The 61,749-nt window shown below is 44.7% G+C and overlaps 3 protein-coding genes and 1 gene segment (V, D, J or C); 3 read left to right on the top strand and 1 right to left on the bottom strand.

The window, feature by feature from the left end:
• Positions 1 to 7,929: 7,929 nt before the first annotated feature.
• Positions 7,930 to 8,461, bottom strand: LOC121697044. The segment is given in 2 exon segments: positions 7,930 to 8,273; positions 8,360 to 8,461. Coding segments are annotated over 2 exon segments (378 nt in total).
• Positions 8,462 to 11,512: 3,051 nt separating this feature from the next.
• On the top strand, positions 11,513 to 32,919 carry LOC121697025 (zinc finger protein 135-like). Of its 2 annotated transcripts, XR_006026376.1 has the most exons (11): positions 11,513 to 11,647; positions 12,300 to 12,505; positions 20,040 to 20,141; positions 20,903 to 20,992; positions 21,463 to 21,573; positions 22,271 to 22,394; positions 24,281 to 24,720; positions 25,015 to 25,328; positions 29,775 to 29,821; positions 30,274 to 32,478; positions 32,534 to 32,919. XR_006026376.1 is itself a non-coding variant. In XM_042078286.1 (10 exons), exons 1-10 carry the CDS (start codon positions 11,644 to 11,646, stop codon positions 31,500 to 31,502), a joined length of 2,667 nt encoding a protein of 888 aa, XP_041934220.1. In that variant the 5' UTR covers positions 11,513 to 11,643; the 3' UTR covers positions 31,503 to 32,919. The 2 variants fall into 2 exon arrangements, 1 of the variants encoding a protein (XP_041934220.1); XM_042078286.1 differs by having other exon boundaries at positions 30,274 to 32,919.
• Positions 32,920 to 33,487: 568 nt separating this feature from the next.
• LOC121697024 (zinc finger protein 530-like) lies at positions 33,488 to 45,785 on the top strand. 2 transcript variants are annotated; one of them, XM_042078284.1, is made up of 10 exons: positions 33,489 to 34,022; positions 34,208 to 34,873; positions 36,132 to 36,337; positions 36,974 to 37,072; positions 37,174 to 37,263; positions 38,030 to 38,140; positions 39,713 to 39,836; positions 40,440 to 41,169; positions 43,391 to 43,437; positions 44,400 to 45,785. In XM_042078284.1, the coding sequence occupies exons 1-10, from the start codon at positions 34,001 to 34,003 to the stop codon at positions 45,662 to 45,664; spliced, it is 3,360 nt and encodes a 1,119-aa protein (XP_041934218.1). In that variant the 5' UTR covers positions 33,489 to 34,000; the 3' UTR covers positions 45,665 to 45,785. The 2 variants fall into 2 exon arrangements, with proteins under 2 accessions (XP_041934219.1, XP_041934218.1); XM_042078285.1 differs by lacking the exon at positions 34,208 to 34,873 and having other exon boundaries at positions 33,488 to 33,667.
• A 1,002-nt stretch (positions 45,786 to 46,787) lies between these two features.
• The window catches only part of LOC121697026 (gastrula zinc finger protein XlCGF26.1-like), a 34,493-nt gene continuing 19,531 nt past the window's right edge, over positions 46,788 to 61,749 (top strand). The window contains exons 1-7 of one of the 2 annotated variants that reach the window (XM_042078287.1): positions 46,788 to 46,934; positions 48,031 to 48,236; positions 49,675 to 49,776; positions 50,655 to 50,744; positions 51,564 to 51,674; positions 53,162 to 53,285; positions 60,555 to 61,236. In XM_042078287.1, coding sequence (XP_041934221.1) covers positions 46,931 to 46,934; positions 48,031 to 48,236; positions 49,675 to 49,776; positions 50,655 to 50,744; positions 51,564 to 51,674; positions 53,162 to 53,285; positions 60,555 to 61,236 — 1,319 coding nt within the window. In that variant the 5' untranslated portion in view covers positions 46,788 to 46,930. The remainder of the gene's footprint in view (positions 46,935 to 48,030; positions 48,237 to 49,674; positions 49,777 to 50,654; positions 50,745 to 51,563; positions 51,675 to 53,161; positions 53,286 to 60,554; positions 61,237 to 61,749) is intronic. The other variant, XM_042078288.1, reaches the window with a different exon arrangement.

The raw sequence follows: 61,749 nt of genomic DNA, 5'->3' as shown, positions 1-61,749 counted from the left end.
TGAACTAGTAAAAAGGTTTCATACAATTAATGAACTTTATCACTCACATTCTGATTTTTTCTGGGTGGTTATATATCCATGCAGATCGTCTTCGAATGAGTCATCGCTGTTATATGTTATAATATGTTCCAGGATTCATGACTTTAACGACATAATGTTACATGATGCTGACTGACGCTGCATGGCTATCTTATGTAGGCTACCGTTTTAACCATAGACTGTATATATAGTTCTATATATACAGTCTATGGTTTTAACGTCTGCTGAGTCTACTGCCTACCAAAACCTGTCGCTGTTCAGTTCAAGTTAAACTAGATGTACCGCATAGCGGTACAAAATATGACCGCCGCTCAGTCCTGTACATCCATTCCGCGAAAATAAATCACACTTCAATTTGTCTCCATATTTTACTCCATCCCCCACTCTTGAAACTTTTGTGTATGCTTGTTTGGCATGCCTGAGTGTGTGTGTGCGGCTGCACAGAAAGTAGCCTACTGGTGCTGAAAAGGTGAATAGATTGTAGAATAGCCAAAGAATATGTAGCATTGTTATAAAACCTTTAAAATCTCTAAACAATCACAAGTAGGGCAGTTCATCACAGTTCATCCATTGCAACTGGATTGATGAAAGGTCACGTACACCTGTAGGCTACATTGTATTTGGGGAAAGCAAAAGGTATCAGCATAATGTTATTTATTTATTTATTTTTTATGTATTTATAAACAAAAACATCTCTGTCAGTTCCATGCCGTTTTCAACAGCTATCAAAAACAAAGGTCATTTTTGGATGGATGGATTTTTTGTGAATGTTTCTTCTTCTACATAAGATTTTAGTCATCTTTAGTTCATGTAATACTTTATTGTCAATGCACAAATTAAGTAACAGTAGTCTGAAACGTTATTGTTAATGCACAAATTAAGTAACAGTAGTCTGAAACGTTATTGTTAATGCACAAATTAAGTAACAGTAGTCTGAAACGAAATGCTGTTTTACATCTAACCAGTGGTGCAAATAACTGACATGTCCAAATGGGCCTTGATGAAATGCGTCGCTAGACTGTTCATACACATTTTAACGAGCCAAAGTTGAAGAGCTTTTGTCCGTTATTGTTCGTGCAAATATAGGCTGATTCATGTTCCCTTGCATTGTGTAACTGAGGTCCATGGCTAGTCTGGCTTTCATCAGACCAAGCTCAATCTTTTAAGAAATCAAAAAATAAATAGCGGGCAGATCAGGCTGGGTTCACCCAGCCTAGTCCATAGGCACCCGATATTGTTTAATTTTCAGATTGAGATATACACGCTCTGGCTATTCTAAATGCAAAAATGCATTAGGGAGTTATGACAAAACTGTAACTAACAAACTAGATCCTAATAAAAAGCTGTTAGCTTCCCTAAGCTACAGGTAGGATTATAAGGTAGGCCTATTTACAACATAAATTGTCAATAGGCTATGCTGGCGACACAAATAAAATCTCCTTTGGAAACCAATGGCTTACGACTTACAGTATCAAGCGGACTTAAACTGCCATATCGTGGCGAAAAGTTGTAATAACATTCACGCAGCTCCATGAGTCAAGGAAAGCGCGAATGAAGTAGCCACTTCTAAATGGGACCCACTACACAGTAGCTTAAGGTGTTTTGCTAAAGCAGCCATAATGAAATGAAGGTGTCACTGTTTGGATACTTCACACACACGTGCTTTTTAATTTCACAGACTACAACTACCAAGCTGTAATCAAAGCACATCGATTCCCCTCTCACACCCTGCACGCACTTAAAACAAAATAAACAGGCGTCTCAGTCTCACGCATGTATAGGCAAAACTGTATCAGACCGGTGTAACGTTGGTAAATCTTCCATTGCACAGAATGATTTTGTAGCACGTGCAATAAATGACAGTCGAAAGATACAAACAGTGCTGCTATCAATTTGCTTGGTATAACCGCATTTATAGTTTTCTACAAATGCAATCAATCAAATGGGCCTCCATCACTCAACCAACGCTAACGGTAACATTACCTAGGTCCTTATTGATATTACAAGATTAACGTACCTGCAGTAAAAACCAAGCATGTCCGATAAACATCCTCAGATTTATTTCGGCTTCAAGAAGAAATGGGAATTACACTTCATGTGAACATCGTCCTGTCCTTATTAGATGTTCGCTGCGGTAAATTGCAGTCCTTGTAGGAAGTGTCCATTGTTTTTCCCCAACCCACTTTTAACTTCCAACAAAATTACGTCTCACTGCAACGATGCGCCATCTAGTGGACAAACGACTACTTATCGCCAATACTGAAAATGCAGCCATGATGATGATGATGAATATTTATTTTGGCTTTCTTTTGATCCTACTGAATTTGTAATTATGTATCGGCCGTTCTAATACCGATAGTATGTGGGTGCCTGTGTGTGTGCATGTTTATATGTGTGCACCGCCATTTACAGGCCAATGAGTGTACAGTCACTAAATGTACACATAACCTAATTTTTTTAGACCCCCCCATGGATGAAATTCTACGAAACTTGGCATACCCCCAGACCCCCAGAGAATGCCAGGTCAATCATACACATAAAATTTGGTGCAGTTCTGAACATCTTAACTGAAGATAGGGGCGATTAAAGCAGAATAATATTGCATTTTCATTTTTTACCGGGGGGGTGTGCAAATCACAAATGAGTGATTATGAGCCAGGTTGATGTGGGCCCTTGAGACGAACATACCATAAAAGAGAACTGTGTCTGCCCACAGAGAACTGTGTCTGTGTATGGCGTTTTTCCGCTAGAAGTTTTTTGAACTTTTTTGAAAACACGGTCTACTCCATAGGGTTATAATGTAAAACGGACACCGGCAGCTGAGAAAAAGACGCTTAGTCTGAACGTACCCTGAGACTCTGTAAAAGTTACAGCACAAGAGGCTCTTTGAGAGAGGCAAGGACCTAAATTCATTTACATCATTTACAATCTGTTGAAAGACTGCAGTATGACATGGAGACACGTGTAAAAACTCATATCTAGCTTTGTTGGGTGACAAACTTAAACGGGAGGCGAGTGTGATTCACTGATATTAATATTAGCTGTGCTAGATAGACTTGCATGCATGTTACAAGGACACTGGGCCATGTCATGTAAGGAACATGGTGCTGCCAAAAAACGGAAACATAGCCTACATTGCAGAGCCACTTCAACTTTATTATTATATGGTGAATAAATGAATGTTACACTACTGTGCACAGCCCACTAATCTATAAAGATCTTGAATTTCCCCTGGGGATCAATAAAGTATCTATCTATCTATCTATCTATCCATCTATCTCAGTGGCACAGCCCCATGCTTCTCTGACGTGACGTTCAGTGACAATCATTTTATATGCAATGCTGGCAATGCTGAAAACAATTAACATCCTTATTTATCTTACTTACATTGAGTTGACTGCGTGGTTTAATCCACAGATGTGGTGGAGCACTGTTTCGTTATGGTTTGCTAAGGAGTAACCCTTTGCAGATTTAGTATAAATTTGAGATTTAGTATATAAGTGTATGTGACATACCATGGCATTTGGGCGCTACATAGTAGCACCAGCAGGCTGCTCTATCAGCTGTCCTTGCCAGGCTGCTCTATCAAGGATACAAGGATACAAGGAAGTTTATTGTCACATGCATATAGTTACTGGAAGTAAGAAATGCAGTGAAATTATGTCTGGTGTCAGCCTATTTGTGCATTAATGGGGGGGGGGGGGGTTAAAAAGTGCAGTAGAAGAGGGGTTTAGTAGATTAAGTGGCAAGGGCTGCATAAGAAAGGTGGGGGAGGATTAGGATTGGGTGGGGGGCACCAACAAGGAGCACCCAAGAGCAACAGGGGCAAGGAAAAACTCCCTTACCAAGGAAGAAACCTTGGGCAGATCCACGGCTCAAGGGGCTAACCCAAATGCCAGGGGTCTTGGTGTGTGTGTTGGGGGGATGACAGGGGAGATGGGATAGTGTGCTGTGTATGTGGGGAGAGGGCAGTGTGCAATATGTGTGTTGGGGAAGCTTCCTCATGAGACAATGTGCTGTGTATTGGGGGGGGGGGGGGGGGGGGCAGTGTGCTGTAAGTATGTTGGGGATGTGTGTTGGAGAAGCTTCCTGATGAAATAATGTGCTGTGTATGTAGGGGGGGGGGGGGGGGGGGGCAGGGACTTACTATTGCAAGCAGAGTACTGTATGTATGATGTATGTGAGTGATGACAGTGAAGATGTGTGTGTGTGTGTGTGTGTTGGGGATGGGGGTGGGGTGGGGGGGGGGGCAGAAAGGCTAGGCAATCAAGGACATGGGTAGATGGAGGAGAAATCAAAAATAACAAATAAAAAGTTCTATGGAGATGTGCAAAAGTTGGAGAAAGTCAGATATGTGTGTGTGTGTGTGTGTGTGTTTTGACGTGTGATGAAATAAGAAAATAAATAAAAGGTCTGTAGCATAGGGAGAGGGATGTAAAGTGCTAAAAGTCTTGTAGGTGTGTGTGTGTGTGTGTAGGTGTGCGTGTGTCATGAGTGCTGAGTAGTGAATGAGTGCAAAGTCAGTATAGTGTGAGTTCAGAGTTGGGAAATGTTTGAAAGTGCTGAGGAGTGAATGTGTGCAAAGTCAGTATAGTGTGAGTTCAGAGTTCGGATGGCCTGAGTCTCTCAGTTCTGGCTTTGTGACTACATAGGCGTCTTCTTGATTTCAGCGGTAGGAATAATCCATTGTTAGGATGAGAAGAGTCCTTCAGAATCTTTTGGGCTCTTAGGAGTACTCTTCTGGAATAGATATCTTGTAGAGCAGGGAGTTGAGTTCTTATAGTACGTTCAGCTGAGCGCACTACTCTCTGCAGAGTACTACAATCTCTAACTGTGGAGTTCCCATACCAGGTGATGATGCTACCAGTTAGAACACTGTCAACCGCTGAAGTGTAGAAGGCCTTCATGATGGATGTAGAAACTTTGAATTTCCTTAGCTGACGAAGGAAGTAGAGTCGTTGTCTGGACTTTTTCAGAACATATTGAGTGTTAACAGTCCATGTTAAGTCTTCAGTAATGTGGACACCAAGGTATTTAAAACTTGTGACTCTCTCTACAGGTTGCCCGCTGATCATTAGTGGGGTGTAACTGTAGTTCTGCTGCTGCCTTCTGTAATCCACTACCATTTCCTTGGTTTTATTGATATTCAGTGTCAAGCTGTTAGATTGACACCACTGTGCCACCTCATCAACCTGATCCAAGTAGAGCTGTTCATTGTTGTTACTAATCAGGCCCAAGATCACTGTGTCATCTGCAAACTTGATGATGGAGGTATGACTACTGTTGGCTTTGCAGTCATGTGTGTAGATGTTGTACAGCAGTGGACTCAAAATTGGGGAGCACCAGTGCTGATGGTTAATGAGTCAGATGTCAGACCCCCTACTCTAACCACTTGTGAACGGTTGGTGAGGAAGTCAAATATCCAGTGACACAGGGTGGTGTTCAGTCCTAAGGCCTTCATCTTTGTGACCAAGGTGAGAGGTACTATCGTGTTGAATGCTGAACTAAAGTCAATTAAGAGCATCCTCACATAATTCCCATTCCCCTCCTCCAGGTGAGTTAAGGAGGTGTGCATGAGGTTTGAGATGGCATCCTCTGTAGACCCACATACACATGCTGCAGCTAGTCCAATATAGTCTGTGTTTTTCATGTCAAAGCGAGCATAAAAAAATCATTAAGTTCATCAGGGAGGGCTTTACTCACATTCATCATAGGAGGGGACTTTCTTTCAAAGCCAGTGATGGTTCGGAGTCCTTTCCACACTCGTGCTGGATCACCCTCCAAGAAATCAGCTTCAACTCTGTCTCTATAGCGCCGCTTAGCATCTTTAATAGCTCTACGTAAACTATAAGATGCTGCTAAGATGCTTGTAATCCGTCATATCCCCTGAAATAAGCCCAGCATTATAAGTCACGGTGCGTGTCTTTAATGCCGTTCTCACTTCTCTATCCACCCATGGCTTCTGGTTAGGGAAGCTTCGGATCTTTACAGTTGGGATGATGGAATCAGTTAGCATATTGATGTAACTCAATGATACTTCCGTATCAGCTGTCTGACCCAGGACAGTAACACCAGCAGGCTGCTCTATCAGCTGCTGTCTGACCCAGGACAGTAACACCAGCAGGCTTTATCAGCTGTCTGACCCAGGACAGTAGCACCAGCAGGCTGCTCTATCAGCTGTCTGACCCAGGACAGTAGCACCAGCAGGCTTTATCAGCTGTCTGACCCAGGACAGTAGCACCAGCAGGCTGCTCTATCAGCTGTCTGACCCAGGACAGTAACACCAGCAGGATGCTCTATCAGCTGTCTGACCCAGGACAGTAACACCAGCAGGCTGCTCTATCAGCTGTCTGACCCAGGACAGTAACACCAGCAGGCTTTATCAGGGAGTTCAGTCATTGGTTCATTCCACCTAACCCTATCTTCTCTGGATGAAACTGCAGCCTGAATGAATTTTATCTCTCATCTGCATGAGGAATGTTGATGTTTTATAAGATCTAATATCATATCATTGTTGTAAATACTTCAAATAGGGCAAATAACTCATGATTCATGAATATTGGAACAAAAAGATTTAAAAAAAAATGTATTTATACAAAATAAATGTTTATCGTTTGTGCAAATGTACTTTGTAGAGAAGATATGAAGGAATAAATTAATTAATGAATGTGTAAAGGAGCAGTGAGCCCCCTCCATTCTAGCCTCTGGTCAGTGTCCCATAGCCTGTGTAAATGAAAGGAGTGAGCCCCCTCCATTCTAGCCTCTGGTCAGTGTCCCATAGCCTGTGCTGCTCAAAGTGCTGCTGTTAAAAGGTTCTGTTGCTCTCCTGTGTGAGTGTAGCACACACACTCCCTTCACCTGCAGCTGCATATGGCCCCATAGGGAGAGTGTGTAGTGGACATCTGAGTGTGTAGTGGACATCTGAGTGTGTAATGGACATCTGAGTGTGTAATGGACATCTGAGTGTGTAGTGGGCATCTGAGTGTGTAATGGGCATCTGAGTGTGTAATGGGCAGCTGAATATGTGTTGGACATCTGAGTGTGTAATGGGCATCTGAGTGTGTATTGGGCATCTGAGTGTGTAATGGGCATCTGAGTGTGTATTGGGCATCTGAGTGTGTAATGGGCATCTGAGTGTGTAATGGGCAGCTGAATATGTGTTGGACATCTGAGTGTGTAATGGGCATCTGAGTGTGTATTGGGCATCTGAGTGTGTAATGGGCATCTGAGTGTGTATTGGGCATCTGAGTGTGAATTGGGCATCTGAGTGTGTAATGGGCATCTGAGTGTGTATTGGGCATCTGAGTGTGTTATGGGCATCTGAGTGTGTAATGGGCAGCTGAATATGTGTTGGACATCTGAGTGTGTAATGGGCATCTGAGTGTGTAATGGGCAGCTGAATATGTGTTGGACATCTGAGTGTGTAATGGGCATCTGAGTGTGTATTGGGCATCTGAGTGTGTATTGGGCATCTGAGTGTGTAATGGGCATCTGAGTGTGTAATGGGCAGCTGAATATGTGTTGGACATCTGAGTGTGTAATGGGCATCTGAGTGTGTGCTTCTACAGTTACATGGTTCAGTTCATCTCCTGTTATAACAGTGAAGAGACTGCACTACACTGCAGAGATCCCCTTCATCTGCATCTGGTGATGGCCACATAGTGGGACCATGCAGTGGACATATGAGTCCTCATGTGAACCACAGAGGTGGACAGCACACACAGGCTAAACTCTCCTCTGCTTTCTCTCCTGATTGTGATGATGTTCAGTGTGTTCAGTTGAGCAATCAGACCCCCCCCCCCCCCCCCCCATCACTTGTGTTCTCTGCTCTCCACCTGCAGTGAGCTCCAGCAGCAGCAGTGCAGTCATGTGGAGCCTGACTGAGGGAGCTTTTTGTACGGAGCTTTAGCACTGTGTGAACACACCACCACTATGGTAACTCTGACAGTAGTAAACTCCTGCATCCTCAGCCTGGACATTACTGATGGTCAGAGTGAAGTCACTGTGAGTTCCACTGCCACTGAATCTGGATGGAGTCCCAGACTGAAGTGTTTTGGCAAAATAGATCAGGAGTTTAGGAGCTGCTCCAGGTTTCTGTTGGTACCAGGCTAACTCTGGTTGTGTCCCTGCATTAAACACATTACTGCTGGTTCTACAGTTCAGAATGACTGATCCTCCCTGTTGAACAGCTTTCACTGCAGGAGTCTGAGTCACAGTGACCTGTCCATAGGACTCTGTGGAGAAGACAGAATTCAGAGAAATTAACTTCCCACGTATAATGAAAATTCAGAGACACATCCACACATATCAAGGATCTTACTCTGTAAGCAGAGGACAAGTGTCCAGAGGAAGATGAAGATGAAAGTCATTGTTGAGTTGTCCACTATGAGAATCAGCTCTTAGCCATAAAGACGTGAACTCAGAGGGCTATAAATAAAACTACAACTGTGACACTCATGCAAACTGAACTGACACGTCTATGTAAATGACTTTTCCTGAGTGAAACTGAGTGCTGAGTGCTCACTGCTGAGGAGACTGAACACAGTGAAGGAAGAAAACACAAATGTGATGCCCTTGTTCAGCTCTCAGATGATTTGCATGTTCTATTCTGGATTTGAGACGCACGACTACAGTGATGAATGTGACTGTCTGGACAGTCCTGCTGATGGACACTTACACAAGTGTATGTGCAGGAATGACCCCTGCTGATGGACACTGACACAAGTGTATGTGCAGGAATGACCCCTGCTGATGGACACTGACACAAGTGTATGTGCAGGAATGACCCCTGCTGATGGACACTGACACAAGTGTATGTGCAGGAATGACCCCTGCTGTATGACACTGACACAAGTGAATCAACCCCCACAAAGCTCCCAGGTCACATGGCTCAAGAGTCTTGAAAGGACGTGGAAACCAATTTAGCAGACTTCATGGTTCTCTACCTCCATCTAGTGGATACTAGTAGGAACTGCTTGAGAAACGCAGCCTACCTTATGAGTAATTTCAATTCAAAGATTCAAAAGATTCAAAAAGCTTTATTGTCTAATGTGTTGCCATGTTAGATAATGTTCTTTTGATTGAAGGCAGAGTGGGTGTGATGTGTCAGTAGTGTTTCGATAGAGTACACACGAGACCTGTTCTAGGTTTCAGCCATGTTGGTTTATTACTGATAAGCCCCGCCCCATAGCTCCAACATTACATTTATGCTTCAGGATGGTGAATCACTGATCATATCATGACAAGTAGCATGAGTTTTGCATATGTATTGCAATGAGAATGAAGGATTTGTTGTATAATGACTTCTTACCCAGAGGCAGTCTGAACCTTCTTCCTGATGGTAAAAGCTCAAAGCTTTGGTGGAGGGGGTGTGAGGCATCCTGGATGATGAAGTTGGATTTTCTTTCCACTGCTTTATATAAAGATCAGATGGCTGTTTTTATGGAATGCCTAGGATCTTAACGGCTTGTATATAAAGATTAGATGGCTGTTTTTGTGGAATGCCTAGGATCTTAACGGCTTGTATATAAAAATCAGATGGCTGTTTTTGGATCTTAACGGCTTGCCTGGCTATCTCAGCCAGCTCTTGCATTTGTTTGGTAGGAAGCTGCACTAAGATGTGATGTTTGTTTGGTAGGAAGCTGCACTAAGATGTGATGTTGAAAGCGATAACAGACTCTATCAGTGACTGTCTATATGCCTACTGGTTAGCACTTCGGACTTGTAACTGGAGGGTTGCCAGTTCGAACCCCGACTAGTAGGCACAGCAGAAGTGCCCTTGAGCAAGGCACCTAACCCCTCACTGCTCCCCGAGCACCGATGTTGTTGCAGGCAGCTCACTGCGCCGGGATTAGTGTGTGCTTCACCTCACTGTGTGTTCACTGTGTGCTGAGTGTGTTTCACTAATTCACGGATTGGGATAAATGAAGAGACCAGATTTCCCTCACGGGATGCCAGTGACGTCATCGAAATTGGCAGCGTTCTAAAACTACGCAACGTTTGTGTTGGTTAAAAAAGGCAAGGTATTGATTTTTGTTTTAATTCAAATGTTTCGTGTAATTTATTTTTAATTGTCATAACCAACACATTATCAGCGTTGATTCTTTCCGCTCAGTTCATCTGTAATCCAGAGTGTCAAGAGTTGAGCTAATCCAGAGTGTCAGAGTTGGGCTAACTAGCAGCTGTTTAATCCAGAGTGTCAGAGTTGGGCTAACTAGCAGCTGTTTAATCCAGAGTGTCAGAGTTGGGCTAACTAGCAGCTGTTTAATCCAGAGTGTCAGAGTTGGGCTATTTTGCAGCTGTTGGATGCGCTGCAGAAGAGTGTTGATGTTCACTGTAATGAATGCAGATGAGAAATCCATAAATGAGATCCTGACAAAGGAGTTGGGAGAGTCCAGGTGTCTTGTTACAGTGTCCGGAAGAGTAAGATGACAGATGTGGACACACACACACACACACACACACACACACACTCTCACACTCACACACTCTCTCACACTCACATACACACATACACATTCCAGGTAAGGTAGTACCATGTGATTTGCTGAATCTGGATGGAGTCCCATTATGGACTATCATAACGGCCATTATGGACTATCATAACGGCCATTATGGACTATAAATAACGGCCATTATCATAATTGGGTGTGAGCTCCCTACAGGCCACCCTCTGGACTCTGAGCGCACCTTAAAGGGAACCTTGCAAATATTTCAACTTAATAAACCCAGTGTAGATGAGCCCAGACAAGCCCAATGTAGATGAGCCCAATGCGGACGAGCCCAGATGAGCCATGTGCATTCTAGCATAAGCACATAAAGCCTATCAGAACTCGGTGAGTTGCACAGTTTTGAAAACGTTTTAGGACATGTTTGTGCATGCCTGTTGCTGCCACTCTGAAGCAGTAAAGGCGATTCAAAACGAGTCAGAAAAGTCAAGACAGGACCAATCGTCAAAATTTTGGTATCCACCACTCTATCCAAACCAACCAGAAAAGGGACTCAAAGTGCTAAATACCGGAATTTTCCTTTAAGTCTAGCATGCATCATGCTCTGCTGACCTGTGCAGTGCTGCCTGCATCTGAACAAGCCTACTGAAGGCATAGCATTGATTTTAACCATGATGACTAACAAAAACTAGCACTGGCCTGATATGTAAGATAGGTCAGGCCAGCTGCCGCTCTGGGTCAGGCCACAATGAACCCCCTGGTCTAACTAAGACCATTTAGATGCTACTACTAAAGAAAAGGGGACAAAAAGCTTGATTCAGATGAATAATACGTTTTTTAACGTCAGTTTTAGTGTTCATCCTCATTGCTTCATTTCAATTCAACAACTAGAGCCTGTTTTCTATGAAAAGTTTTCTGAACCAACCAAGAACTTAGGGACACTTATTTTGAAACTGTGAACGCTTCCTCCCTGCCCCTGTTTTATAACCTTTCACCCGGATATAGTTTCTCCGTGTTTAGACGTTGTCAGATCAATTTGTAAACAGAGCAGTCTCGAAGTCTAGTTAAAGACTGAAGTGTAGCCTAAATATATGTGGTTTGATTTTGAATTGGACGTTACGGTGCAACGGAACTTCGGTTCCCAGCAGCGGACAACATGGGTAAGATTGCACCGTTTTATGAAGGCAAGTTAGCTAATTCTAAACCTATTGACGTTTAGGGCTGGTAAATGTAACTTTATCTTAGCCGCTGGTTTGAATCTCTCCAAAAATCACGAACAGCTGCAGCTGTTCACGTTAAAGAGCAGCATTTAACTCGGAACGTGTCAGGGCAGAACAATATCAGAGGCTGGTTTAATACCGATTATAGCAATAGCATTTTAAGGTGAACGCCAATGCAGCAGGAAACACTTTTAATATGATATTGTTATTGTTCGGCAGGCGAGGCGAGTCTATAGTTACCTTTAAGCAGGTGTATGATGTGACTGGTGTAGAAACTATTATTTGCTGCTGATATTTGCATTGAAACCTAGAGGTCTCATTCCAATAAATCCGGCCCACTGCCTAATATGAGTCTCACCAACCTGATTGAGTGATCAAATGTAAGGAAATGTGACACTGAAATATTGATGAGATGAGAGCTATGGTGAAGTTAATGTATCACTCGTACAGGTCAGCCAGTCCCCTATTTCTCTGTTGAATTAACTGCCCCTCTCCGGCCTCGCAGAGTGCCCCCTACCCACCCTGGGCTAGATTCCACGCTACTAATCCCCTATTTCTCTGTTGAATTAACTGCCCCTCTCCGGCCTCGCAGAGTGCCCCCTACCCACCCTGGGCTCCCTGCGGCTCCTGGTTCCTCCGCTGCGTCTGGTAGCCGCCTACATGTGGCAGGTGACGCGGAGAGGGGACGTGATGCAGTATGGGATTCTGGCAGACTTCGTCTCCCTGGTGATGGAGGCGGTCCCGGAGCTGCTCAGTCCGAAGCATGCAGTGGAACTTATTCTGGGTCTGCGAGCCAGGGTAGGAGTTCTGATTTAGAACAGGAGCTAGTGCGGATGAGAACCACCTGGCTACCTGCACTCTGCTTGAGGCTGTGCATGTTGTCTGTGATTACCAGGCCTGCTGTGTGTCCTGTTCCGTGCTCTCTCCTATAAACTTTTCATTTCAGGCCATGTTCTATGTGATGATTTAAGGCTTTGCCATGCTGTGTTCCGTAGGATGTCCCATTCCATGTGTTATGTTCTATGTGATGTTCCTATTCCACGATGTATTCTATGTGATTTTCTGCTTCATAGTGTTCTGTAGGACGTCTTGTTCCATGCTGTGTTCTATATGATGTTCCTGTTCTATACTATGTTCTGTAGGATGTTCTGCCCTATGCTGTGTTCTATATGATGTTCCTGTCCCATGTTGGGTTCTGTAGGACGTTCTGTTCTATGCGGTGTTCCATAGTGTGTTCCTATGTGTGTTCAGTTGCTAGGTTACGGGTACGCTGGCGAGTCACGCCGCTCCGTCTAGCTTCTTGTTTATAATAATATAAATAATAACAACAACATTTATTTATATAGCACTTTTCAAGCACAAAGTGCTCTACAGACAAACAAACAAACAAACAAAACAAAGCAAAAAACAAAACAATAGACAATAGTAATGATAACAACAACAATAATAATAATAATAATAATAATAATAATAATAATAATAATAATAATAAAAATGATCAACTATAGTAAACTAAAGAAATAGTAAACTACCAAACTACAAACACAAACTTAACTAAATATATATAAAAAAGAAAATAGAAAAGGTATACAGTATAGTACCCAAGACAAAATAAACAAACAGAAATGATAATAAATTAGCAGAGACATGAGTGGAATCATTCACTATTTAAGGAAAGCAATTTTATATAAGTGGGTCTTTTAGACTAGATTTGAAAACAGCCACAGATGGTGCAGATTTGATGTTATAAGGGAGGCTGTTCCAAAGCTTGGGTGCTCTAACTGCAAATTATCAGTCACCCCTAGTTGACAGTTTACTTTCTGGAACAACTAAAAGTCCCAGGCTGGAGGATCTGAGGGGCCGAGCTGGACAGTAGGGGGTTAATAAATCTGTTAAATAGTCAGGTGCCAAACCATGTAATGCTTTATAGGTAATAAGGAGGATTTTAAAATCAATCCTAAAACTCACTGGCAACCAGTTAAGATTGGCCAGAACTGGGGTGATGTGTTCCCTAAATTTAGACTTTGTCAAAAGTCTGGCTGCTGAATTCTGAACAGTTTGTAAACGAGAGATGGAATGACGATTTTAACAGGTGAATAAGGCGTTGCAGTAAGTCTAAGTCTAGATGAGACAAATGCATGTATAATTCTCTCTGTGTCCTTTAAAGAAAGCATTGATCTGATTTTGGAAATGTTTCTCAGTTGATAATAACAGGACTGCACAAGGAGTTTTACATGTTGGTCAAATTTTAAATCTGTATCAAATAAAACCCCTAAGTTTCTAGAAGTAGTCTTGTTATTTGAGGCTAAATTTCCAAGTAAAGTCTTAGCTTGATTATAGACTTTGTCAGGGCTAATGAAAAGGACTTCTGTTTTGTCAGAGTTAAGCTGTAGGAAATTCTGAGACATCCAGTCTTTCACATCAGCTATGCAATCCTGCAGTACAGTTAGCTTGTTAAGCATGTTTGGTTTGACTGAGAGGTACAGCTGTGTGTCATCAGCATAGCAGTGAAATGATATGTTATGGCGGCGAATTATGTGGCCTAGAGGTAACATATACAGGGAAAACAATATTGGTCCTAAAATTGAACCTTGGGGAACACCGCAAGTAATAGCTGAGGTAGAGGAAGTAAAATTACCTATTGAAACAAAAAATGTCCTGTTGGATAAATAGGATATGAACCAGTCCAAAGCAGGACCCGTTATGCCAACCCATTCTCTTAGTCTTCTAATTAAAATAGCATGATCAATGGTATCAAAAGCAGCGGTGAGATCCAGCAACACAAACAGAGTGCTCACCAGAATCAGCTGCCATTAGTAGATCATTGGTTACCCTGATAAGAGCAGTTTCAGTGCTATGCATAGGACGAAAACCTGACTGAAATTTCTGCAGGATGCTATTGCCCTTTAACACTTAAGAAAGTTGCATAAAGACCACCTTTTCCAGAATTTTGGAGATAAAGGGCAATTTAGAGATTGGACGAAAGTTTTTTAGAATGGAAGGATCAAGGCCAGGTTTTTTTAGGAGGGGCTGGACACTGGCTGTCTTGAAAAGGTCAGGGACACACCCTGAGGAAAGAGAATATTTTAAGATTGATAGCAGACTAGGGCCTATAGCACTAAACACTTTTTTGAGAAGAGTGGCTGGTAAAATGTCTAAAGGACTAGATGAAGGATTCATTGCTGCAACAATGTCAGTGAGAGTCTGTATAGAGATAGGTCTAAAATAGCTCAGGTTATTAGGGCAAGAAGGGGGGCATGGAACATTAGCAAGAGACATCGGAGATGGGATATTTGACCTAATATTAGCAATCCTATCAATAAAAAATTATAACTTTTCACACTCATCAGCAGAGGATGCCAATACAGTGGCGGGAGTAGGATTCAGGAGGCGATCAATAGTATTGAACAGGAATCTAGAATTGTTTCGATTGTTAGCAATAAGGTTTGAAAAATACTGTGATCTGGCATCTTTGACTGCTTTGTTAAAGGAGGAAGTTAGTTATTTCAAATGTTGGTAATGAACCAGAAGCTTAGTGGCTTTCCATTTGCGTTCAGTTCTCCTACACAGTCTTTTGAGGCTACGTATTTCATGTAGTGGTGGTAGTTTCTAGTATGGTGGTACATAACTCATTAAATGTGTTAAGCATGTCATCTGTATCTTGTAAACCACCAGCATCAGGCATGGTATCACTAAGTTCATGGTATCACTAAGTCTCAGTTAAAAAGAAAAAATCAAGGTTAGAAGACAGAATAAAATCATTCATAGTGAATGTCTTACTAGATAAAGATCTCACGTTGAACAGTGCCATTTTAAGATCCTGTGAATTGTTCTGAGTTGATGTACCAAGGTGTGAGGCGTCACGTGATCTGGTGGATGTAGCAATGTTCAAATCACGTGCTCTCACTGAAGCAGAACTTTTAACAGGATAAGCGGCCACAGTCTGGATGTTGATCAGCTGTTGATCAGGTGTCACTTTACTGCCGGGCGTAGAGGCGATAGCGGGAGCGGACTGCTCTAGAAATCCGCGTTGTTTTGGCAAGAGATCCTGTGGAGATGATGTTCTCAGAGGGATGCTTTCCTCTGTCGCTCAGGTGATGAGAGAGTGACGTGCGCCTCTGTGCAGGTAGCTTTTCCGCCGGAGGATCCCCGCTGCCCGGCAAAGGTGGAGCACCAATTGCTGATGGGGTCGGTGGAGGTGAACTGTCGAAGTTCAAGGGGTGTGTACTGAAAGCCCCCCATAGCCGAAACACAAACTCTGACACGGGTTGACGCATCAGCCAGACTGAGCCAGTGAGTCTGAGTTAGGCTACGTTATCGGTGCACTTGCAGTCACCTAACGTCCGTCCAGCTAGCACGAAGCCTCAATCTCCCCACTGGTCAGTCAATCGACTATATCCAGCAGCTGGACAGTCAACCGACTAGGAACCCAGCAAAGGATGTAAAGGGAGAGAGACACTAGCAAGCGAGCGCAGCTTCCACCACACAAGCAGGCAGAAAATCCAAAAGCAGTATTGTTTGAATTGTGTTTGAATGTTTGTCTTTTTATGTATAAATGTGTCCTGTCGAAGTGTGCACTCTTGAAGATGAACATAATGAGCATCTGCAGGCGCTTTTTTCAACGCGGTTTGTCGCTAGCCTAACACCTGTTTCGAGTCCGAGACCCCGACCACAACATCCACGTCCACTAGTGAGGATTCTGCTTGTCGCTAATATGCCTGATGACTGCACTACGAGAGATACCTTCTCGGTGTCTGGTGAGAGATTACATCTGTGGGAGCTGACTGTGAGCTTTTGAGTGTTAGTTGAGCTGAACTGTCATCCGACGTCTGGATGTCGATGTAGTGATGCTAGCTAGCTAACTAACTAGCTATCCAATATCGTCAACCATCAAGACGTCAACGCACAAGCTGTGTCAGGATTACACCTTGAGAAGCTGCTGGTATGAACTTTTACATCGTCTGCCAATGGAACTCAAACTCACCGTCTGCCACTACGCCTGTTTGAGTCGTGATTCACTCGGATCTTTCACCCGTATCTTTAAATTAACCCATGAGTCGCGAGTCTCTAGTATCATTAACTCGGATCAGTTGAGTCCTACTACAATTCAATCTAAAACGATAAACAGCGCCACACACAAACCTCTTGCAACATTTAGCTAGCCTACTAGCCATCATAGCTGCCAAAAATTTAACAATTTCGTAAGTAGGATAACCACAACTCCACAAATCCACAAATCAACTCAAGCGACTGAGTGAGCAGGCAGTCTGAGATAACTGGTTAACTTCCCGCAGAGCCGGGTTAGTCGGATCAGCCGGCCGGTTAGGCTACATTGAGTATGAGTCGGCTACAGCTACGTTGTCATGAGTGGCTGTAGACGAGCGAGTAGCTCCTCCTCAAAGTGAAAAGCAATTCCACAACAAAAGCCATTCTTCACCTCTTAAATAACATTCAATGTTCTGCATGTAGCCTAGGCATACTTTAGATTTGGTGTATAGATGTAGCATATTAAAATGCAATTAGGTCGCGCAGACAGTCCGAAACATTGCACGCTCTTAATGGAGCTGCTTTGTATACCCGGGTTAGTCGGATCGCTGGGCCGGGCGGTTACGTTATGAGTGCGAGTCAGCCGAATCAGCCGGCTACGTTGTCATGAGTGGATCTTTAGAGGAGCGAGTAACTCCTCGTCAAGGTTAAAAGAAAATCCACAACAAAAGCCATTCTTTCACTTCTGAAATAACATACAATGTTCTACACGTAGGCATAGCCTACTTTAAAATGCAATTAGGTCGCGAAGACAGTCCGAAACATTGCAAGCTCTGTATGGAGCTGCTCAGGCTAGCCGGGTCAGTTGGATCAGCAGGGCGGGCCGGTTACGTTGTTATGAGTGCGAGTCAGCCGAATCAGCCGGCTACGTTGTCATGAGTGGATCTTTAGAGGAGCGAGTAAGTCCTCGTCAAGGTTAAAAGAAAATCCACAACAAAAGCCATTCTTTCACTTCTGAAATAACATACAATGTTCTACACGTAGGCATAGCCTAGGCCTACTTTTAAATGCAATTAGGTCGCGAAGACAGTCCGAAACATTGCAAGCTCTGTATGGAGCTGCTCAGGCTAGCCGGGTCAGTTGGATCAGCAGGGCGGGCCGGTTACGTTGTTATGAGTGCTAGTTAGCCGAATCAGCCGGCTACGTTGTCATGAGTGGATCTGTAGACGAGCGAGTAACTCCTCGTCAAGGTGAAAAGCAAATCCACAACAAAAGCCATTCTTTCACTTCTGAAATAGCATACAATGTTCTACACGTAGGCATAGCCTACTTTAAAATGCAATTAGGTCGCGAAGACAGTCCGAAACATTGCAAGCTCTGTATGGAGCTGCTCAGGCTAGCCGGGTCAGTTGGATCAGCAGGGCGGGCCGGTTACGTTGTTATGAGTGCGAGTCAGCCGAATCAGCCGGCTACGTTGTCATGAGTGGATCTTTAGAGGAGCGAGTAACTCCTCGTCAAGGTTAAAAGAAAATCCACAACAAAAGCCATGCGTTCACTTCTGAAATAACAGATATTCTGCACGCATAGCCTACTTTAAAATGCAATTAGGTCGCGAAGACAGTTGCAATGTCCGAAACATTGCAAGCTCTGTATGGAGTTGCTTGAGTAGGCTAGCCTACCTGGGTCATTTGGATCAGCCGCGGGCGGACCGGTTACATTATGTTGTTATGAGTGCGAGTCAGTCGAATCAGCCGGCTACATTGTCATGAGTGGATCTGTAGACGAGCAAGTAGCCTAGTTTCTACTCGTGTCAAGGTGATAATAATAATAGGCCTAATGAGAATAGTAGTAGTAGTAGTAGTAGTAATAATAATAATAATAATAATAATAATAACAATAATAATAATTTAGTCACTGCAGGGCATTTCTACGTTCCTGTTTCTATGTCTACATTGAAAGTCAATTGCTTAGGCTAGGTTAAGACAATAAATAAGCAGGCTCAAACTGCTTTCTTTCCCGTGAGTGGGTGGAGATTTTGATGCTATTATATTAGGCTATTTTATATTATATTATATTATATCATATTATATTATATATGATATTATATTAGGCTACCTAACATGATATATATATATATATATATGTATAGCTATGATTAATAGGCTAATAATATTAGTTGCCTAGTAGGCCTATTAGCTGCCTATAATACTTATTAGAATAGATTCCTAGTAGCCTACTATTAGTATATAGTAGTGGTAATAAACATTGTAGCAGAGTAGCATTAGACCTAGGCAAATTTTCTATTGTTAACAAAACAACAACAAATAATTAATTATTATAATATAGGCTACCCTCCCTGTCAATAAGATCAAAGTTTCTGAACATGAGCACCAAAAAGATGAACAATGTGTGGATGCACTTTGACCAGGAGACCAAAACTCTTAGGCTAAATGCAAGTACTGCAAAAACCTGGTTTCAAATCATGGAGGATCCACATCCAACATGAGAAGGCACTTAACGAAATGAAGCACCCCACTGCACTGCTTGAACGTAGGACTGAATTTCTTTGCGATTTAGCAATACTGACTCAAGTGACTCAAGTGACTCGTTCAACCCGGATCAGTTTAGTGAGTGACTCAGAATAACCCGGATCCTTAAAAGGAATCGAGTTTGACAGGCCTATCTGCCACCGCCTGCCAACTTTCACACCTCTGCCATCTAGCTGCAGGCCTACGTTTCGCCACTGGACTGTCCAGGAGCAACGTACAGGAACATCATGCAAGCGACTTTTTAATCACCATGCTGGAGAGAAGAGAGAGCCGGCCACCGCCCCCTAATCTGCTGGCTGATCTGCTCACCGGGCTGAAAGGGGACTTGTGGACTAAACTGCTGGTGAAGCATCACCACCTGCCTGCGGACTTATTGAGTGTTTTTCTGTTTGTCTTTATCTTTGTCTGCATGAGCGCTGAGTCCGTTTGTTTTATGTTTTATGTCTGGTCTTGTTCTGTAAGCCTTGTCTGGTCTTGTTCTTTGTAAAGACAGGCTTTACTGTCACTGTCTATTTGTCCGTCTGTTTATTTGTGTAGCCTTGTCTTGGTGTGATGTCACAGGTACGCTGGCGATTACGCCGCTCTGTCCGGCACCTGTCTTGTGTATTTTGTTATTTTGTAAATTGTTTGTTTGTCTTGATGTCACGGGTACGCTGGCGACTACGCCGCTTCATCCAGCATTGTTTGTCTTTATGTGTCAATGTCTTGTGTGTGGAGCGCTTTGGATTGTACTAAGTACATGTTAAATGCGCTTTATAAATAAAAATGACTTGACTTGACTATGTTCCCTGTTGTAGGTGGTTCTAGAACTGTGCCGTGGGGATCGTGCTGTAGCGTCTGACGAGCTGAAGCTCCACCTGGACAGCATCCAGCTGCTGCTGCCCGTCCTCAGAGCAGAGGTGACCAGCAGGGGGCGCAGTTCCTCAGCACACATGCTAATGACCAGCAGGGGGCGCAGTTACCCAGCACACATGCTGTGCTAGTCTGCTGCTAAAGAGGCCGTACTTTGGCATGTAAAGTGAAATCGGAGCATCTTTTATAATCAGGATAATCAAATATGACATGCGCTTCAGGTCTCTTGGGCTGATGCTTCTATTTCTATGGCACTTCTCTCCAGGGGCGTTTTCAGGCAATTTTGCCAGGGCTTCACCCCTGTATAAGTACAAGCCCTGTAGCTGTTTTAAAAACACCCCTGTATGTTTTAACTGTAGCCCTGAATGTCATTTTGGAATGTCAATAGACTGGCAAAGCCTATTGTTTCATGACCATGACATGGTGTGTGTGTGTGTGTGTGTATGTATAAGTATATATACGTTTTTAATCCCATGAGAGAAATTTGGTGTGTGTGTGTGGGGGTGATGAAATGGGGGGTGGAGGGGGTAATGGAGTGTGAGGGGGGGGGGGGGGGGGGCTGTATGTGGGGTGGGGGTATGTTGTGTGTTTGGGTGGGGGTTTAGGCATAGTGTAGGCCCTATTCTCTGACTGAATTTGTGCAGTTTTCTGGGAGTGACCCCCACAGACCCCTGCAAAGTTTGAGCCCTGAATGTTTTCAACTCTATTCTATTTTCACTGTGTTGATGATAACAACAGAAATGTAAGGCTTGTTTATTTTTCAGAGGGGAAGAGGGTTGACTGACTGTAAGGGCTCTCTGTTGTTCAGGATGGCAGCCTTGGTGATTCAGAGACTGGCTTTACGAAGTTAGTTCAAACACTCCTCGAGGATCTTGAAGAGAGAAAGAGCTTCTTCCAGGTGAGTCCTTGCGCAAACACGCCATGGAATTCTGAAAGCAACACTATGTAACAGTTTGCCATGCCCTGCTTTGTAAGCACCTACATTTGGTATGATCTTCAAACTAATTTCAGTGGAGGATGATCATGTGACGTGGTGACACACACGCCTGTGGTTGCTGTGGCGACACACACGCCTGTGGTTGCTGTAGTGACTAACACACGCCTGTGGTTGCTGTGGCGACACACACGCCTGAATTTGTTCTCTGAATTTTACCCATCTGGGTGTAGTATGCACACATTCACACACACACATTTGGAGCAGTGAGCTGGGAGCACACACACACTAGGAATACACACACACACATTTGGAGCAGTGAGCAGCCCTTAATCTGGTGGAAGTGATTACTCAGCTGATATTGGAAGTTGGAAGTGACTGACCTCTGCTGTAAATGTGTGTGTGTGTGTGTGTGTGTGTGTGTGTGCGTGCAGGACGTGTTTCCGGATGTGTGTGGCTCCCGTTATGATGAGGTGCTGCAGGTTCTCATGTGGGACTTCCTCAGGAGACTGGAGAAGCTGCTGCCAGTCCCCGATCTGCTGCAGGTCAGTCAAGCCCAGATACATAGTGATCATTTACATGTCTCCTTAGGATTAGACCAGATACATAGTGATCATTTACATGTCTCTTTAGGATTAGCCCAGATACATAGGGATCATTTACATGTCTCTTTAGGATTAGACCAGATACATAGTGATGTTCATTTACATGTCTCTTTAGGATTAGACCAGATACATAGTGATCATTTACATGTCTCCTTAGGATTAGACCAGATACATAGTGATGTTCATTTACATGTCTCCTTAGGATTAGACCAGATACATAGTGATCATTTACATGTCTCCTTAGGATTAGACCAGATACATAGTGATCATTTACATGTCTCCTTAGGATTAGACCAGATACATAGTGATCATTTACATGTCTCCTTAGGATTAGACCAGATACATAGTGATCATTTACATGTCTCCTTAGCATTACACCAGATCCATAGTGATCATTTACATGTCTCCTTAGGATTAGACCAGATCCATAGTGATCATTTACATGTCTCCTTAGCATTACACCAGATCCATAGTGATCATTTACATGTTTCTTTAGGATTAGCCCAGATACATAGTGATCATTTACATGTCTCCTTAGGATTAGACGGGATACACCCACATTTAAACCAGCACAGCTGATACACAGTTAAAATTCTTGTTGGTTGTGTCGTGGCTGACTGTGTTAAATCTCTTGTAGGTTGTGTCGTGGCTTGACGGCTCTGCTGCGTTGGCTGCTGACTGCACTGAGTGCATCACCCACCCTGAGAATCTGAAGGCCTTAACCCAGTGCACTGAGGTCCTCGCTCGCCTGGATCCTCCTAGTAGGTGCTTTAGTGTCTAGGTGTACTATGTGTCCTAGTTATGTGTCCTAGTTAGGGGGTATACATCACCACGTGTCCTAGTTATGTGTCCTAGTTAGGGGACAGACATTACTATGTGTCCTAGTTAGGGGGTATACATCACCATGTGTCCTAGTTAGGGGGTATACATCACTATGTGTCCTAGTTAGGGGGCAGACATCACCATGTGTCCTAGTTAGGGGGTATACATCACTATGTGTCCTAGTTATGTGTCCTAGTTAGGGGGTATACATCACCATGTGTCCTAGTTAGAGGGTATACATCACTATGTGTCCTAGTTAGGGGGCATACATCACTACGTATGTAGTGTGCAGTTTCACAACACAAGCTGTTATACATTATTTATAAAGGACATCATCATGTACATTTAACCCTATGGGGCCTGCTCTAGTTTCAGGGCATTCTCACTACCATTAGTTAGATGCTTTTATTCTGGTCATTGTAAGTGCCATTCACACTTGCTATATATTGTTTTTTTCAGCAGAGTCTAGGCTACCCAAATCTGCCACAATTCCCCACAATTCCATGTATTAATACTTGCATCGATTTGATTTTTAAATAATAAAAATACAAAAAGGAAAAAATACAAAAATTCTTATATTTTGCCATGTATCTCACCACCACAAGCTGACAGCTCGACATGCCTTTCATGTGTGTGTAGGCCAGACTGTCCTGAATCTGGCAATATACGAACCATGGTGGAGGGGGCTAATCAATATACCTTACAAACATATGTGATGTGCGCCTTACAGAAATAAATGCCATTTTGTATATAGTGATGAAAAATTACCTTTCTGCGCTCCATATCTGTGACACGAACTGATCTGACCTGACTTGACCCGAGTTTGCATGTTGGCCTGTATGTGCACTCATGATGATTCTCTACAACAACTTTTTACTGCCATGAACAAAGTAAAGACTAAAAAGGAATCGGTGTGCACCGGTAGGTTGTTCTATAACGTTGACGTTTTTATGACATTTTTATGACGTTATTTTTTGCTGTCACCATGTCTGTTTTTATAACCCAGAAAGATCGATATACTTGGTATCAATGGATATCTCTGTCTCCTCTTTCATCTGACATGCGTGCCATATCTATGCGATCACGGGTTCGCGAGTAATTCAAACGAGAGTAATGGGTGCACAGGTGAACGCAGAGAAGTATAGACTGTAAATATGATGCCCTCACTGCGCCGGGATTAGTGTGTGCTTCACCTCACTGTGTGTTCACTGTGTGCTGTTTGTGTTTTACTAATTCACCGATTGGGTTAAATGCAGAGACCAAATTTCCCTCACGGGATCAAAAAAGTATATATACTTACTATACTTATCTCGCTGTGACAAACAGTTCCAGAGCAATGTAACAGAGAATAATGGGTGTGTTTTTTGACGATCAATATACATTTTGTGGGGGCGCTGTGGCCATGTACGGGTCCAAGTGCCCACGGGGACTCGGGTTCGAATCTGACCTGCAGTCATTTCCCGATCCCACCCTATATCTCTCTCCTGCGGTCATGTGATCCCACCCCATCTCTCTCTCCTGCGGTCATGTGATCCCACCCCATCTCTCTCTCCTGCGGTCATGTGATCCCACCCTATATCTCTCTCCTACTTGCTTCCTGTCTCACTCTCCACTGTCCTGTCCAAATAAAGGCAAAAAGCCCCAAAAAACTGGAAAAAAAAATTGCTTTGTGTCATGGGGTGAAATGTGAAGTAGATGTATTCATCACATACACAATAGAGTAATTAAAGCAGTCCCTTACTGGAGTGGAGTTTGACGAGGCGTTGTATGTGCGTGTGCGTGTGTGTGTGCGCGTGTGTGTGTGTTTCTCTTCCTCGGTTCCCAGGCGCCCCCACAGTGCTGGGGGGAGTCATCGTCTCCCTGCTCCACACCGGACCACACAGGACTGCCACCAGGGGGCAGATGGACAGCACCACAGGGGGGCAGATGGACAGCACCACAGGGGGGCAGATGGGCAGCACCACAGGGGGGCAGATGGGCAGCACCACAGGGGGGCAGATGGGCAGCACCACAGGGGGGCAGATGGGCAGCACCACAGGGCAGATGGACAGCACCACAGGGCAGATGGACAGCACTTGCCCTACACAGCATTTCCATCCGACCGAGGATCATGCCCAGAGCAACCCTGTGACCTCCGAGGAGGTTGTCCTGGAGACCGTTACCAAGACCACGTGCACAGGAATGGAGCTGGGGACGAGTTTAGCTGACGGAGAAGCAGGGGAGGAGCCGGGAGGAGGAGGACACAGGGCAGATGGAGGAGAGGAGGTGTCCGCAGGAGGAGGAGGAGGACACAGGGCAGATGGAGGAGAGGAGGTGTCCGCAGGAGGAGGAGGAGGTCACAGGGCAGATGGAGGAGAGGAGGTGTCCGCAGGAGGAGGAGGAGGAGGTCACAGGGCAGATGGAGGAGAGGAGGTGTCCGCAGGAGGAGGAGGAGGTCACAGGGCAGATGGAGGAGAGGAGGTGTCCGCAGGAGGAGGAGGAGGTCACAGGGCAGGGGAGAGGCAGCAGGGAGGTGTAGAGGAGGTGGACGTGGAGATGACCGAGAGCAGTGGAGGAGAGGAGGAGGAGGAGAGCAGTGACTGGGTGTCCGAGAGGGACAGGATGAGCCAGGGTCAGTCAGGGGAGGCAGAACTCCAACAGGAAACACACGGGCAGGGTTCCACCGCCACTTCCTGTGTGGATGCAGAGCGGGCGACTGGTGGGACTGCTCCTGACTCCGCTGTCCCGGTCGGCTGGAGGAGGTCACAAAGGAAGCCAAAGAAAACCTGGAAGGTCAAGGTCGTCCACGCACAGGTGCAGAGGACAAAGGTCAAGGCCCAGGAAAGAAAACATGGCTACTGTTTGGTGTCAAAGAACGTCAATTCCAGTGAGAGGTACTGAAAAATATGGCTAGTTTGTTTGAGATGGTGAAAAGGTGAACTGTTAATGCTGGCTTTTTCTACCGAGACCACAAAAGTACACTAATGCATTTACATGACACTCGAAAAAAAACAAATTATTGTGTTAGTCCGACCCAAACCAAAGTTTTGAAATGCATGTTCACATGTTTGTTAAACATGAAATCGGATATGCTGTTATTTGTAATGATTGATTTTAAATGAAATACACGTGGCATTTTGTGGTCAAAGTGACTACATACAGAAGTGCAAATGGTTGGAAAATTAATTAATAATCAATAAAGTATTTCTCTGTAAAAACAAAAAACAAACATGAAATCGGAGGTAAACAAAGCTCTCGGTTGTAGTAACACACCTAGATAATGCGAAAATAGCTTGAGTAAGCTGTGCATGTATACTGTCAGCTCAAATCGTGTAAAACTACCGCCTACTGACCAATCAGTTATCTTGAAAAACATAGTTATCTCACGTGTAAGATTCTGTCATATATCTTACAGGTGGAGCTCCGCCTCTATAAACATTTTGGATCTCGCAGGCGCTTTAATATAAGTGTTGTGCGTGCAAATATGCCACTATGGACGAGCATACCATACAACAAATGATGACAATCGATTTATTTGATGTTAAAGGCTACACACTAAAAATGACCGCAGTGTAGATTACGCTATCGCTCATAAATCCGGAAGTGATCGTTTTTTAATATAGGCGGTCTTGTGCGTCTCCACGTTTCACGATTGGCCAACATCATCCCAACACCGAGAACACGCACAGATCTGAGCTGAAAGCCTAGTTCGACAAATATATATCACATAACTGCTATTGTAGTATCACTTAACTTATACAGTACCCCTGAGTCAAGGCTTTGTGTAGCCTAGATATGTCTAACGTGCTACGTAGGATACCCCAATGGACTATTGCCACTCGTAACAGCAGCAAACACGGGCTCCCTCTCTCCCTTGAAAGTCCTAAATACCTTTCAATACAAACCTCCAGATTTGGCATTGGTCTGCCGTCAGATTTAATTTGAAGTCGTTGTTGAAGAAGTAGTTTACTAAAATCCTTTTGTATGCCTACTTACAATTTCAAATCTCTACTGTCCATAATAACACTTACTAATGTGATCTCAACAAAACTCAAAATTGCACCTAAGGCAGTGTTTCCCATACATTGACTAATCTGTGGCAGGGCACCACAAAATCAAAACCGGCCGTCACACATTAATGTTCTATGTTTAATTTAATTTAATTTAATTTATATTAAAGATAAGATCAAATACTTGCATTGAGCTGCGCTTTTTACGCAACCGGTATAATGGTAAACCGCGATAAAAATGTTGACGATAATAATTACCGTTTTCATTTCAAACATCATGATTATCACTGTTGATTACCGCGGTGTGGAAACCGTGTGTTTAATCCTTCCCAGCTTCATCCGAGCCTGCTTTTGACATACAGTAGGCCTGGTACAATGGAACAAAACTGGTACCCTACTGATTCTGTTGTCTAATTGATGGTTTTAACTACGATCAGAGACTTTCTAATGTGGAGACACAGCACTCAAAAAATACTCCATAGAAATGCATGGGGCTAGTTTGTCACGCCAATATGGCCGTTGTCTACACATGTCCCACCCCTTCCTCGGCAAAACGTCGACATGTGAATACGTTGAGCCAATCATGTGGTGTGATGTGAATACATTCAGCCAATCATATGGTGTGTTGTGAAGACATTGTGCCAATCATGTGTTGTGATCTCGCCGCTGGAGCAAGATTGGTGTCGTGAAGCCTTGCGCACGCGCATTTCTGCCGAAATGGATGCCCGACGAGTGCCCAAGAAGCGTTGTCAAATGGCCGCCGAGTGGAGGGACTTGCCTAAAAGGACTTTGCTACGATTCGGATTAGGCTACACCTGATTTTAAAAGGCGGAACATTTTTTTACCGCAAAATGTGCACTGTATCATGTAGCCACTCTGCTTCTTTTTATGTTCGTGTCCACATTAAATCCATTCCACTTACGTTATCAGGAGAATACAGTAGCCTAAAGTTTTATTTTGAACGCTTACTTTAGTCTCACTCATTGCATCCAAATAACAGAAATAGCAAACTCCAAGTTATGGTAGGGCAAGTTAAGCTATAAGCACATAGCCAATTAAACATGAAGAAAAAGGTGAACGGGACACTTTTTGAAACTATTTCAGCTTGTGTAGGCCTATCAGTGCTTTCTGAACATATGGAACACACTTTTAGAAATACCGTGATGATATCGAAAATCGTGATAATTTGGGTCACTGTAACCGTGAGGTTACATTTTCATACCGTTACATCCCTAATCGTGATCATGCTGCGCAAATTTGTTCAAAACTGCTGCATTGAAGTTAACTCTGTTAAGGTCTTATCACAACATAGTAGGCTACATTGAGGAGACTAAACTAAGTTAAGGTATGCAATCAAGCAGTATCTCAAATCTAATGTTAGAATACTGTTTGGATGTCGAATTTAGCATGCTTAGCCTACTTACAGCTGCTTGTCAATTTCGTTGAAGGGCTCATTCTATTTACTCTGACACTAAATGTTTGCAAAATCCCGATGTAAATGGAAAAGTGTTTTCCAAAATTCAAAAGTGCTTGTCCCAAGGAGAAGTACGAACCTTTATTTTAACTAACTATGTAGAAAACGTTATGAATTACATCCACACATCAGCAGCCCTTTACCTGTGTTACAATTGCAAGGGTTCCCTCACGAATATCTTAAAGTGACAGGCACTCAATTAGACCTATACACTACCAAGACGATCTTAATCCCCCCCACCCCCGTTGTCCAAGTCCAGCTACCGCCACAAATTGAATCCAATTCTGTGGGAAACACTGTAAGGAAACGACTGATCGTCAGGAAGAGATCGATGAGGAGAATGGCTTCTCCTTCTATGGTGATGACGAATCACAGTTGACAGTTGACAGTGATCATGACTGTACCTAATTTGATTGGTTGATCGTCTTTTTTATTTACACGTTGCTTTAGTGCTGCGTGCCACTTGGAGATGACGGGAGTGTAATACTGTGTTTCAGCACATTCACCACATACAATTTATGGGGGCGCTGTTTCACTCATTGCAAAATACTAAATGAAAACAGGAGATGACAGTGCAACAAGAATGAACAAAACCGTAAAACGATCAAATAAAATGTTTTATTTACCATTATAGCGATTGTTGGATGAGATGGGGGAAGCCCTTGCTTCCGGGAGAAAAGGCCATTGCCCATTGCCCAACGTACCCATGTCTTGTGGGTACAGGTGTGGGGTACAGGTGTGTGTGTGTGGTGTACAGGTGTGTGTGTGTGTGTGTGTGGGGTACAGGTGTGTGTGTGGGTACAGGTGTGTGGGGTACAGGTGTGTGTATGGTGTACGTGTGTGTGTGTGTGTGTGGAACATGTGTGTGGGGTACAGGTGTACAGGTGTGTGGGGTACAGGTGTATGGGGTACATGTGTACAGGTGTGTGGGGTACAGGTGTGTGGGGTACAGGTTTGTGGGATACAAGTTTGTGGGATACAGGCAGAGAGGGTTCAAGCGGAGTGAGAGGCGCAAACGTTCGACAATTTCCGCGTTAGATTATTGCGGGGGGGGGGGGGGGGGATCCCCCTTTATGCAGACCAGAGTAAACCCTCACTGCACTAATGTCAATGGAGACTTTACAATGGAATTTTACCAATAAATTGGTCATTATGTCTTTCTGGATTTGTTGAGGGTTTTTTTGAAATTTTTGTCATAATCTGTAAGTGTTTGGGATCATTTCAAGCCTAATAGTATAATTTTTTAGTGTTCGGATTTGTAATAAAATAACTTAATATCAGACCATGCTGCTGCCAGTTACTGTCTGGTTGTTAGCATGCTAGCTAGCCTCTTAGCTAAGGTAACATTTTAGGTAATTTTTTTGAAATGACAACTAGCTGAATAACATTACTGACATTAGTTAAAGTGGATAGTTTATACTCAAGAGAATATGCAACAATATATTAAGTTTAAGCGAAGTCCTTCAACTAGCCTACTAATCACTTGTTAGCACATAGCTGTATTGCCATAGCTATTCCCATCCACTTGTATAGCGTTTTAAACTAGCGTTAGCTAGCTAGCTAGTTTGGTTCACATGACTAATTAAATTATTCATATCATGTCCTAAAGAATGATTCATTGGTATCATACATGATTATAGACAATAATACTCTGAACACAATTAGTTTTATCAGTTCTTATTGCTTATTAAGAGAGAAAGTTTATTTAGTGACGTAAGGTGACAGTTTTGCTCCCATAGTAACGAACGTTGCTCTATCTTGCTAGTAATCAAGGATCTTTGGTACAGGTGTGTGACATGTGTTTGTGTTTTGTATCTTTGCTCTGCCTCACTGTTGGCGAATCTTTGTTATTACAGTTCAGCCGTCGGCCCCATTCGAGTATCTGGTGGGGAAAACAGTTCAGGTACATTTTTATCCTTTTGATTTAAATAATATCTGTGAATGAAGCAATCAAAGCATGACGGTAGATCTAAAATGTTGTTGATGGAATACTTGTATTAAAGGGACTTTTAAGCGATTCTATGTGTGCCACTTTTAGTGAATATATCCTCACAATCCACTAGCTGTCCATTCTTTGACTACACTGTAGTCAAAAACAGGCTTTGTACACAGCCCTAACTCCATAAACAAACAAAGTGGCATAAGCCCGTTCCCCGAACCATAACAAAACACTGTAGAAGTTTGTGTCTACAGTCAGTGGCTTAATCTCTGTGTTGTGTGTACAGTCAGTGGCTTAATCTCTGTGTTGTGTGTACAGTCAGTGGCTTAATATCTGTGTTGTGTGTACAGTCAGTGGTTTAATCTCTGTGTTGTGCGTACAGTCAGTGGCTTAATCTCTGTGTTGTGTGCTTGCAGATGAGGCCGCCCAGACGTGGTCGCGTCCGCAGTGCCCATTCTCCCACCAGCAGGAGGAGCTAGTGAGGCAACACCAGGAGCTGGTTCACACTGACCAGACTCAGACAGCGCCCCCCTCAGGCCCGGCCCTGCCTCACGCGTGCGCCGACTGCGGGAAGAGCTACCGCTTCGCCTCGGAGCTGAAGGCGCACCAGCGCACGCACTCGGGGGAGCGACCGTTCACCTGCCAGCAGTGTGACAAGAGCTTCGCGCACAGCCAGGCGCTGGCACGCCATCGCTACACGCACGGTGCTCCGCGCCTCTACGAGTGCGGCCGCTGCCCCGAGGTCTTCCCTTCGATAGCGGTCCGCAACGAGCATCGACGTACGCAGCACGAGCCCAAGAACTACTGCGCCGAGTGTGACAAGCTCTTCAGTTCGCCATCCGCTCTCCAGCGCCACCTGCTGTTGCACCAGCAGGAGCGTCCCTACAAGTGCCCCGAATGCCCCGCTACCTTCCCCTGTCTGCCCAGCCTCACCCGCCATGGGGTGGCGCACCGCACCGAGCGCTCCTACCCCTGCAGCTGCGGCAAGTCCTTCACCTACAAGGGGGCGCTGTTGAGCCACCAGCGCGTGCACTCCAACGAGCGGCCCTTCCTCTGCGACGACTGCGGCAAGAGCTTCCTGTACAAGGGCGCGCTGGAGCAGCATCGCATGACCCACTCGGACGAGAGGCCCTTCCTGTGCCCACACTGTGGCAAGGCCTTCAAGCGCCAGCGCAGCCTGAACAAGCACGTGAGCGGGCACACCCGCGAGAAAGTCTTCCACTGCTCACAGTGCGACAAGACCTTCTGCTACAAAGCCAGCCTGACACGGCACGAACTGACCCACTCGGGCGAGAGGCCCTTCCTGTGCGACGACTGCGGTAAGGGGTTCTTCTCGCACAGTGAGCTGCAGAAGCACCAGCGGTTTCACACGGGCCACAAGCCGTTCCGATGCGCGGTGTGCGACAAGAGCTTCACGCAGTCCTGCTACCTGACTCTGCACATGCGCTACCACACAGGTGTGCGGCCGTACACCTGCACGTCCTGCTCAAAGAACTTCAGCAGCTCCATGCGGCTCAAGAGGCACATGCGCACACACACCGGGGAGAAGCCGTACCAGTGCCCTGTGTGCCTCGCACGCTTTCAGCAGTCCTACCAGCTGAAAGCCCACCGTCAGACCCACCACGCCCTCAACCCCGACCAATGACGCGCCACGAATGGCGACTGATGCACCTGACCCTCAGCTTCGACCAATGACGCAGCTCAAATGATGACTGATGCACCTGACCCTCAACCCCGACCAATGACGCATCTGGAATGGCAGACACACTACACACTCTGCCTCGGCCAATGACACGGCTGGAATGCCAACGCATCACAACCTCAGCCTCGACCAATGACACGGCTGAAATGGCCAACACACTCGGCCCTCAGACGCGACCAGTGACACAACTGGTATTCATGGGTTTCATCAGGTCCCTTTCCAGAGATCTATTAATCAAGCACCATGCAGTCTGCATTCATAATCCAGGTGCTTGATTAATACACCTGTGGAAAGGGACCTGATTGAACCCATGAATAGAAAATGCATTGACCCAGCAAATGCATATTCACCTGCACACCTGCACACGGCCCTCTCACCTGCACACCTGCGGCCCTGTCGACTACACACCTGTGGCCCTCTCACCTGCACACCTGCGGCCCTCTCACCTGCACACGGCCCTCTCACCTGCACACCTGCGGCCCTGTCGACTACACACCTGCGGCCCTCTCACCTGCACACCTGCGGCCCTGTCGACTACACACCTGCACACGGCACTCTCACCTGCACACCTGCGGCCCTCTCACCTGCACACGGCACTCTCACCTGCACACCTGCGGCCCTGTCGACTACACACCTGTGGCCCTCTCACCTGCACCTGCACACCTGTGGCCCTCACACCTGCACACCTGTGGCCCTCTAACCTGCACACCTGTAGCTCTCTCACCTGCACACCTGTGGCCCTCTCACCTACACACCTCTCACCTGCACACCTGTGGCCCTCTCACCTGCACACCTGTGGCCTTCACCAGAATGAGGTGTGTCTGGTGCTGAATGCTTCCTGATAGAACACTCAATCATGCTCTGATTCCACCATTCCGTCCAGAGACGTGTGTGTCTGCATTGCTCCAGAGACGTGTGTGTCTGCATTGCTCCAGAGACGTGTGTGTCTGATGTGTGTGTCTGCATTGCTCCAGAGATGTGTGTGTCTGCATTGCTCCAGGTCTATTTGGATGACTCTTTTGGACTCAAGGGCACAAGTCTGAAACTTCTTAAAGGATTTGTTAACCACTACAGCTTAATAATAGAAAAGAAGGGGGTTCTATTCATCATAAACTTTTGATTTCAACTCTTTTTGGAGTAGATGTCGGTCTAAAACTCTACGTTCATACTCTTGTTACTAATATTGTTTTAGCTGTTAAAAATGATATGATGTCTTTCAATGTCCGTCATTCATGTTTCTACCTGTACCATGTTTGTTTTATTTTTGAGTTTTTATTTTCATATTTGTGCCTTATAAAGAATGGGTTTCATATTGAATGTAAATGAATTAAGCCCACAAATAAAGTTCAGAAATTGAGAATGTGTGTGATGTAGCTCAACTAGAGGCTAGAAATGAAGAACAGCCAGCCAATCAGGGTTAAGCGACCACACCTAGCCTGGGAATACCAATTTGGGAATACCAATTTGGGATTTGCTCTGCAGGTCAGTCCAATAAAACATGGGCACGCAAATACAATCGCTAATAGAGTAGCAGTCATATAGGTTTATGTTTAGAGGGGTTTTTTTCTTCCGGATTAAAAAAAAAAAAAAAAAAGTTTTTTGGCCTGTGCGAAACTTGGTGGGCATGTAGCCCAACAAGGATGACATGGAGTTATTGAGTTTTGATCCGTCGCCCATCCGCCGCACAAAACGAAACAAAAAAAGCCTGATTCAGACATCAAATTAATATTTTGAATGAGGGGGAGGAATAAGAAACTGAGGGTTTTGTTGTCGCATCAATCATTTATGTGACAGACCTATTTATTTCAGTTTTAGTGTTCACCCTCATCCCTTTTTCATTTTTATCTCGCATAAAGTAACCATAGGCGAATAATAAACCAACCAAGACCAGAGAATGTGCTCTGCTATGACCAAGACACTTATTTTGAAACACTTCCTCCCTCACCCGGTTTTATCACCTTTCACCCGGATATAGTTTCGCCGTGTTTACAAATTCAGATCAAGTTGGAAACAGAACTTTAGTTAGACAAGTGTAGCATATTTGGTTTGATCTTAAATTTGACGTTACGGTGCAACGGAACTTCGGTTCCCAGCAGCGGACAACATGGGTAGAATTGCACCGTTTTATGAAGGCAAGTTAGCTAATTCTGGCCCATTATAACGGTAAGCCAGAGCCCGTCTTATTAGACATTCTCTGGGTAAGCTAATGGCTTGAAATCCCTCCAAAAATCAGAAACGGCTGCCGTTGCTCGCGTTAAAGAGCAGTATTCAATTCATTAGCTGTCGGAATGTGTGAGGGCAGAAGTCAGGACAGAGAAGTCTTGTTAAATCGTGTGATCCATTTGTCCAAACGGCTAGGAAGAGCAAACTGCCGCGCCACAAAATTACCCTGAAGTCATGGTCTCGTTCTGCGGAGAGTTCTGACGACTTGAAAATCAAAGATGGCTGCGCCCTGTGTTCTGTGTAAGTATGTGTTATGTGCAATGTTGCTGTGTTGCTAAAAACAAAGGCTAGACAACTGTGTGTGTGTGTGTGTGGTTAGTAATACAGGTAAGGCATCAATAGGCATAGTTACGATTGCACAATCATTACACCTGCAAAACTACTGAGAATATTGTGCATGCTAACACGTTTCTTTATTGTCTCAGATATTTACCACGAATCTACCACCAACGAATCAGCAGCAGCATCAGCAGCTCCCTTACCAGCAAATGAGGCGTTCACAAAGCAACAGACTCTCTACCTCATCGCCCTCGTGCGCCAACACATTGAGGCAGATGGGGAGGGGCGTCCAAGGTCCCTCACAGAGCTGAGCGGCCGCCTCAAAAAAGGCAAGAAGAGCAAGAAAGCACTCTGGGAAGAAATGGCGTCCAAGCTGAGCAGCCATTTCCAGCAGCTTTTCCTCCCAGAGAAGGTGTCCAGGAAGTGGACCACATTAGTCGAGGGTTATAAAAAGGTGAAGGACAGTATTGCCGCCACAGGGAAGGGACCGGTGCGCTTTCAGTTCTATGCTGAAATGGATGAGATCCTGGAGGACCAGCACGACGCGGTGTCACCTGTTGTGGGAATGTGTCAGGGTTTAGAGGAACGCAGGCCTGACGCGGTGATACCTGTTGTGGGAACATGCCGGGGTTTGGAGGAACGCAGGCCTGACGCGGTGGGTCCATGCAACATTGCAGTGCCCCTTGGCACGGCCTCCTGTGCGCCCTCGACCAGTCGACTTCCACCCAGCTCGTCCACGACCAACATTCCGTCTCCTGGCCTGTCCACTACCAACCCTCCGTCGCCTGCCCCCATTATAACATCAAGGCCTGGTAAATGTGTCTTTATCTTAGCCACTGTTTGAATCCCTCCAAATACCACAAACAGCTGCTGTTGTTCGCGTTAAAGAGCAGTATTCAACTCTAGCTGTCGGAATGTGTCAGGGCAGAACAATATCAGAGGCTGGTTTAATACTGATAAACAGGCACTTAGCATTTTAAGATAGATAGATAGATAGATACTTTATTGATCCCAAGGGGAAATTCAAGGTCTCAGTAGCATACAGACATCACACACAACATGCACAAACATCAGAGGCCATAAAAGTGGCCATTTCCAAGCCATAAAAGTTTTGTCACATTCATCAATCAATGCCTTTGTTTGCCCCCCAGTGGGGCAATTAGTTTCACAGCAGTAGGAGCACACAAAATTACAAAAATGCACATGGCATAATAAATAACATAATGCACATCCTAATCAATAATGGGTAAACTACCTTTTCCTCCTGGCGTTTAGAAGAGAGACCGCAGAAGGAACAGAGGTTGCTGTTGATGTAGAGGATGATAACAGTCAGACAAGATGGAGTTTGCTTTCTTAAGCAGCTGTTTGTTGTAGAGATCCTGCAAAGTTTATTGTACAAACCCGAATTATATCTTAATTGGCTTGCATCATATTTAATGTAGCCCACTGGCGCCAGACTAGTTCTGTGGTATAAATCCCCATAGTTACCAAGCTGGGATTCAGGCAAAGCAACCTAATGGAATGTAACTCTCACTAAAATTAGCAAGACTTATCGAATTAAGCCAGGTTTGGTCTTTAGACTTATCGAATTAAGCCAGGTTTGGTCTTTAGACTTATCGAAATAAGCCAGGTTTGGTCTTTAGTGAGGTTGATGGATCACCTGCCCGGCTCCGAAAACTGTAACCAAAGAAAAACGAAACCATGTGTGAATTTTCTGGGAATACTAATGGTAGGGGCGAGCTACCTCTCTCTGGTGTGTTTCGTTTGGTTCTTGGTTAAAATAAAATGTATGTTGCGCTAATGAATGTAAACAGAAACAAACAAACGTGACTTCCTGTTAAATCCCTGACTGCGCCTTTTATGATGTGACTGGTGTAGGAAAAATGTAAGGAAATGTGACACTGAAATCCTAAAAGGAACTGAGTTATAGTAATGTATAGCTTCACTCCTATAATAATTAACTGCCCCTCTCTGGCCTCGCAGAGTGCCCCCTACCCACCCTGGGCTAGATTCCACGCTACTAGTCCCCTATTTCTCTGTTGAATTAACTGCCCCTCTCCGGCCTCGCAGAGTGCCCCCTACCCACCCTGGGCTCCCTGCGGCTCCTGGTTCCTCCGCTGCGTCTGGTAGCCGCCTACGTGTGGCAGGTGACGCGGAGAGGGGACGTGATGCAGTATGGGATTCTGGCAGACTTCGTCTCCCTGGTGTTGGAGGCGGTCCCGGAGCTGCTCAGTCCGAAGCATGCAGTGGAACTTATTCTGGGTCTGCGAGCCAGGGTAGGAGTTCTGATTTAGAACAGGAGCTAGTGCGGATGAGAACCACCTGGCTACCTGCACTCTGCTTGAGGCTGTGCATGTTGTCTGTGATTACCAGGCCTGCTGTGTGTCATGTTCCTGTACTCTGCTTGAGGCTGTGCATGTTGTCTGTGATTACCAGGCCTGCGGTCTGTCCTGTGCCTGTGCATGTTGTCTGTGATTACCAGGCCTGCTGTGTGCGTGTTGTCTGTGATTACCAGGTGTGCTGTGTCCTGTTTCTGTGCATGTTGTCTGTGATTACCAGGTGTGCTGTGTCCTGTTTCTGTGCATGTTGTCTGTTATTACCAGGCGTGAAATAAATCTTTCTTTTTGAAATAAATTAGGGGGGGAAAATGAACATTCTAATTTTTTGAGACCCACCTGTATATTATGTTCACATGAACACAGCATGGAACAGGAACATCATGTAGATGTTCTACTTAACACTGTGTTCTGTAGGATGTCCTGTTCATGCGATGTTCTATATGATGTTCCTGTTCCATGCTGTGTTCTGTAGGATGTTCTGCCCTATGCTGTGTTCTATATAATGTTCCTGTTCCATGTTGGGTTCTGTAAAATGTCTTGTTCCATGATGTGTTCCTGTGTTCCCTGTTGTAGGTGGTTCTAGAACTGTGCCGTGAGGATCATGCTGTAGCGTCTGACGAGCTGAAGCTCCACCTGGACAGCATCCAGCTGCTGCTGCCCGTCCACAGGCAGGCCAGTTGTTGTTGTTGTTGTTGTTGATGATACAAATTTAAGTTTATTTTTTTAAAGAGAGGAAGAGGGTTGACTGACTGTAAGGGCTCTCTGTTGTTCAGGATGGCAGCCTTGGTGATTCAGAGACTGGCTTTACGAAGCTGGTTGAAACACTCCTCGAGGACTCCGAGGAGAGAAGGAGCTTCTTCCAGGTGAGTCCTGGTGAGTTCCATCATGGAATTCTGCCTGCTCTCTATCTCAGCTCTCTATCTCAAGTAACCAGTTATGACTCACTTGACAGAAGCGATAGATAGATAGATAGATAGATAGATAGATAGATACTTTATTGATCCCCAAGGGGAAATTCAAGAATTGTTATGTCATAAATGTTAATGACTTGTTTATAATAATGACACGTTCATGACGGTGTCATATCACTCTTATGTAGTTACCTTCAAGTAAAGTGTAACCAAACATACACATTTGTGGTTGGCGTGGAGATGCACTATGTAGTTCTGGTAGTCTGGAACACAATGTGAAAATGAAAGAAAAGCCCTAACCGCATGACCTCACCAACTCAGAGGTCGTGGGGTCAACATCCCAAACACTATAAGGTCTCAGAGGTCGTGGGGTCAACATCCCAAACAATATTAGGTCTCAGAGGTCGTGGGGTCAACATCCCAACACTATAATAAGGTCTCAGAGGTTGTGGGGTCAGTGCAGCTCACATCTCAACATTCAAACAATGGTAAACCTTGTGTGTAACTAAATACCCTCTAAATATGTTCAAGTGAGTACTAAGTGAGGCTTTGGATTATATGGGGCTGCAGAAATTATTGGGAGTGATTACTCTGCTGATATTATTGGGAGTGATTACTCTGCTGATATTGGGAGTGATTACTCTGCTGACCTCTGCTGTAAAGGTGTATTTCTGTCTTTTGTGTATGTGTGTGTGTGTGTGTGTGTGTGTGTGTGTAGGACGTGTTTCCGGATGTGTGTGGCTCCCGTTATGATGAGGTGCTGCAGGTTCTCATGTGGGACTTCCTCAGGAGACTGGAGACGCTGCTGCCAGTCCCCGATCTGCTGCAGGTCAGTCAAGCCCAGATACATAGTGATGATCATTTACATGTCTCCTTAGGATTAGACCAGATACATAGTGATGATCATTTACATGTCTCCTTAGAATTAGACCAGATACATAGTGATCATTTACATGTCTCCTTAGGATTAGACCAGATACATAGTGATGATCATTTACATGTCTCCTTAGAATTAGACCAGATACATAGTGATCATTTACATGTCTCCTTAGGATTAGCCGAAATGCATCCACATTTAAACCAGCACAGACCAGATACATCCACATTTAAACCAGTCAAGACCAGATACAAGGCCATTTTGAATTGTGACATGGTAGGACACATTTGATCATGCGAAGCACTATACATACAGTAATGTCCTGTGTATTAGCCGCATTGTGTATAAACCGCAGGACAGTGTTTTATGCAAGTTAAAAAAACAAAGCCATATTAACGCCCCTGTGTATTAAACCAGTAGGCTACCGAAACAACCCTGGTGGAATCAATATTGAATTTAATCAAATGTATATCGAATCAAATTGAGACCTTGTATATCAGAATTGAATTGATTCAAGAAATCAGCAGCCCTAGATAAATCTCTTCTAGACTGTGACATAGCTGACTGTCTTAAATCTGTTGTAGACTGTGACATGGCTGACTGTGCTAAAGGTAAAAGGAATTTCACCTTTACGAAGCCAATTTGATGGTAAACAAACTTGTAATAGGCAAATCGTTCACCTAGCATTAGCCTGACTCCGCCTGTCTACGTACTTCCGCTCATTTACATTTCCCTACAGTACTCCGTCTGGAATAGCTCTCGTTCACTTTGTTTACTTCGGCAACTTGTCTACGAACCAACCAGCGAACAGAGGGCGTTCCTGAGAGCGATTACGTTTAAGTTGGAAGCCTATTGTTATCGTTGTGTCCCCCGTGGTTAACATACGTCATTACCAAACGTTAGTGATTGAACTCCAATGATTTTAAAATTCTGACAAGCGTCCACCAACCAGGAAATAAACGTTTGACAATTGGTCTAGGCCAGACTCTCTACGAAGCCTCTCTACGAAGCCTGGTATCCAGGCTAACCTAGAAAGCTATGCAGCATAAAAGTAACGAAAAACAAGAAAACCAGCCATGCAACCTCAAGAGCGGCGGCCTGTCAAATCTCGTGAAAATCATGAAACATTACATTGTCAGTAGATATAGCTTTTTGGCTATAGTTTTGCCTGTTGTTAATCCTTCATCTTCACAACAAAAGAGTTTTCATTGTGGGATAAGTCACAAGAAGTTTGCTATTTACAACAGCAGAATAAGTCTCTCTCTCTCTCTCTCTCTCTGTCTCTGTCTCTGTCTCTGTCTCTGTCTCTGTCTCTCTGTCTCTGTCTCTGTCTCTCTGTCTCTGTCTCTCTGTCTCTCTCTACTCTAGAGGGACCTCTACAGTTGCCAAAAATACCTAAACCTTTAAATCTCTTGTGGACTGTGTCGTGGCTGACTATTAAATCTCTTGTAGGTTGTGTCGTAGCTGACTGTATTAAATCTCTTGTAGGTTGTGACGTGGCTGACTGTGTTAAATCTCTTGTAGGTTGTGTCGTGGCTTGACGGTTCTGCTGCGTTGGCTGCTGACTGCACTGAGTGCATCGCCCACCCTGAGAATCTGAAGGCTTTAACCCAGTGCACTGAGGTCCTCGCTCGCCTGGATCCTCCTAGTAGGTGCTTTAGTGTCTAGGTGTACTATGTGTCCTAGTTATGTGTCCTAGTTAGGGGGCAGACATCACCATGTGTCCTAGTTAGGGGGCAGACATCACCATGTGTCCTAGTTATGTGTCCTAGTTAGGGGGCAGACATCACTATGTGTCCTAGTTAGGGGGCAGACATCACTATGTGTCCTAGTTAGGGGGCAGACATCACCATGTGTCCTAGTTAGGGAGTATACATCACCATGTGTCCTAGTTAGGGAGTATACATCACCATGTGTCCTAGTTAGGGGGCAGACATCACCATGTGTCCTAGTTATGTGTCCTAGTTAGGGGGCAGACATCACCATGTGTCCTAGTTATGTGTCCTCCGCCTCTTCCAGTAATTCCATATAGCAGGATACCCCTTGTCCATTATCCTAAATGTAAATGGTATCCTTTACATAATATGCATGGTCATTCTGGACAAAGCTTTGTTAGCTCAGTGATTTAACCGTTGTGTTTAAAAGGAAGTTTGACGAGGCGTTGTGTGTGTGTTTGTGTGTGCGTGTGCGTGTGCGTGTGCGTGCGTGCGTGCGTGTGTGTGTGTGTGTGTTTCTCTGCCTCCATTCCCAGGCGCCCCCACAGTGCTGGGGGGAGTCATCGTCTCCCTGCTCCACACCGGACCACACAGGACTGCCACCAGGGGGCAGATGGACAGCACCACAGGGGGGCAGATGGACACCACCACAGGGGGGCAGATGGGTAGCACCACAGGGGGGCAGATGGACAGCACCACAGGGGGGCAGATGGGTAGCACCATGGGTAACACTTCCCCTACACAGCATCTCTATCCACCCCTGAGCAACCCTGTGACATTTGAGGAGATTGTCCTGGAGATCGTTACCAAGACCACGTGCACAGGAATGGAGCTGGGGACGAGTTTAGCTGACGGAGAAGCAGGGGAGGAGCCGGGAGGAGGAGGAGGAGGAGAGAAGGAACCGGGAGGAGGAGGAGGAGGAGGACACAGGGCAGGGGAGAGGCAGCAGGCAGGTGTAGAGGAGGTGGACGTGGAGATGACCGAGAGCAGTGGAGGAGAGGAGGAGGAGGAGGAGAGCAGTGGAGGAGAGGAGGAGGAGGAGAGCAGTGGCTGGGTGTCCGAGAGGGACAGGATGAGCCAGGGTCAGTCAGGGGAGGCAGAACTCCAACAGGAAACACACGGGCAGGGTTCCACCGCCACTTCCTGTGTGGACGCAGAGCGGGCGACTGGTGGGACTGCTCCTGACTCCGCTGTCCCGGTCGGCTGGAGGAGGTCACAGGAGTTAAAACATGGCCGCAGTTTGGAGTCAAAGAACGTCAACTCCAGGTGAGAGGTACTGAAACACATGGCTAGTTCGTTTTGAGATGGTGAAAAAGTGTTAAAGGCTTTTTCTACCGAGACCACAAAAGTACACTGTAGTTCTGCCACGATTAGTCGACTTAGTCGACGTAATCGACCATGAAAATTAGTCAACAAGTCGTTTTACTATTGACCGCCTATTCATTTTTGGTCTCCCCTCACAAACGGCTCACACTAATGTTATCAACTCTGTTATTAACTCTTGAGAAGCACAATGAATGTCTTTGGATGTTATACAGGCTACTTCGACTTTGGCAGTAATGTTTTAAACCCCGCCATGCACACAAGTGTAAATAGCTGCGTGTCTGCCTGCCTGCTTTCAGCGCAATTCATTATTAGGCAGAGCTAAGCAGGGAGATAAGCTAAGCGTAGTAGACTAGTCTATACTCTGGCTAATATGGTATACTACTGTATAGCCTAATGAGAGCTAAGCGGGGGGAGCTAAGCTAAGCGTAGTAGGTTAGTCTATACTCTGGCAAATGTGGTATTGTAGAAATTGCAATAAATGAAGTGAAGAGAGTGTCTCACGTTGACAATGCAATGGCGTGTCATTTATTCATTCATACAAAAACAGTTAAAACAAACATGGCGCCGCCCGTGATATTAACAATCAAGGTGCGCGTGATTTCATACATGTCATGAAATGTCAAGAGACACCCTTTAACACAGAATGAGAATACATTGACATGTCGTTCGGAACGCATCTCAGATCGTAGCATAACTGACAACACAGAACACACTTACCACAAGCATGTAGTTAAGTAAGGGGATACATGAGACTCCTATGTTTAGTCTCATACAGTATTTAGTTTAGTTTAGTTTATTTGACAAACCATTGAAATACATGTCGGTACAAATCATGCATTAAAACTGTCAAGGATAGCACAAAAAGTCATAGACTTATTTCCATTGTGGTCCTTGATCTTAACGTACATATACAACACTAAACACGCATAACATAACACAACACTTAAAACACATACCCAAACTCATAAAACTACATGACACATTACTCAAACTCAACAAACCCTCCCACTCCTACCTACCCACCCACCAGCCTACCTATTCTTGGATTTTGGCTAAAAGCCATTTAAACAAGCATCTCCATTGATTTAGAATAGACTCTGTAGAAAAAACTGTAGAAATTATTTGTAACTGTAGAAATGATTTGTACAATTGTTAATATTACAAATATGCACTACACTTACAAATATATTGTATGGATCAGTTTTACAGCTACAAATCATCTTACAGTTGCAAATCTATTGTACGAGTACGGATCAGTTTTACAGCTACAAATCATCTTACAGTTGCAAATCTATTGTACAAGTACGGGTCAGTTTTACAGCTACAAATCATCCTACAGTTCCAAATCTATTGTACGAGTACGGATCAGTTTTACAGCTACAAATCATTCTACAGTCACAAATGTCGTAATGAAGAGTTTGGTTCCAAAACACTGTATCTCCGTTTTTTAACAACATTAAAACGTCTATTTAATTGTGTATTTCAGTCAAGTCAAGTCAAGTCAAGTCAAGTCAAGTTTATTTATATAGCGCATTTCATACACAGAGGTCATTCAATGTGCTTTACATAAACAAAACCAAACAATAATAACAAATAAAAGCATAGAAGGGCAATATAGTCAAAGAATAGTTAAAAGGTAAAGATCATAATAAAAAGAAAACATAAAACACAAGGTAAAATCATTTAAAAATAAAGAATAATTAGTAAGCAAAAACAAAGGCAAAAGTAGTAAAAAAAAGTAATAAAAGACAAGGTAGAATAATTATCAAGGCAGATTCAGAATTTGTAACTTGGCACAGTTAGCAGAAAGCATCTGAGAACAGTTTGGTCTTAAGTCTAGATTTAAAACTGGCTACAGGTTCATCCGAAAGTTGGTTCCACAGCTGAGCCGCATAGCAGCTAAAAGCTGCTTCACCATGTTTAGTTCTAACTACTAAAGTTAGTTACTGCTGAAGCATGTCTGACAAGTATTTAGGTCCTGCTCCATTTACTGATTCAGGCAATATCAACAAAATGTAAAAAGAAAAAAAAATATTTATGAAAATTCATTAAAATGGTGGATATAGCGTTTTGGAACCAAACTCTTCAAATGTTGTGTGTGTGTGTGTCCTGTTTGTGTGTCTTGCTCTGTCTCACTACTGGCGAATCTTTGTTATTACAGTTCAGCCGTCGGCCCCATTCGAGTATCTGGTGGGGAAAACAGTTCAGGTACTTTTTGATCCTTTTGACTGAAATATAATCTATGAATGAAGCCATCAAAGCATGGCGGTAGATCTGAAATGTTTTTGTGTTTTTGTGTCTGAATGCTTTTGTTAAAGGCACTGTAAGCGATTCTAAGTAATATCTAGCCTGCAACATTGTTTTGTCACGTCCTGTCTTTGCTTACACTGTAGGGCTGCTCGATCATAGCAAAAATCATTCACAAATATTTTGTTCAATATTGAGATCCCGATTATTAAACATGATTTAACTGATTTTGGAATTCATTCACTTCAAAAACTTTTTACAAACACATACATGCAAAACAGTGCACAGAACAACTCAAGACAAATGAAGAGCATTGTTATGAAACTGAATGTAGAAAAATAATCATTATTTTGATTATGTTTTCATAATCATTGGAAATCATAATTAGTTCATTAATTGCACAGCCCTATTACACTGTACACTGAGAGAGTGACTAAGTGTCGCCCCCATTCATTTCACAATCGCAATCTGTCAGAAAAATTGTAATTAAATATTTTTCCCACATCACTCAGCCCAAACAAAAACGTTGCCTAGCAACTTACAACAACGCAACGTTGCCTAGCATCACTTAAAGCCCCTTTAAAGGGATACTCCACGATTTGGGGAATTACTCATTTTCCAACTGCCCTTGAGTCTATGCCGATTCAATGATTTATGCTAGGCTGGAGCTGTGTGGTATCGCCAGACTCAGAGAACGACTGGATGAACGTCAATTGTTTAACTCAAGGGGAGGTGGAAATGGTGGAATACCCCTTTAACTCCCCTGCTGGCGTCTAGTAGTTGTTGTGTACAGTCAGTGGCTTAATCTCTGTGTTGTGTGTACAGTCAGTGGCTTAATCTCTGTGTTGTGTGTACAGTCAGTGGTTTAATCTCTGTGTTGTGTGTACAGTCAGTGGTTTAATCTCTGTGTTGTGTGCTTGCAGATGAGGCTGCCCAGACGTGGTCGCGTCCGCAGTGCCCATTCTCCCACCAGCAGGAGGAGCTAGTGAGGCAGCACCAGGAGCTGGTTCACACTGATCAGACTCAGACAGCGCCCCCCTCAGGAACGGCCCTAAAGGCGCACCAGCGCACGCACTCGGGGGAGCGACAGTTCACCTGCCAGCAGTGTGACAAGAGCTTCGCGCACAGCCAGGCGTTAGCGCGCCATCGCTACACGCACGGTGCTCCGCGCCTCTACGAGTGCGGCCGCTGCCCCGAGGTCTTCCCTTCGATAGCGGTCCGCAACGAGCACCGCCGTACGCAGCACGAGCCCAAGAACTACTGCGCCGAGTGTGACGAGCTCTTCAGTTCGTCATCCGCTCTTCACCAGCATCGCCGTGCGCAGCACGCCCTAACGAATCAGTGCGCCAAGTGTGACCGGGTCTTCAGTAACCCTGCCAGTCTGAAGTGCCATCTGCGAGTGCACCGCCAGAAGAGGCCCTACAAGTGCCCCGAATGCCCTGCCAGCTTCCGCTGCAATGCCAGCCTCAACTACCACAGCAGCCAAGTGCACCACGCCGAGCGCTCCTACCACTGCAGCTGCGGCAAGTCCTTCGTCTACAAGGGGGCGCTGCTGAGCCACCAGCACGAGCACTGCCACTCCAACGAGCAGCCCTTCCACTGCGACGACTGCGGCAAAAGCTTCCTGTCCAAGGACGCGCTGGGGCAGCACATCATGACGACCCACTTTGACGAGAGGCGCTTCCTGTGTCCACACTGCGGCAAGGTCTTCTACCACCAGCGCAGCCTGGATAGTCATGTGAGAATGCACACGCGTGGGAAAGACTTCCGCTGCTCACAGTGCGACAAGACCTTCTTCAAAAGGGAGGGCCTGACCCGACACGAGCTGACCCACTCGGGCGAGAGACCCTTCCTGTGCGACGACTGCGGTAAGGGGTTCGTCTCACAAGGCGAGCTGCAGAAGCACAAGCGGTACCACACTGGTCACAAGCCCTTCCGATGCGCGGTGTGCGACAAGAGCTTCGCGCAGTCGGGGCAGCTGACTGTGCACATGCGCTACCACACGAACGCACGGCCGTACACCTGCCCGTCCTGCTCGAAGCGCTTCAGGACCGCCTACGCCGTCAAGAGACATACGCGCGTACACACCGGCGAGAAGCCTTACGAGTGTGTTGTGTGCCTCGCACGCTTCCAACAGTCCTACCAGCTGAAGGCCCACCGGAAGAAACAACACACCTTAGTCCCTTAGTCGTGATCAGTGACCCACAACCTTGCCCCTGCGCACCTATTGTAGGATGAAGTGGGTCTGTCTAATGAATGCTTTCTTAAAAATAAATGAATAAAATAAATAGCCTGATTTAGACATCAAATGAATATTCTGAATTATTTGTTTTATGACATTAATAATTTGTGTTATTTATGTCAGTTTTAGAGTGCTCATCATTCATTCATTTTATTTTCATCCCACACAAATCAACCATATAGGCTACTGTTACATTTTGGTACCCATTGTTACATTTGCTACTGTTACATTTGGTTCTTCTTCCTCCCACCAAATTTCTGTGTCTAATTCAGTTTTAACCGTTTAACGTAGAAACTTCGTTCAAACGTAGGTGTTGAAAAGGACACGTGGGGAATGTATTTTTCACTTTTGTAAACTTTATACTTTTTGAGATATTAATAAAAAAACAAGCTTATTTTTCCCCATAGACTTTGCATTAGCACTATGACATCACAATGGACTAATTAACTTGATTTGCACCTGTATCAACTTCCAGCTGCTCACTATTAGGACCCATCAAAGGGCCAGTTAAACTGATTGCACCTGTATCAACTGCTTTCTGCTTAACTAGGCCAACTCTCTCTGTGTCTCTCCATTCTACAAGGATATAAGGCACATTCCATCCAACTTTCTATCCATTCATCCTCTTCAAACCATTCACTCATCCACCCATTAAACTATCCATCAACATCCATTAAACAATCTGTCTATCAACATCCATTACACTATCTACGTTCAACTTTTAAACTATATACTCTGTCTCAGGCTTTAAGCATACAATCTGGCTCTCTTAAGACTACTATTTCCTCTGCCCACAACTGTTTCAAAATAAATGTCCTCACTACAATAATTCACTATTAAATAATTTAACTATTTAAACTACTCAACTATTTAACTGTTTAGCCATTTCAACTGTCAGTTGTTATCAACTATGACTCCTGCCAACTGTTTCCAAAGTAAAAGTTTGTTTGGCATTTTATGTTAATATACAGTATGTTTATATTTTCATGCACTGGTAATTTCCTCGAAATTACATTTTCTAGTTTTGAAACTGTAAGCACTTCCTGCTCCTGTTGTGTAACCTTTCACCCGGATGTAGTTTCTCCGTGTTTAAAAGTTGTCAAATCAAGTTCTTCTCTGGTTGTACACAGAGTCTAGTCTCGTTAAAAACTAGCCTAAATATACCTGGTTTGCTTTTAAATTTGACGTGAAACGGAACCAGCAGCGGTCAACATGGGTAAGATTACACCGTTTTATGTAGGCAAGGCCCATTGACGTTAGGCTTATGACTGGTAAATGTATCTTATCTTAGCCGCTGTCGGAATGTGTCAGGGCAGAACAATATCAAAGTCTGGTTTAATACTGATAAACATGCACTAGCATTTTAAGGTTAAAGCCAATGCAGCAGGACACGCTTTCAATATTATATTGTTCGGCAGACAAATCATAAGCGAGAAGGGACGATGGAAATTTTCTGAGGATAATGTCAGGGGGTCCGGGGGTTTCTCCCCAAGACAAAACTAAAAGAGATGGTGACAGCTAAACACGCCATTTGAACGTTAACACAGTTTTCGGAGGGACAGAAATGTCGTCAGAGAAAGCAGCGCCCGTCTTCTATCTGACTCGCATGAGGTGAACATTGCCTACCTGCTATCACTTCACTGCTTGACGCTACCCCACACGGAGAAATATCGCACGTCAATAGAGGGCACCCGTGTTTTTTTATTGTGTTAATTCTGGGTTACCTCTTGGTGAACGAAGATGCAGATCATCCCCCGAATTCGTATGTTTGCGTTCACTCCAGCGAGAGTGAAATAAATGTTTCAAAAGCTGTGTCATTATAGGCCCCTGTTACAACAAGATCGTGACTTGCCCATTAACCTTTTAATTTAGGCTACAACAGCGTAATTTCGAGTAGCCTAGGTAAAACCCATGTCTGTATATCACTGGGTTATTAATGCATGATAGGCCTACGCTATAATATATTTGTAAGGAAATGTAAAAGACATAGGCCTAGATTAGGTTAATGACAGAATTTTACGCTCAAACTCAAAATAAACTTTTGAAGCCTGCCTCAGTAAAGCGTTTTTGCAATGGTCTTGCATAGGTTATAGCCTACCAGCTTAATAGTGTCAATTTAAAGACCTGTTATTTCCATTTTTTGATTAGATTAAATTCGGGCTAGATTCCACGCTACTAGTCCCCTATTTCTCTGTTGAATTAACTGCCCCTCTCCGGCCTCGCAGAGTGCCCCCTACCCACCCTGGGCTAGATTCCACGCTACTAGTCCCCTATTTCTCTGTTGAATTAACTGCCCCTCTCCGGCCTCGCAGAGTGCCCCCTACCCACCCTGGGCTCCCTGCGGCTCCTGGTTCCTCCGCTGCGTCTGGTAGCCGCCTACGTGTGGCAGGTGACGCGGAGAGGGGACGTGATGCAGTATGGGATTCTGGCAGACTTCGTCTCCCTGGTGATGGAGGCGGTCCCGGAGCTGCTCAGTCCGAAGCATGCAGTGGAACTTATTCTGGGTCTGCGAGCCAGGGTAGGAGTTCTGATTTAGAACAGGAGCTAGTGCGGATGAGAACCACCTGGCTACCTGCTTGAGGCTGTGCATGTTGTCTGTGATTACCAGGCCTGCTGTGTGTCCTGTTGTCTGTGATTACCAGGCCTGCTGTGTGCATGTTGTCTGTGATTACCAGGCCTGCTGTGTGCATGTTGTCTGTGATTACCAGGCCTGCTGTGTGTCCTGTTCCTGTGCATGTTGTCTGTGATTACCAGGCCTGCTGTGTGCATGTTGTCTGTGATTACCAGGCGTTTCTGTGTGTCCTGTTCCTGTGCATGTTGTCTGTGATTACCAGGCGTTTCTGTGTGTCCTGTTTCTGTGCATGTTGTCTGTGATTACCAGCGTTTCTGTGTGTCCTGTTCCTGTTGTCTGTGATTACCAAGCGTTTCTGTGTGTCCTGTTCCTGTCCATGTTGTCTGTGATTACCAAGCGTTTCTGTGTGCATGTTGTCTGTGATTACCAAGTGTTTCTGTGTGACCTGTTCCTGTTGTCTGTGATTACCAAGCGTTTCTGTGTGTCCTGTTCCTGTGCATGTTGTCTGTGATTACCAAGCGTTTCTGTGTGCATGTTGTCTGTGATTACCAGGCGTTTCTGTGTGTCATGTTCCTGTGCATGTTGTCTGTGATTACCAGGCGTTTCTGTGTGTGTGTGTGTGTGTCTCCTGTTCTATTCTGAAGGATGCCCCTCGCTATGTTGTCTTATACTACCAGTCAAAAGTTTGGACACACCAACTCTCCAATGTATGTTTTGTTTTTTTCTTTATTTTTATTTATCAGAGTAGGTCGTTATTATTATAAAATAGCCCACATGGATTCATGTTGTAAGCAAACAAAAAATGTAAATAAAGCTACATTTTCAATATTTTAAATTCTTCAAGGTACAGACCTTTTTCTCAGTCTCTCAACCAACTTGATATAGTCAGCTGGAATGGATTTCCAACAGCCTTGATGGATTCCCCATACATTGTGAGCATTTGTGAGCTGCTTGTCTTTCACTGATGTTAATTGAAAAGAATGAAGTTGGCTTTAATAATATCAATTATCGGCAAAGATGTCACAGAGGTAAGCAGTGAAGAATATGAAATGTGGCGCATGGAAATAATACACAGTATTTCTAGTGAAATGTGGTGCATGGACAATATAATATATTTCTAGAGACCTTTGTCTTCTGTCATACTTTGGATGCTGTAGGTATTGTTATACAATGTAGGAAAAAAGCAATCAAATAAAAAACTATGAAAGTGTGTGTGTCCAAACTTTTGACTGGTAGTGTATGTTCCTGTTCCATGCTGTGTTCATGTGATGTCCTGTTCCATGATGTGTTCTGTAGGATGTCCTGTTCCATGTTGGGTTCTATAGAATGTTCTGTTCCATGCTGTGTTTCATAGCAACTTCATGTGTTGTGTTCCCTGTTGTAGGTGGTTCTAGAACTGTGCCGTGGGGATCATGCTGTAGCGTCTGACGAGCTGAAGCTCCACCTGGACAGCATCCAGCTGCTGCTGCCCACTCTCAGAGCAGAGGTGACCAGCAGGGGGTGCAGTTACCCAGCACACATACTGATGACCAGCAGGGGGCGCAGTTACCCAGCACACATACTGATGACCAGCAGGGGGCGCAGTTACCCAGCACACATGACCAGCAGGGGGCACAGTTACCCAGCACACATACTAATGACCAGCAGGGGACACAGTTACCCAGCACACATACTAATGACCAGCAGGGGACGCAGTTACCCAGCAGCACACATGCTGTGACCAGCAGGAGGCGCATTTACCCAGCAGCACACATGCTGTGCTAGTGGTGACCAGCAGGGGGCGCAGTTCCTGAGCAGCACACATGCTGTGCTAGTGGTGACCAGCAGGGGGCGGAGTTACCCAGCAGCACACATGTTGTGCTAGTGCTGACCAGCAGGGGGCGCAGTTACCCAGCACACATGCTGTGCTAGTGGTGACCAGCAGGGGGTGTAGTTACCCAGCATCACTGCTAATGAGGCCTTTAGGCTGATTCAGACTGGGTCTGTGACGGGAGCGTGTCAGCAGCGCGGCGCAGGACCGACGCTGTTGGAAGAGTTTCCATTGAAAACAGAAAGTGATGAGATGTTTTAATAGGCAGAGAGGTTGACGCAGCGGCATTATGTTCAACGGCACGCACAAGAGCAGGCCTGCCACTGCACCGAGCAAGGCGTAGGGGTGGTGTAACATGCGTCAGGTCGCTAGGAGTGGTGTAACATGCGTCAGGTCGCTAGGGGTGGTGATTGTATTTCTATTGCAGTTTCCTCCATCTGTTTTCGCTGTGATTTTCGTTGTTGATACAATTTAAGTGTATGGCTAGGTTTTTACATATTTTTTTTAAAGAGGGGAAGAGGGTTGACTGACTGTAAGGGCTCTCTGTTGTTCAGGATGGCAGCCTTGGTGATTCAGAGACTGGCTTTATGAAGCTGGTTCAAACGCTCCTCGAGGACTCCGAGGAGAGAAAGAGCTTCTTCCAGGTGAGAGCCCTTGCATAAGCTAAACACACAGGGCTGGACTGGCCATCTGGCACACCGGGCATTTTCCCGGGGGGGGAGGGGGGGCGGAATAAACGGGCCATTGTTATATAGACTAAAGGAATAGGATCCAGAATAAAGGACTATGATCAATCATCAAAACATTATTATACATAATACACAGTAGGCGACACATGGCCTAGCCATTAGTTATAATTATTTAATGTACAGAAACATTATATTATTATAATTATTTAATGTACACAAACATCAACATAAACAAACAAACATCAACATGCACACCTTTTATTTGGCCATGCAAAACGCAAACATCACAATTGCCCAGACGTCAGTGCTACGTCCAAACCTATATGATTTCTTATAGTAGCCTACTGTAGGTTAAAAGAAAAGTTTAAACGAAAGGCGTGGTTGTATTGTCCACGATATTCACAGAGTAGCCTAATTCAGTCCAGAGCAAGGTTGAAATAACTGATGGAATATGCAATCTATGCTGAACCGAACCTAAAACAGCATGTTAAGACATTTCACGCATTTCAACCTACTTTCTGTGGAAATTACATAAAATATTGACCTATAGCAAAGCCTAAAAATATTATGAACATGGAGTATTCCCAGTTATTGACCCTTATAATGAGGTCATTTGAGAGCTCTCGAAACATGAATGAGCATGTTAAAGTTGGCATGGTAGTTGATGATGATTCCAGCATATGCAGATCTTTTCTTGGTCTATCTACTGTAGGTACTTTCTGCTGTAGAGTTAGAAATGACTGGCCTCTGCTGTAAAGGTGTGTGTGTGTGCAGGATGTGTTTCCGGATGTGTGTGGCTCCCGTTACGATGAGGTGCTGCAGGTTCTCATGTGGGACTTCCTCAGGAGACTGGAGAAGCTGCTGCCAGTCCCCGATCTGCTGCAGGTCAGTCAAGCCCAGATACATAGTGATCATTTACATGCTTTAGGATTAGACCAGATACATAGTGATCATTTACATGTCTCTTTAGGATTAGACCAGATACATAGTGATGTTCATTTACATGTCTCTTTAGGATTAGACCAGATACATAGTGATCATTTACATGTTTTAGGATTAGCCCAGATACATAGTGATCATTTACATGTCTCCTTAGGATCAGACCAGATACATCCACATTTAAACCAGCACACCAGATACATCCACGTTTAAACCAGCACAGACCAGATACATCCACATGTGTCGTAGCTGACTGTGTTAAATCTTGTGTCATGGCTGACTGTGTTAAATCTCTTGCAGGTTGTGTCGTAGCTGACTGTGTTAAATCTCTTGCAGGTTGTGTCGTAGCTGACTGAGTTAAATCTCTTGTGTCGTGGCTGACTGTGTTAAAGCGATGGTTCGGAGTAATTTCACCCTAGGGTCCTGTGCACCATGACCCCGAGCCACCCTCCCAGAACCTTTTTTCCCTTGGTCGAACCCTGGTCGAGTAGCGCTGTCAGAAACTAATGACGTTCTGCAGTCGTAATGGAACCAACTTTTATCTCGTAAATGACCCCACTAATAATGCCCTGAATGGTACGAAACTTCTGCAGTAGTACAACTATGACCTTTAGTCCAATAACGAGGCATTAGAAAGTTAGCTATAGCAAAGCCTAAAAATATTATGAACATGGAGTATTCCCAGTTATTGACCCTTATAATGAGGTCATTTGAGAGCTCTCGAAACATGAATGAGCATTTTAAGTTGGCATGGTAGTTGATGATGATGATTCCAGCATATGCAGATCTTTTCTTGGTCTATCTACTGTAGGTACTTTGTGCTGTGGAGTTGGAAGTGACTGACCTCTGCTGTAAAGGTGTGTGTGTGCAGGACGTGTCATCAACGTTTTTTGGTATATCCAGTTTTTAATATTTTTTTCCGAAGTGTTTACAACTTAGTGTTAACTAATAATTGTTGCAAACTGGACTACGAACAAAATATTAGTGCATTCCTGGATCTACATCCTTATGCATGCTTCCTGCCAAGACTTTTACGGGCTTTTCCCAAATCACGGAAGAAACGTCGACGCAGCGGTATAGTAGCAGATGCAGAGGCAAGTGTTATTTAAATAAACTCCTGGTGCACTTACAAACTTTCTAATGCCTCGTTTTATGAGTAAAGAACAGAGTTGTACTACTGCAGAAGTTTCGTACCATTCAGGGCATTATTAGTGGGGTAATTTACGAGAAAAAATTTGGTTCCATTACGACTGCAGAACGTCATTAGTTTCTGACAGCGCTACTCGACCAGGGTTCGACCAAGGGAAAAAAGGTTCTGGGAGGGTGTTTGGCTCAAGGTCATGGTGCAAAGGACCCTAGGGTGAAATTACTCCGAACCATCGCTTTAAATCTCTTGTTGGTTGTGTCGTGGCTGACTGTTAAATCTCTTGCAGGTTGTGTCGTGGCTTGATGGCTCTGCTGCGTTGGCCGCTGAATGCACTGAGTGCATCGCCCACCCTGAGAATCTGAAGGCCTTAACCCAGTGCACTGAGGTCCTCGCTCGCCTGGATCCTCCTAGTAGGTGCTTTAGTCAGACATCACCACGTGTCTTTGTTAGGGGGTATACATCACTATGTGTCCTTGTTAGGGGGCAGACATCACCACGTGTCCTAGTTAGGGGGTATACATCACCATGTGTCCTAGTTAGGGGGCAGACATCACCACGTGTCCTAGTTAGGGGGTATACATCACCATGTGTCCTTGTTAGGGGGCAGATATTACCATTTGTCCTAGTTAGGGGGCAAATATCACCATGTGTCCTTGTTAGGGGCAGACATCACCACGTGTCCTAGTTAGGGGGTATACATCACCATGTGTCCTAGTTAGGGGGCAGTATTATATTAATACACAGGATTAAGTGTTATAATCCCTTGTGCCAAAATCCAAGGTAAAAACACATTCAGAAGCCCCTGCCCAAATTAACTTAAAAAAAGTACGCTAACCACCAATCTGCCAACCAATGGTCACAAACACAAGACAAATGGCCCATCTAACAGCAGTATACAGTAGGCAGCATGTCATTGGGGTTATCAAGTAGGCATTCACCAATGTTTCGTTAAGTTAGGCCCACGACACCTCATGAAGGCTTAACAGTGAAACCAGCGTCCTGGAGACACTCCCCTCCATGTTGCCACCATATTACCACATTGAAATATCCAATATATATCCAAAATACTCTTAACTAACCTAGGCATGGTCTTGGTTGGTTAGGTTGGTCCGTCCTGTTGATGCGGACTGAACCATAACCCTAAAAACCACCAACCAACCACCATCGACCCAGGCACGGTCCGTCACAAACACAAACAAATGAGTCAGTTAGCTTACCTTAGCTTGCGCCCCATCACAAACACAAAACAAATGAGCCAGTTAGCTTACCTTAGCTTGCGCCCCATCACAAACACAAAACAAATGAGCCAGTTAGCTTACCTTAGCTTGCGCCCCATCACAAACACAAACAAATGAGCCAGTTAGCTTACCTTAGCTTGCGCCCCATCACAAACACAAACAAATGAGCCAGTTAGCTTACCTTAGCTTGCGCCCCATCACAAACACAAACAAATGAGCCAGTTAGCTTACCTTAGCTTGCGCCCCATCACAAACACAAACAAATGAGCCAGTTAGCTTACCTTAGCTTGCGCCCCATCACAAACACAAACAAATGAGCCAGTTAGCTTACAGTACCTTAGCTTGCGCCCCATCACAAACACAAACAAATGAGCCAGTTAGCTTACCTTAGCTTGCGCCCCATCACAAACACAAACAAATGAGCCAGTTAGCTTACCTTAGCTTGCGTCCCATCACAAACACAAACAAATGAGCCAGTTAGCTTACCTTAGCTTGCGTCCCATCACAAACACAAACAAATGAGCCAGTTAGCTTACCTTAGCTTGCGCCCCATCACAAACACAAACAAATGAGCCAGTTAGCTTACCTTAGCTTGCGTCCCATCACAAACACAAACAAATGAGCCAGTTAGCTTACCTTAGCTTGCGCCCCAGCCCGCTTCATTTTTCAACTCGCCGGTTTTACACTTGGCCTTTGCGGAACAAGGTTTATCCCCCTGACATACAAAGTTAATTTGCCTAACCCCTTAACTAGCTGCTAATGAATTGAATTCTCTCCGTTTATCCTCAATTGCCGCTGCCAAACATTTCAATACCTGGTTGTGACGCAACGTATACCGCCCCTGGGTGAGAATGACCTTGCACCCTGATAGGATATGGTGGAGGCTGCCCACACACGAGCAAAGTATGCATTTATCATCCTCACCAAACCATTTACTTAAAGCCTGTGTTGCAGGTTAACCACCACTGTTGATTAATGGGTACATAAAGCACTCAATATATGTATCATTTTTAAAATGTCTCTAAATGGTGTTAAATGCCAGTTTTTGTTGTTTTTAGCATTAGCGGGTTTTTTTTTGTGCAATTCGGTGATGACGTCACTTTGGGGACTACATGATCTGCGCTTCATTCATTTCAATGCATTTCAATGGACATCGCAGTTACTTTCAACATAAAGTTGGTATATTTACACTTCGAATTTCGTCACAGCATTTATATCACAGCTACCCTATGATATACCAATGGTATTAACGGTGCCTGATATCAATTTAGTAATTTTTCTGAATTTCGGGAGGTCTCGTTTTGGAGGGTATGTTTTACATTCATTCCTATGGGAAACGGTCGCGGTTACACTTTCAACATGAAGTTTGTATATTTACACTTCGAATTTCGTTACAGCATTTATATGACAACGACCCTATGGTCTAACAAAGATAACAATGTCTTACGATTTTAGTTTAATGCAATTTTCTGAATTTGAGAGGCCTCGTTATGAGGCTACATAATCCACCTATTCAGTTCAATGCATTATGCTTTTAACGTTACAACACTTTTTTTGTTACTGTCAGTTAATAGCACCGAGTGAAAGTCAACATTTTCTTTATATCTAGTGATAGTGATCATGTCGTTAGGCTACCGGGCAAACTTAGTCAGAAGATCAGAATATAAAGCATCATGATAGCTAGCTATGGGCTAACTTTTTAGTCCCACCTGTGAGCCACCCCAGTTGTTGCAAGCTTCTAGCCGCCGCCTATTAGGCTGGTCGTGTCTTCAGCATGAATATTTTCGATAACTACTGCTCGTGATTGATTGCCATTGACATCGTCAGGGTACGGCTTACCAAAGAGGGAGATAATATGGGCAAGTCGCAGTTTTGCAGGTGCTTGTGTGGGCTGTGCCGTCCCGATGGAAACTGTGGTGGAGAGCTGCAGTAACTAGGGAAGCGAGTGCATTTTGGCCGCTGGTCGAGGAGCTCCCGCCGTGACCAGCATGATCTATCTAGCTATCTATCTACCTGTCTATATACATATCTAGGCTATCTATAGACTATCTATTTATCTATAATCTGCGCTATCTACTGCTGAATCCCTTACTCGTCTCTCTTTACTCCTCTCTCGTTACTCTCAAGGGTCTCAAGGTGGGCTTTGGTCTGTAGCCTTCCCAAGGTGACGTAATGCAATGCATTGTGGGGTAAAGGAGAATCACTTCAAACGCATGAAATAGTACCTGCTTTTTCGTATTATATTCCGTTTTGTGATACCCAACAACATCAAATACAATGGATAACAGTTTTAAATGTTTATTACCAACAAGCAAATTGTGCAAATTCGTTGGAAAATGAACCCTGCAACACGGCCTTTAAGCTCTAGGGAGATGGGAGCACATCATACGTAGCACCAACATAAATCTAATCCTACCAGCTTCCATGCCCCATAGATCTTTCCATGTAATCAGTCTTTTTTCCACCCCTTCCCAGTTCACCCACTGGCCTTGTTTTGCCTGCGACACTGCCATAGTACATCTTACAGTCTCCTCCTGTCTATGCATTTCCTCCACTACCATGTTCCTCTTTTCTCCTGCAGAAGCCTTGCTCCCCCCCCCCCCCCCCCCCCCCGCCCATGCTACACATGGCCCATTACATCCCTATGCCTCAAAGCTGATTGAGCGTGCTTAACTGCATGTTCTGGGTTCCACTTCCTCACTGCATTAACTGTGGGTTCAACCCTCCTCACCACCGGGTCCTTGGACACTGAGTAAGAGTCATTTCCAATCTAGCCTTAGCACACTTAAATTCGTCTGTCAGACTAGATATTGGCAACTCTACAATGCCCTTCCTATACAAGGCTACACTGCTCAAGCAGCGTGGGACTCTAAGCCATTTTTTGACAAAGGAGTTGATCATTTTTTCCGTCCTTTCTACATTTGACAGAGGAACTTCATAAACTCTCAATGGCTACATTAGCCAAGGCAATAAACCAAACTGCAGACTTAAGCTTACCTGGCAGCCCTGACATGTCAATTTTTGCAATACCTTGCCCTGTCTCAAGTCTTCAACCTGTGACTTGTCACTGAGGCTTGCCCCATACCACCTTCCCAGACTCTTCACTGGTTTCTCCACAACTGTGGGCATCACCTCTTTATTTATAGCAAACGTCTTATCTATTACCTTCCCTTTAACAATTGAGAGACTCCTAGACTTACTTGGCTTTACCTTCATTCTGGCCTATTGCACATTGGTATTTAACTTATCCAGCAACCAGTTGGTGCATGGAAAGGTTGACGTCATGTCGTCCATGAAAGCCCTAATCGGGGGAGGCGTGGCCCTCCCTGCAACTTCTCCCCGCCCACTACCCGTTTTGACGCCCTAATAATGACCTCCATTGCCATTGTAAAAGCAAGTGGGGAGATGGTACATCACGCCATGATTCCTATCTTGAGCTGTTGCCACCCTGTGGTGTACTTAGCTGTAGTAAAACCTAGTTGAATATCCAGAAAGTATGCTTCAACTAGACTTTTAATGCTACCTGGGATTCTGAAATAATAAAAGGGCTCCCACAAAAGACTATGTGGTACTGATCTAAAAGCATTAGCCAAATCCAAGAACACAACGTGCAGGTCCTCTCACGCTTTGCTAACTGAATTTGGTGCCAAATCATGCTGGTATGCTCTAAGCACCCAGAGAAGCCAGGGATTCCAGCTTTTTGCACCGTGGTATCAATTAGTTTATTCCTTTCAAGATAACTTGTCAGTCTCCGTGCCACAACACTAAAGAAAATCTTCCCTTCAACATTCAGTAGACTAATTTGCCTAAATTGATTAATCACCACTGCATCCTTTTCTTTGGGAATAAATATTCCCCCATCCCTACACCATGCCTTGGGAATACTCTGCCTTTTCCAAACTATTTTCATGAATTGCCATCGAAATCTTTAAACATCTGGTGCACTCTTATACAACCGGTAGGGCACTCTTATTAGGTCCCTGGGCTGAAGAGGCCCATGCACATTTTATTACTTCTTGCACCTCCTTCCACCTTGGTGGACTATTGTCACATTGGCTAGTTAATTCACCAATAGGTGGGATATCAGCGGGAAGTGACCTCTCTCTGAACCTCTCCCTATCTTTGTGCACTCTCTCTAAGTACTTCTCAAGCTTCTGCTTAGGTTCCAAGAGACTACCACTCTGCTGCATTACGAATAACGACTTAACAAATTTAAATGGGTCTTAATAGAATCCTAGTCAAGCTCGTGATTTCTTCTTCCTATTTTTCCTAATATTTTCGGCTCTTCTTAGCACTGCCAACCGCTCCCTCACATCTGCCTGTACACAGTCAATATCTTCCTTCTCATCATCTGTAGCTTTTCTCCACTGCTTCTTAAGCTGCCTCCTCTCCTTGAGGAGTTCATCTATCTCCTGCTGACACCTAGATTTGAGTACCTCATGTTGCCGTTTCAATAATCCCAAATCTTTCCTTACCATAGCTATAAATAATGTCTTCCATTTTCTCTCATTTGCTTTCAGCTGTCCCCTTGAGCTGACCCAAGATGCTGACCAAATCACTATTAACATCTTCCCATATTCTACCTTCTGCTGCACCTGGCCACCTGACCCCAGGCCTATGACCATTAATCTTCGTTTGTCCAAAACCCGAAGTGCTTCCATATCGAACTTCTCAAGTTATTAGGGCTCATCACTCGTCTTTCTCATGTCGCACAGGTTGATCGCGTTGTCCTCCATTTTTTGGCAAAACACCAGCAGCACAGCAGCCGATTGAAAAAGGTGTTTCCGGTGCGTAAAATTGGTGGGGATTTTCTTTTTAGCTTTCGCAATGCCTACTGCACTTTAGGAATTATTTTCTTTTTCTGCTTGTTTGTGGGTTTTGTTACATCTATCTTTTTTATTTGTTTAATTCGTTTAAAATGAAGTGTACATATTTGGTTAAAATCGATTCCCTATTTTAGATTTCGAAACTTGTGTTGGTTGGTCCAATCGATTGTGCAATCGATTTTCGAACGTAAAGTGACAGCCCTAATCACCATGTGTCCTAGTTAGGGGGCAGACATCACCTTGTGTCCTAGTTAGGGGACAGACATCACCTTGTGTACTAGTTAGGGGGCAGACATCACTATGTGTCCTAGTTGGGGGGCAGTATGTGTCCTTGTTAGGGTTTGTCCTAGTCAGGGGACGGATATCACTATGAGTCCTTATCAGGGGTGGACATCACAATCGTATCCTTGTTAGGAGCCAGACATCATTGTTTCCTAGTCAGGAGGAAGACATCACTTCATGGTGTTCTTTGCCTCCGCCTTGTCCATTAATTCCATATTTAACAGGATACCACTGGAGTGGAAGTTTGACGAGGCGCTGTGTGTGTTTCCCTTACTGGAGTTTTTAAAGTATATTTTTTGGGTGGCATTTATGGCTTTAATTAACAGGATAGAGGAGAATGACAGGAAGTGATTGAGAGAGAGATGGGGTGGGATCCGGAAAAGACCACGGGGCGGGAATCGAACCCGGGTCACCGGCGTACAGTGCAGGTTGTTACGCCACGGCTGGGGCCACTGGAGTGGAAGTTTGACGAGGTGTTGTGTAGGGCTGTCACTTTTGTGAAAAAATCCTGTTCCATTTTTGAGACATAAGTGTTCATTGAATCGATTGTAAAATCGATTTTTTTATGTCTAAAGACGTTTCCATTTTCAACGCCAATTATAGGCCAATACACAAACAACTAACAGGCATTAGGACGAACGTAAAGAGGGCGCTTGTAGACGCAAGCCAGCAATATTTCTGATGACTTCACTCAAAATGAATGATAACTCAGTAAGCCGACTGCCAAAGTGGACTGCCATTACATCAGTGACATGACTGCAGGCTTCAACGTAGCTGTGTTTTTGTTTACAATTAGAAATGTCAAACAAATTTCGCCTACGTAGAACTCGATTGCACAGTTTGCGTAGCCTACCGCTTTGTTCTTCTCCATAGTTTGATATACCAAAAATCTGAAGTACTTCCACATCGAACTCCTCAAGTTATTAGGGCCTATCACTCGTCTCTCTACATGTCGCACAGGTTGATCGCGTTGTCCTCCATTTTTTGCCAAAACACGAGCAGCACAGCAGCTGATTAAAACAGCTGTTCCCGGTGCGTAAAATTGGTGGGAATTTTCTTTTTAGCTTTCGCAATGCTTACTGCACTTCGGAATTCTTTTATATTCTTATATTCTTGTTTGTGAATTTTGTTACATCTATCTTTTTTATTTGTTTATTTCGTTTAAAATTAATAGTATAAATATTTGGTTAAAATCGATTCCCTATTTTAGTTTTCGAAACTTGTGTTTGGTCCAATCGATTGTGCAATCGATTTTCGAACGTAAAGTGACAGCCCTAGTGTGTGTGTGTGTGTGCGTGTGTGCGTGCGTGTGTTTCTCTTCCTCGGTTCCCAGGCGCCCCCACAGTGCTGGGGGGAGTCATCGTCTCCCTGCTCCACACCGGACCACACAGGACTGCCACCAGGGGGCAGATGGGCAGCACCACAGGGGAGCAGATGGACAGCACCACAGGGGGGCAGATGGGCAGCACCATGGGGCAGATCCGTAGCACTTGCCCTACACAGCATCTACATCTGGCTAAGGGTCAGCCCCCGAGTGACCCTCTGACCTCTGTGGAGGTTGTCCTGGAGACAGTTACCAAGACCACATGCACAGAAACGGAGCTGGGGACGAGTTCAACTGAGAGAGAAGCAGAGGAGGAGCCGGGAGGAGGACACGGGGCAGGGGAGAGGCAGCAGGGAGGTGTAGAGGAGGTGGACGTGGAGATGACCGAGAGCAGTGGCTGGGTGTCCGAGAGGGACAGGATGAGCCAGGGTCAGTCAGGGGAGGCAGAACTCCAACAGGAAACACACGGGCAGGGTTCCACCGCCACTTCCTGTGTGGATGCAGAGCGGGCGACTGGTGGGACTGCTCCTGACTCCGCTGTCCCGGTCGGCTGGAGGAGGTCACAAAGGAAGCCAAAGAAAACCTGGAAGGTCAAGGTCATCCACGCACAGGTGCAGAGGACAAAGGTCAATACCCAGGAGTTAAAACATGGCCGCAGTTTGAAGTCAAAGAACGTCAACTCCAGTGAGAGGTACTGAAAAACATGGCTAGTTTGTTTTGTGAAAATGAGATGGTGAAAAAGTGAACTGTTAAAGGCACACCAGGCAAGCCTGATGCTTTTTCTCTACGAAACTCCCCCTAGCGTCTGTACGTGTCGATACGTGTGCGAACCCTCGCTCGGTCTGAAGCTCTTTTCCTTTTCTTTGCGTCTTCCGTCAAGGGTTTTCGCTGCTTCTTCGCCGGCTCTGCCATTATACACACGTTTGCAACAATCTCTAGCGTTTCGTTAGCCTGCCTCTGTGCTGTGGATGCAGGATGTAAACTGATCTTGCTTCCCACGATATCTGAGACTTTGTGAGGCTGAAGGTTGGCGGGTATGATACACTGAACTTGCAAGCGGGATATTCTTCCTACAGGCAGTAGGGGCAAGCGAGAGGGTCTTCTCCCTGTAATGAGTCATTTAACCATATACCGACTTACCAAGATGGTTAATTAACATTAAAAACGTTGCCTGGTGTTCCTTTAATGCTGGCTTTTTCTACTG

This window comes from Alosa sapidissima, chromosome 22 (genome assembly GCF_018492685.1).
Source record: "Alosa sapidissima isolate fAloSap1 chromosome 22, fAloSap1.pri, whole genome shotgun sequence".
Lineage (NCBI taxonomy): Eukaryota > Metazoa > Chordata > Actinopteri > Clupeiformes > Clupeidae > Alosa > Alosa sapidissima.
The sequence above is the reverse complement of the archived record's forward strand: the minus strand, read 5'-3'. Positions and strand labels throughout refer to the sequence as shown.

What these genes read in the sequence shown, in the direction of transcription:
- LOC121697025 (XM_042078286.1), top strand. An exon ending in TTCTGGGTCTGCGAGCCAGG is followed by an intron (nt 12,506 to 20,039) that starts GTAGGAGTTCTG and finishes TCCCTGTTGTAG; the next exon opens with GTGGTTCTAGAACTGTGCCG. An exon ending in CAGTCCCCGATCTGCTGCAG is followed by an intron (nt 21,574 to 22,270) that starts GTCAGTCAAGCC and finishes AATCTCTTGTAG; the next exon opens with GTTGTGTCGTGGCTTGACGG.
- LOC121697024 (XM_042078284.1), top strand. Translation starts at nt 34,001, where the DNA reads ATGGCTGCGCCCTGTGTTCTGT. An exon ending in TCAAAGAACGTCAACTCCAG is followed by an intron (nt 41,170 to 43,390) that starts GTGAGAGGTACT and finishes TTGTTATTACAG; the next exon opens with TTCAGCCGTCGGCCCCATTC. An exon ending in TGGTGGGGAAAACAGTTCAG is followed by an intron (nt 43,438 to 44,399) that starts GTACTTTTTGAT and finishes GTGTGCTTGCAG; the next exon opens with ATGAGGCTGCCCAGACGTGG.